At 40.0% G+C, this 69,404-nt stretch overlaps 7 protein-coding genes across 14 annotated transcripts in view; all 7 read right to left on the bottom strand.

The window, feature by feature from the left end:
• Nucleotides 1-12,740: 12,740 nt before the first annotated feature.
• Nucleotides 12,741-14,100, bottom strand: LOC113158443 (G-protein coupled receptor 4-like). Its single transcript, XM_026354350.1, has 3 exons — nt 13,954-14,100; nt 13,360-13,538; nt 12,741-13,248 (listed from the first exon to the last, which is right to left on the bottom strand). Exons 1-3 carry the CDS (start codon nt 14,098-14,100, stop codon nt 12,741-12,743), a joined length of 834 nt encoding a protein of 277 aa, XP_026210135.1.
• A 1,943-nt stretch (nt 14,101-16,043) lies between these two features.
• Nucleotides 16,044-23,224, bottom strand: LOC113158083 (G-protein coupled receptor 4-like). Of its 2 annotated transcripts, XR_003298553.1 has the most exons (4): nt 21,537-23,224; nt 19,945-20,085; nt 17,108-17,292; nt 16,044-17,011 (listed from the first exon to the last, which is right to left on the bottom strand). XR_003298553.1 is itself a non-coding variant. In XM_026353758.1 (3 exons), exons 1-3 carry the CDS (start codon nt 20,020-20,022, stop codon nt 16,468-16,470), a joined length of 807 nt encoding a protein of 268 aa, XP_026209543.1. In that variant the 5' UTR covers nt 20,023-20,161; the 3' UTR covers nt 16,044-16,467. The 2 variants fall into 2 exon arrangements, 1 of the variants encoding a protein (XP_026209543.1); XM_026353758.1 differs by lacking the exon at nt 21,537-23,224 and having other exon boundaries at nt 19,945-20,161.
• Nucleotides 23,225-23,795: 571 nt separating this feature from the next.
• On the bottom strand, nt 23,796-27,386 carry LOC113158082 (G-protein coupled receptor 4-like). Its single transcript, XM_026353757.1, has 4 exons — nt 27,379-27,386; nt 25,238-25,405; nt 24,780-24,955; nt 23,796-24,677 (listed from the first exon to the last, which is right to left on the bottom strand). Exons 2-4 carry the CDS (start codon nt 25,388-25,390, stop codon nt 24,143-24,145), a joined length of 864 nt encoding a protein of 287 aa, XP_026209542.1. The 5' UTR covers nt 25,391-25,405; nt 27,379-27,386; the 3' UTR covers nt 23,796-24,142.
• A 2,281-nt stretch (nt 27,387-29,667) lies between these two features.
• On the bottom strand, nt 29,668-34,047 carry LOC113158295 (ovarian cancer G-protein coupled receptor 1-like). Of its 2 annotated transcripts, XM_026354086.2 has the most exons (5): nt 33,784-34,047; nt 32,667-32,762; nt 32,067-32,228; nt 31,458-31,645; nt 29,668-31,031 (listed from the first exon to the last, which is right to left on the bottom strand). In XM_026354086.2, the coding sequence occupies exons 3-5, from the start codon at nt 32,211-32,213 to the stop codon at nt 30,530-30,532; spliced, it is 837 nt and encodes a 278-aa protein (XP_026209871.1). In that variant the 5' UTR covers nt 32,214-32,228; nt 32,667-32,762; nt 33,784-34,047; the 3' UTR covers nt 29,668-30,529. The 2 variants fall into 2 exon arrangements, with proteins under 2 accessions (XP_026209871.1, XP_026209870.1); XM_026354085.2 differs by having other exon boundaries at nt 32,667-34,047.
• A 950-nt stretch (nt 34,048-34,997) lies between these two features.
• On the bottom strand, nt 34,998-38,947 carry LOC113158027 (G-protein coupled receptor 4-like). Of its 2 annotated transcripts, none has more exons than XM_026353685.1 (4): nt 38,777-38,947; nt 36,373-36,555; nt 36,074-36,261; nt 34,998-35,980 (listed from the first exon to the last, which is right to left on the bottom strand). In XM_026353685.1, the coding sequence occupies exons 2-4, from the start codon at nt 36,538-36,540 to the stop codon at nt 35,452-35,454; spliced, it is 885 nt and encodes a 294-aa protein (XP_026209470.1). In that variant the 5' UTR covers nt 36,541-36,555; nt 38,777-38,947; the 3' UTR covers nt 34,998-35,451. The 2 variants fall into 2 exon arrangements, with proteins under 2 accessions (XP_026209470.1, XP_026209469.1); XM_026353684.1 differs by lacking the exon at nt 38,777-38,947 and adding an exon at nt 38,148-38,757.
• A 5,340-nt stretch (nt 38,948-44,287) lies between these two features.
• LOC113158076 (ovarian cancer G-protein coupled receptor 1-like) lies at nt 44,288-47,422 on the bottom strand. The gene is made up of 4 exons (XM_026353751.1): nt 47,338-47,422; nt 46,265-46,528; nt 45,996-46,183; nt 44,288-45,885 (listed from the first exon to the last, which is right to left on the bottom strand). Exons 2-4 carry the CDS (start codon nt 46,511-46,513, stop codon nt 45,372-45,374), a joined length of 951 nt encoding a protein of 316 aa, XP_026209536.1. The 5' UTR covers nt 46,514-46,528; nt 47,338-47,422; the 3' UTR covers nt 44,288-45,371.
• Nucleotides 47,423-51,559: 4,137 nt separating this feature from the next.
• The window catches only part of arfgef3 (ARFGEF family member 3), a 36,466-nt gene continuing 18,621 nt past the window's right edge, over nt 51,560-69,404 (bottom strand). For 2 of the 5 annotated variants that reach the window (XM_026355333.1, XM_026355331.1), the window contains exons 20-42: nt 68,302-68,412; nt 67,747-67,897; nt 67,278-67,592; nt 66,290-66,423; nt 65,923-66,098; nt 65,463-65,642; nt 65,219-65,360; nt 64,821-64,943; nt 64,463-64,566; nt 64,134-64,278; nt 63,879-64,007; nt 63,590-63,766; nt 63,009-63,123; nt 62,662-62,764; nt 61,250-61,381; nt 60,769-60,899; nt 60,597-60,605; nt 59,900-60,118; nt 59,628-59,799; nt 58,916-59,017; nt 58,121-58,506; nt 57,324-57,813; nt 51,560-57,082 (exon numbers count right to left, since the gene is read on the bottom strand). In XM_026355333.1, the coding sequence (XP_026211118.1) occupies nt 56,891-57,082; nt 57,324-57,813; nt 58,121-58,506; nt 58,916-59,017; nt 59,628-59,799; nt 59,900-60,118; nt 60,597-60,605; nt 60,769-60,899; nt 61,250-61,381; nt 62,662-62,764; nt 63,009-63,123; nt 63,590-63,766; nt 63,879-64,007; nt 64,134-64,278; nt 64,463-64,566; nt 64,821-64,943; nt 65,219-65,360; nt 65,463-65,642; nt 65,923-66,098; nt 66,290-66,423; nt 67,278-67,592; nt 67,747-67,897; nt 68,302-68,412 (3,938 nt within the window). In that variant the 3' untranslated portion in view covers nt 51,560-56,890. The remainder of the gene's footprint in view (nt 57,083-57,323; nt 57,814-58,120; nt 58,507-58,915; nt 59,018-59,627; nt 59,800-59,899; nt 60,119-60,596; nt 60,606-60,768; nt 60,900-61,249; nt 61,382-62,661; nt 62,765-63,008; nt 63,124-63,589; nt 63,767-63,878; nt 64,008-64,133; nt 64,279-64,462; nt 64,567-64,820; nt 64,944-65,218; nt 65,361-65,462; nt 65,643-65,922; nt 66,099-66,289; nt 66,424-67,277; nt 67,593-67,746; nt 67,898-68,301; nt 68,413-69,404) is intronic. The other 3 variants (XM_026355335.1, XM_026355334.1, XM_026355336.1) reach the window with 3 other exon arrangements.

Raw genomic sequence — 69,404 nt, forward strand, 5'->3', positions numbered from 1 at the left:
ATTTTATTTTATTGCCTGAATGTTTTGTATGTGTGGATCCTCTTAGAACCACGACAAGGTGGAGAAGGAACGACGCAGCAGAATGAAACTGAATCGTATTTTGATGACAGAAATCAGGGAATCTGAGTTTTCAGTGCTTTTGTCATTATTGTCTTAAAATATCTCTCAGGCTGTGACAGTTCTCCTCCTCCACCTGCTTAACCAGGAATTTTCCTTTTAGATTATTTCTCTGTGGAACAGAGAGCGGGGCATAATCCTGATGTTTAATCTAATTTCTGAGCATAACATTGTGTTTAAGTTTTACCTGCGTCCAGCCAGGAGGATGGAATTGATCCTATACTCAGAAGGACATTAAGTCATTTACAGTATATTTGTGCTTGGCTGCCGTGCTTCTTAGAAAGAGAAGTGGTTTTCTGCACAGTTTGAGAATGTTAACCATGAAATGCTAAGTGTCATCATGCCTACAAGTGATGTCAGGAAAGTTGTAGCAGAGTGGTCCAGAGGAGGAGCTTTCTAGATTCTTTCTCCCACAGAGAAGTTTAATTTATTTCTTATGTTAAAATGTAACTTGTGAGAATTTGTGTCTTCTTGTCTCACATAGATTTTAATCTCAGCTCCTTAAATATGTTCCTACATTTACTGAGGGAAAGAGAGTTGCATTGTTTTGTTTTTACAGACTGAAACAAGTTTCTATGAGAAATTAGAGATTCTATTGCAAATATGAGACAAATTACAAATAAAAGAACAGCACACACCAACATTAGCATGTTAACTGGTTAAATGGTCTCTGTCTCCACAGGCCACCAACAGCTGCTGCCTCATGCGTCAGCAGCAGATATTTTTCACAAGATACTAAACCATAACTTCCTCTTTTTTTGATGTTGTTGCACTTTAATCTTGCAGCTTTCCTAAAACAAATTAAGGACAGAAGTTTACAGTGTTTTCTAAGAAGAAAGTTTTCCTTTAAGATTTTACATGGTAGTGCTTCTTAATCAACCTATGCTGACAAAATGCCAGTGAATCAAACAAAGGTCAGCTGTAGTTGTTTTTCTTTCTCCCTTTATTGCCTCAAAATGTCTGTTTTTATTTTGCTCAGGATATTATTTGAATTTGAAATTCACTGAAGTGAAGTGCATTTATGAATCAGTCATAACATTGTCACAGAGGGGGCAACTGTGGATCAGCTGCCAGAGCAGCAGCACACTGATAGTGTTTTTTAGGTTGAATCTTTTAGGAAGGTGATGATTCCACTACATGTTCATTATTGAGGTCAAAGAGTGCGGTGGAGTTGTATTTATATTCAGACGTGTCGACTGTTTTGGCCCCATATTACATAAATGTGTGAGAAAAAACATCAGACAAACTGTAAGATGAATAAAAATACAACATTAATATAGAATCACCATTTAAATGTTATGTGGAACTGAATTTCATTACTATGAAATTTACTGTAGAGCCTCTCAAACAGAGATCTGGGAATTGGAGCAGTGTCATAGTCTGTTATCTTAAAATCTCTCATAAACATCCACATTTCTCCTTCTTCACTTCTACTCAACCTGGAATTTCACTTCTAAATAATTTCTACATGAAATAAAGTGAGTCATACTGTCATTGACTGTGCTGGGAAATGATGTGATGCTTGGCTGCAGTGACTACATGAAGTTGAGAAATAACCATACTGACATCTACTGTAGGTCGACAGTCTTCACACACACTGTTACTCAACAGTTTTAATTTCATTATGACACATTGTTCTAGTTCCAGCCAGTGGTACAACGACACTTTATGAAACTGATGACGCTGTGAAAGGAAAGTATGTGAATAAAGATGGGTCAAAGATATTAGTGGGAGTTCTACATGAATTAGGTATAAAACCTTAATCTTAAAAATATTTTCATTTATTGTCATTCAAATTACAAGAATTAATTAAACTTACATTTGTTCTAAATAGTACAACAACTTAAAATGCCACAGACAATGATTTAACAATTTCTTTCATATACTGCAACACATAACCATGTATCAAACAACATCCCAACACTGAACACAGTTCTGTTTTTCTGAGCCCATAAAACACTGACTCAAGCCTCACGACTTCACAGGATCATCAGTATACTGTAAATAAGAGATGGACGTGGCTGAGTACTTGTTTCACCACTTGCAGTTAAGGGTGTGAAGTCTATGTATTGTTGGGGAGGGTTTCAGTACAGGTGCAGCCCAGCTGTGTACCACATACAGTGTAAAATGTTTTTCCTCACACAAACAGGTTGTATTTAGTGACAGACCAGAGCACAGGAGCTCTGGAAGGAAATTCCTTCTCGTCCACGTCCCAGCGAGCAAATAAAAGATGCTGTTGTCCACGCCTTGTCCAAAGCATCTCCAAAACGAGGACATCCAGAGCTGCTTAACAATGTGAGTAGACGTCACATCATGAGTGGACAAATGATAAGATGAAACTGCTGATGTTTAGAAACATACAGTATGAAAAGCAACTAAAACCATCTGAAGAGTCAAAAGCTAAGCTAGTCAAAAAGGTCATTCTATGGATCTGCTGGTATCAGTGCTGACCATCCTGCAACAACACAGAGAGGCCAAGAGATTGTCCACAGCTCCTTTCCTGAGGAACACGTACATAAACAAATCTGCAAGAGGACTGAACTTAATAGTAACCAAAGACAGATAAGCTAATGCAGGTGAACAGGTCAAATCAATAAAACCACATGCACAATAGAAATAAACACAATAAAAGATGAGACATCTAAGAAGAGACATGAAAACAGCTGATTCACTGCAGGATTGTGTCCACACAGGTTGTTCATTCATTGAATCTTTAGGACATATAATAATTAACATGACTGATATTTACAGTCCAGTTAAAACTGATGTGTTTCCTTCAACAAACCAACTTTATTTAAACATTTAAATATGTTACTATCACAAATTGCACAGGATTACAACAATTATTAGTATTACAGATTTATTGGTAACAACACAAAGTCTTCAGGGACTTTTATCACACATGATAATGAATTAAAGTCAGTGTCAGTAAAGTTCAGTCTTTTTAAGCTGCTTTAACTTTTATGAACCACCAGATGTCGCTGTATCTGCTTTGTTTCAAACTAATGTTTGTGGCAAATTAAAGAAACAAAGTTGGAAAATATCTATAAATCTTTATATTCAGTGCTTTAACCTAACGAAGTACTCAAAGCCCTGAAACACTTTGTTATTTGTACATATTAAATTTTTGTATGATCACTGAGTGTTTTCTCCACAGCGACTGTTTTTTTGCCTTATTTAATCCCAGATAAATCTTTCTTATCAGAAAATGTCTGTTTAAAATGATTTGTTATTTGTCGTAGGTGGTTGTGAGCAGAGATACTGAAGCACTCCTATGTCAAACTCTGTGTTTCTGATCACCTCAACATGTTCTCATCAACGTTTCTCGCCTACAGACTCCTCAGTAGCGACCTACAGTAGCCTTGTTGCTTTATTTGAGCTGCTACAGGTGGAGAAACTGAGTTTAAGAGCTGCTGTCACTAAATCAAGAGCACAAATTAAACAGTCTGTGTGCAAAAAGTTCTTCATCTGTGTTCTCAAAATAGTAACATACAGCATATGAGCATACATTTGTGTGTGTGTGTCTGTGTTTGTGACCACTTATCTCTCTTAACCTTAAATTCTAAGGTTTGAGAATCAAGAAAAAAGGACGGTGTTCTCGTCCCTTCATGTACATATGGAATGTATGGATGTACATAAATGTATTTTAAAAACCAAAAGAGACACAGTAAAATCAAATCAAACATATTCACTTCCTGTTAAAGGAAAAAACCAACACAGAGACACCGAACACACTGATATAAACAACAGTTTTTTTATTTAAAAAGCAGAATTTTTACTTTTATTTATTTTATATTGAGAAAATCTATTGTAGATACAAATCTATAGCTGCATTTTTGGTACATTTAGAAATGTGTGTGTAGCTGGGTGTGAACTTTTCTACATGAATACCTGATATTTGAGCAGTATCTCTGCTCACAACCACCTGAGAATGGAGCAGGTGCCAAAGGTTTGGAAAACATCATGTCTGACGCCAGTTCCAAAAACCTCATCTCCTTCTGCTCTAAATGATTACAGACCAGTCGCCCTCACCTCACACATCATGAAGGTCCTGGAGAGACTGGTTCTGACTCATTTGAGACCTCAGGTTGAGACATCACTAGACCCACTGCAGTTCGCCTATCGTCCCCGGGTTGGAGTAGATGATGCTATTGTCTACTTGCTTCAGCGAGCTCTCTCACACCTGGACAAGGCTAACAGCACTGTGAGGATCACATTCTTTGATTTCTCCAGTGCCTTTAACACCATCCAGCCTGTCCTGCTGAGAGAGAAGCTCCTGAAGATGCAGGTAGACTCCTCCACAGCCTCCTGGATCACTGACTACCTGACAGACAGACCACAGTTTGTACGACTGCAGGGATGTGAGTCTGAGCAGGTGGTCAGTAGCACAGGAGCACCTCAGGGGACTGTCCTCTCACCTTTCCTCTTCACCCTGTACACCTCAGACTTTCAGTACAACACTGAGTCCTGCCATCTGCAGAAGTTCTCAGATGACTCTGCAGTGGTTGGGTGTATCAGCGGTGGGGAGGAGACAGAGTACAGAGGTCTGGTGGACAGCTTTGTGAAGTGGTGTGGAAACAACCATCTCACCCTGAATGTAAGCAAGACCAAGGAGATGGTTGTGGACTTCAGGAGGAGGAAAACTGGCTTTGACACTGTGTCCATTCTGGGTGAGACGGTAGAGGTGGTGGAGAGGTACAGATACCTGGGAGTTCACCTGGACAACAGACTGGACTGGAAGTTCAACACAGAGGCTGTATACAGGAAGGGACAGAGTAGACTCTACTTCCTGAGGAAGCTCAGGTCCTTTAATTTGTGCGACAAGATGCTGCAGATCTTCTACCAGTCTGTTGTAGCCAGTGTGATATTCTTTGCTGTCATCTGCTGGGGCAGCAGCATCAGAGCCAGCGACACTAAGAAACTGAATAAGCTGATCAGGAAAGCTGGCTCTGTGCTGGGGGCTGCTCTGGAGCCTTTAGAGCAGGTGGTGGAGAGGAGGATGCTGCACAAACAGCTGAGCATCATGGAGAACAGCTCACATCCTCTCCACAGCCTGCTTATCAAACAGCGGAGCAGTTTTAGCCAGAGACTTCTCCAGCTCCGCTGTGACAAGAAACGGTTCAGGAAGTCATTTGTGCCAACAGCCATCAGCCTGTACAATGACTCCCTGACAGAGAGTCAGTGTCCACGCTGATGTGTAACTTAGTCACTTTACATTCAAGTCCTACTGTGTGTTTTGTTGGTATTACTGTCTATTCTGTGTGTTATTCTTGTACTGTGTCTCGTGTATTGTTGTGTAGATCATGTTACTTAATGTTCAGTGTTTTTGTGTGTAATGGCTGCTGCAACACCAAAATTTCCCCTTGGGGATCAATAAAGTATCTATCTATCTATCTATCTATCTATCTATATTGTACAAAACCAAGAGGGACTAAGTCCGGACTTGAGTGTCATACAAAAGCATCATAGGTCAAAGTGAACAAAGCAGTTATAGACATGCTGTAATCTCTAAATCCTCCTAAATGTATCATCCTGTTCTGTTCAGCAAGTGCAGTGAGAGCCAGTTATGCATTTTTTACTAAAGTCTCATTGCTGCTGTCAGAAACATAAAAGTCTCTTTAAAAAGGAATTAAAAACTCCAACATTAGAGTAGGAAATCAAAGTTATTAATAAAGTCTCTGCAGACCACAGAGGGCCAGGTCCACCCATCCAGAAATGTGTCCCTCCCAGATAGAATCAGTGTTTTTATTCATATTTTATCATTTATTTATCTGGTTGTTCTTTGTTACTAACATTAGGTTCATATTGTTAATAAAAATGTTGTTTTATTCTAAAGGTTCTGGCTCCATGGACGGTGAATAATGACGTGGTCATTCAGGAGGTGCAGCCACACTAGCTGAATCTCCTTCACTTACTTTAATGTAGTATTTATTATTTTATTTCACATTGAGCGTGTAACAAGTGGAGGTTCATAAGGTTTATACATTTTTTTCTATAAGTGATAATTTACTCACCAGAGAAAACAAAGCATAGATGGCCATTAAGGTCAGAGGAAAGCTGATTGATATGATTATGCCCGGTGCCACATACTTGATGATGGAATATGTCTCTTCATTGTTGTAAATGTTGTTGTAGTCACTGGTGGTGTAGTCGATGTTGCTGTAGGTTTCATTTTGTGATGAGTTGTTCATATGGACACCTTCCATTCTTCAGAGTGAAATCTGGAAAGGGAGCATGATTTAAAATGTTTATATACATGCCACGTCCCAGAATCCTCACTGACTTCAGACCAGTGGCTCTGACATCACACATTATGAAGGCTTTTGAGAGGCTGATCCTGGAGTCCCTCCGACCTCTGGTCAAACTCTCACTTGATCCCCTCCAATTTGCTTATCAACCCCATATTGGAGTGGATGACGGCATCATATACCTGCTCTATCGCACCTACACCCACCTGGACAAGCCTGGGGGCTTAGTGAGGATCATGTTTTTTGATTTCTCCAGTGCATTCAACACCATCCATCCTGCACTGCTGGGAGAGAAATTAAAAAACATGCAGGTCAACAACACTCCCCTGATTTCCTGGATCATGGACTACCTCACTAACCGCCCACAGTACGTCCACTTGCTGAACTGTGTGTCTGACACTGTGATCAGTAGCACAGGTGCTCCACAGGGGACAGTTCTGTCTCCATTCCTCTTCACCCTGTACACCTCAGACTTCAGGTACAACTCAGAGTCCTGTCATCTTCAGAAGTTCTCTGATGACTCTGCAGTTGTAGGATGTATTAGGGGTGGAGATGTCACAGAGTACCGTGGAGTGGTGGACAGTTTTGTGGACTGGTGTGGACTCAACCATCTGCAACTCAACATCAATACAACAAAGAAGCTGGTGATGGACTTAAGGAAATCTGGGAGTCCTGTCATCCCTCTCTCTATACAGGGGGAGGAGGTGGAGGTCGTGTCCGAGTACAAATACCTGAGAGTGTACTTGGACAACAAACTGGACTGGACTAAGAACTCAGCAGCATTCAACGTCTGCAGCACCATGCTGCGGATGTTTTATGAGTCTGTGGTTCCAGTGTCATCTTCTATGCTGTGGTCTGCTGGGGCAGCAACATGAGGGATCTTGGATCTTGAATCTTGATATATGTAGGTAACTTTGTTCATTACAGCATTACAGTTCATTACAACCACACACATTTAGCATGTTCAACAGGACTAGAACATACATTAAAACACAAATATTCTCATTTTAATACAACATTATCACCACACACATTATGAAAGAAAGAAAGCCTTTAATCATCATATGTCACATTTACATGTTACAATGAAATTTGTCCTCTGCATTTAACCCATCCCCTGGGGGACTAGTGGGCAGCTACATACGGCGCCTGGGGAGCTAGCGTGGAGTGTCTCGCTCAAGGACACACCTGGTGTCTGTGGCGGGGTTTGGACCTTCTGCATCCAAAGCAGATGATCTACCCACTGAGCCGCCAGGCCGCCTGAGAAAAATATTCTTTTACATTTACCTTTAAAAGTTGAACGAGTTCCCAGCATCTATTCAGATGTTTCATCGTCTGTGTCCAGTACAGATATGATAAGATATGATTTGATAAGTTCCTCTAAACCTGATCACAAGGAAGAAACACAAAATGTAAACATACATGAATATGTAAAATAAAAGAACATGAGTCACTATTAACAGGATTCTTTTCCATAGTACAGTTCAACTGTGTACTCACTGTGGAACCTTTAATCTATCTGAATTCCCCAGAATGGAGGAAATTACATGGATTATATAGTAGTTGATTATGTACTGTTGCATATAAATATGTTTTTAAGGTACTGTATCAGTACTCCTGTTGTAATAATACACAAAACCTGTTTTCACGTTTCAGCTGTCACTGGTTGAACTGTACTATATCATCAGATCATATCACAGTTTGCATATGTATTTGCATTTCTTTATTGCTTGATTTGTCTCTGGACATTTAGAGTCTGATGTCTTATTTGATCCACTGAATTTTGACATAAATACATTTGAAAGCTGGTGAACTATAATTTTCTGGTCCATTATGAAGCTTGTGAATGAGGTGACATTTGATAATTTTAACTTTAATCAATTAATTTTTAATCTTTTTTTAAGCCTACTTTCAGGAAATAGGAGAGAATCAGAATGCAGTGTCAGTAACTTAAAGTTAGAAGAGGGGATGAAACAACAAAAGGTTAAAGACAAAATGTGGGCAGCTACACAGGTAAAGAGACGAGGGGCTGAATAAATAAGTGAGGAAACAGGTGACTCCAATCAGGAAGTGATCACTGCAGAAGGAACCAGGACTGAACCAAAACAGAGAGGAGTCAGGAACCAAAATGAAAAGATGATCATCATCCATCCATCCATTTTCTTAACCTCTTGTCCTCTGAAGGGTCTTGAGAACGCTGGAATCAATCGCAGCCGTCATTGGACGAGAGGCGGGGTACACCCTGGACAGATCACCAGTCCATTGCAGGATAATAATCAGTTCCAAACCATAACCAGATCATGACAGAAACAGTTTATATGAACTAATGAAGTTTTCCTACAGGACAAAGCAGAAACTCCTGTTTCACCTTCGACCATAGATGAGACGACACAAACTGAGAAATCTAAACTCCAGCAACAGCTGCAGATTATCAAACAACTTTATTAAAAGGTTTCACTCACTGACTTCATGAAGGTCAGTTAAAGAACCTAACAAAGAACAGTTAAATAGAATGGGAGTTAAAATAAAAAGAAGTCATGTACAGACACATGAACCAGTAAGTAGAACTTATCATCATGTGATTTTTAACCAGTGAGAGGAAGTCAAGTCAAATCAAGTCAAGAAGCTTTATTGTCATTCCAACCACATATAGCTGAAGCAGTACATAGTGAAATGAGACAACGTTTCTCCAGAACCATGGTGCTACATAAAACGGCAACAAGACAAAATGGGGCTGAGGACTGATAAGTTGTCCTAGCAAAACACATAAAGTGCATCCTGTGCAACCTAGTGCAAACAGTGCAAGTACACAAAGAAAAAGTGCAGACGGACGTCAGAAGACAAAAAAACAGAACACAAAACACAAAACAGCAGCGACCATTAGCTGAAATGAATACAATTTACAACTGAAGGATGGAAACATGTCGAATCTAGCGAGTGTGTGTGCTCGGTTCAGTTTGTTGTGTGTGTGTTGAGGAGCCTGATGGCTTGGGGGAAGAAACTGTTCAAAAGTCTGGTTGTGAGGCCCCGAATGCTCCGGAACCTCTTCCCTGATGGCAGAAGTGTGAAGATTAGGTGTGAGGGGTGGGTGGGGTCGTCCACAATGCAGGTAGCCTTGCGGATGCAGCGTGTGGTGTAAATGTCCGTGATGGAGGGGAGAGAGACTCCAATGATCTTTTCAGCTGTCCTCACTATCCGCTGTAGGGCCTTGCGATCCGAAACGGTGCCGTTCCCGAACCAGGCAGTGATGCAGCCGCTCAGGATGCTCTCAATGGTTCCCCTGTGAAATGTAGTCAAGATGGGGGGCGGCAGATGGGCTTTCCTCAGCTTCCTCAGGAAGTAGAGACGCTGCTGGGCCTTTTTGCTGATGGAGCGGGTGTTGAGTGACCAGGTGAGGTTCTCCTCCAGATGAACACCAAGAAATTTGGTGAAAGAAGTGTGTCTGGTGATTAACAGTATTCAAATCATTTATGGTCAACTTGCACACTGTGAGCTATTTGGGGAGGACAGACAGGTTTATTAAGGCCCCCAGCTGCCGGGCCAGCTGGGGGACTTTTGTGACGAGCTGGATATGCTATTGTCTCAATTCCCTGAAGATGGCACTCCTCTCATCGTCTTAGGTGATCTCAACATCCACCTGGACAAACCACAGACATCTGACGTGCTCGCTCTTCTGAACACGTTTGACCTTAGACTAGTCTCCACTCCTCCAACTCACAAAGCTGGCAACAACCTGGACCTTGTTCTGATCCGAAATTGCACTGTGGACGACATCTCTGTCACTCCTCTGCATTTGTCGGATCACTTCTTCATTCAGCTCACAGTCTTCATCTCTAGACCGTCTCATTCTTCCACTGCATTGGAAACATTCCGCCGCAACCTCAGATCTCTCAACCTGGAGCAGTTTTCTTCCCTGGTTTCTGCAGCGCTGCCCTCATCGCAGGTTTTACCCACCTACGACACCGACGCAGCCACGGACAGGCTCTGTGATACTCTTTCGTTCTGCCTGGATAGTCTCTGCCCGACATCTACCAGACCTGCTCGTCCTTCAGCTTCCAACTTGTGGCTCACTGACCAGATCCGTGAACAACGCACGGTGCTCAGGAGTGCTGAGAGGAAGTGGCGCAAATCCAAGTCTCAACCTACTCTAACTGATTATCAGGATTTGCTTCAATCCTTCTCTTACAGTGTCACCAGGGCGAAGACTGATTATTACCAGGACAAGCTCAGCAACACCACAGACACCAGAAAGCTGTTCTCAACTTTCAAATCCCTACTCTATCCACCCCCACCTCCACCACCCACCTGTCTCACAGCTGATGACTTTGCCTCCTTTTTTACCAACAAGGTGGCAGCCATCAGCTCCCAGTTCACTCCTCCTGACAATGACATTCTGCTTACTAAACCTGACGATGCATCTCACTTCACTTTTTCAACACTGTCAGAGGACGATGTATCCACCCTCCTCCTCTCCAATCGCCCGACCACCTGCTCTCTGGATCCGATCCCCTCTACTCTTCTTCAAGCTATCGCACCAACACTAATACCAGCCATTACACAGATCATCAACACCTCTCTCACAACAGGCACCTTTCCCACCTCGTTCAAGCAGGCCCAGATCACTCCACTTTTGAAGAAGCCTTCTCTGGATCCCTCCCTTGTGGAGAACTACAGACCGGTCTCTCTTCTTTCATTCCTGGCCAAGACTCTGGAACGTGCAGCCTTTAATCAACTCTCTGACTTTCTTTCCCAGAACAACCTCCTTGATGTCAATCAGTCTGGCTTCAAGAGTGGTCACTCCACAGAGACGGCACTTCTGACTGTTGTGGAATCGCTACGGGTGGCAAAAGCTGCAGGTAAATCTTCTGTCCTTATTCTATTAGATCTATCTGCAGCCTTTGACACTGTGAACCATCAGATTCTCATGACTGCCCTCTCAGACCTGGGCATCTCTGGATCAGCTCTAGCCTGGCTTCGGTCATACTTGTCCGAACGAACCTTTAAGGTATCCTGGCAGGGGCGTGTCTCTGACTCTCATAACCTCTCCACCGGTGTACCGCAGGGCTCAGTCCTTGGTCCTCTTCTTTTTTCAATCTATACTTCTTCTCTAGGCTCTATCATCCATTCTCATGGCTTTTCTTATCACTGCTATGCAGATGACACACAGCTCTTCCTGTCTTTTCCGCCGGATGACTCAACTGTCTCATCTCGCATCTCTGCCTGTCTCTCTGACATCTCTGCCTGGATGAGAAAAAGACACCTTCAACTCAACATACCCAAAACTGAACTTCTAGTCTTCCCTGACAGACCTTCAACTCAACACAACATCAGCATTAACATTGGATCTGCAGTGATATCCCCTACTAAGTCAGCCAGAAACCTGGGGGTCATCATTGATGACCAGCTGACCTTCACAGATCACATCGCCACAGTCGCTAGGTCGTGTAGATATGCCCTCCACAACATCAGAAAGATCAGACCCTATCTGACGGAATACACGACCCAACTCATTGTACAGGCGTTGATCTTATCTCGCCTGGATTACTGCAATGCACTACTGATGGGTTTACCGGCATCCACGACCAAACCCCTCCAGATGATCCAAAATGCGGCAGCACGCCTCATTTTCAATCAACCTAGAAGGTCTCATGTCACACCGCTCTTCAGATCTTCACTGGCTTCCTGTGGCTGCAAGGATCAGGTTCAAAGCTCTGTCTCTTGCCTACAGAGTGGTGAACTCCACAGCTCCATCTTATCTCAATTCAATCATTCAGGTCTACATCCCCTCCCGTCCACTGCGCTCAACCAGGGAACGTCGTCTGGTGGTACCAGCACCACACAGTCGACACCAAGGAAAACTGTTCAGCTCAGTGATCCCAAGATGGTGGAATGAGCTGCAGAACTCTGCACGCTCAGCCACCTCACTTGCAATCTTTAAAAAACTGCTGAAAACAGAACTCTTCCGCATCTTCCTTTGCACTAAAAAAAAAAAAAAAAAAATTCTACCCTTTCTTTCTAACATCTCTTGAAACAGAAACACTTTTTTGATAGCACTTTGCTTTGATGTTGTTTCTTCTTGACTTAGATTTTGTTTGCTTGCCTTGTTCCTCACTTGTAAGTCGCTTTGGATAAAAGCGTCTGCTAAATGACTAAATGTAAATGTAAATTAAGGCTCTGTCTGTTGGAGACAGACAGAGCTCCTTCCTCTGAACTTTACATAAGGTAGATGAGGTTATTGATCTAATTTTCAATTAGCTTTTCTGAGGTTGTTATTCAAAGGGTTCAAATACTTTTTCTTGCCTCTGTATCTCAACTATCTATTGTATAATTCTGATAATAATAAATGACATCATTATTATAACATGCTGTCATCATTCATGCTGTTGATCTACTGGTGTTGTTACTTTCCAACTTGTAAAAGCACAAAAAGGCCAAAAGCTTGTCTGCAGCCCCTTTCCTCAGGAAAACATACAGAAATGAGTCAGCAAGAGGACTGAACTTAATAAGAGTGAAAGACAGATCAGAAAAGGACGTGTTAATACCGCTGTCTTGTGCCAGGGACCAAATAGCAGTTGGCAGAAATATCAGTGTGTAAATTAGCAGCACCAGGACCAACACGGCCACAATTCGACGTTTTTCTTCAGGGGGGACACTGACGGAAGGACGCAAAGCTTTGAGAGTCCCACCAAGGAAGAATACAAGCAGTGGATAGGGAAGGAGGAAGAAGACAGCCAAGATGGTTTCTACCACCTGAGGATCAGCTTTGAAGTAAAGAGGGAGGACGTAGACAAGAGGAAGTGTCCACACCATGGCAGAGACCATCAAATAGATCTTGACTGTTCGTCTGAAGCGGTACCACACTGGCCAGGCAATAACCAAATACCTGTAACACAAGGTAGACACACACCGTAGACGATGGTCACTGAGCAGCATCCAAGTGATGTACAAATAAAATGGTCATTGAAGTAGAATCACTGGAGTGACAGATGGCTACCTTTCCATAGCAACACACACCATGAAGCCAACGCCGGATATCACACCAAAGTAGTAGATATGAAAAAAGACTGCAGACGGCAAACAAGGTGTCAGTTGAGCGATCATGCCGCTGAGCTGGACGAGGTCAGAAATGAGAACGTTGATAACGTAGATCTGAGTAACATGATCCTTTTGGACCTGCACGAAGACATTGGTAAAGGTAAAGAAAGCAGATGTAAATAGAGTCTGAACTCCTCTCCTCCTCAAGGTGACCTCTGCCAAATTACAGTGTGTCACCTCGCTCTGCAGAGCAACTGTAGTCAGAGCCGAGTGTCAGTCAGAATAATCCGATGTGACACGTTGGCATGTTGTGTTTCAAATAATAGTTTTATTACTTATTAATATTTCACATAACATGGTGTACTGTGTTTAGAGGGCGCCTCTCTTCTCATTGTACAAATAATAGAAGGGAACACATCAACAGGGTAAATCAGGCTTCATTTAGTGGAGTAACTAATAGAAGGAGCCGATGTTCAGAAGCTGAAGATCAAAGAAATGTGTAGCTATTCAATATTACAGATTAAACTGTAAATCTCAGTGATCAAATACACACCAGAGAACAGACAGAGTAGGCAGCCACTAGATTCAAGAGAAGGCTGAGGCCAACGATGATGCAGGTCACTATGAAGAGGAGGTTGATTGATGATTCAGTGTAACTGTTGGTGATGTTGCTGCTTTGTGAAGTGTTGAATTCCTCCATTCTTCAGATTGAAACCTAAAAAAGAGAATTCTTAACATGTAAAAATAACTTGGTTCACTAATATCACTGAGCGAGGCACAAATACAAACACAGGTGGGAACATTCACTACGTCAAACACTAACATAGAGTAGAACTAACTGAAAAACACAGATTCATTCCTTCATTTCTTCCAACTTACCACAACTTGATGAACTCTGTTAGTATTTAGTGTCGAACAACTCTGTCTTTGAGCTCTAATTCAAACATAAATATTTGGTTCAACTGTCTGAACCCGTCGACACAGTTTGCACATTTAAACATGAGTAAAAAAGTTATATCACCAATTTTACCTTTAAGTCCACAGCTGATTGAGATCATACACCAGGTTTGATGTTGGATCCTCTGCATCCATTTACATTCTTTCCCCGTGGGTATTTACAGTATTAATATTCTATATATACATTTTGATGTATTAAACAAACCTTATATTTAAAATCTGGAGGAACCAGTGAATGATTTGACATTTGCTCATTTTCTGTGACACTGAATCAGTTTAAAGGAACCTTTAAGGGTGTTGCATGTATGTTATTGCTTTTATTTGTGGTGCATCATATAGTCCATTGCTTTAATATTTCGTCCCATATTTTGAATCTGTAGGAAACATAATAATTAATATGACTGATATTTACAGTCCAGTTAAAACTTTGTAACAAAGTTACAATATGTATTAGAAACAGTGTTAATGTTCCAGACAGAAATGCAATTCCTTATGTAGAAAATAGCAGTGTAGTCTGTGGTAAAACAGGGAATTTGCTGAATCGGCTGGGTGAGTTCATCCATTAATTAATTAGTTATACCTGAGTATGCAGTAGAGGGAGTATCGCCGCGGTCACTTCATTCTGGATAAAGACGCCATAGAATGACGTCCGTGTGCGTCATATGTCTTGATTTTCTCCCTTTTCAGGGTGTAACAACAACACAAAGGCTTCAGGGGCTTTTATCACACATGGTAATGAATCAAAGTCAGTTAAGTTCAGTCTTTTTAACCTGCTTTAACTGTTATGAACCACCAGATGTCGCTGTATCTGCTTTGTTTGAAGACACAAAGTTTTAAACAAACTAATTTTTGTGGCACAAAAGAAACAAAGTGTGAGAAAATATCTATGAATTTGGCAGACATTTATTCATAAAGTATTGGAATAGATACTGTAAAACAGACACAACATCTAAAATTCAACTCTGGATTCTACATTAAAGTGCCAAACCTCAAATTTAATTTTAGCAGATTCAGGTCAGTTTAGATAAAAACTGTGGGGAAATTTTATTATAGTGCACAAGGCTTAGTGGTTCAAAAGTTGCACTATGGGTATTATTTATTAAAAAAGCTGGACATTTAAATGCATTTGTGTTTTTCATTTCTATACTCCCTGTTTTTTCTTCTGGACATTTAGAGTTTGATGTATTAAATTATCCTGTACTATAATTTACTGGTCCATTATGAAGCTTGTGAATGAGGTGGCATATGATAATTTCCTGTGACACTGAATTAATTTAAAGAAACTTTTTGCATCACATATAATCTTTTTATTTTGTTTACTTTGTGTAAGTACACTGTAATAAATTGCTGGAAGACAACGGTCGAATTCAAATACGGTTTCTCTGGACCTGAACCAGCTGTGTAGCTTCATCTAAAGGCTAAAGGACATTGATGTTCACATATTGGAGTTGTGAGGGAAACTTTGCATGTACATTGAAGACAACAGTACAGGTTTAACAATTTCAGAGAGATTTTGTTGTACACTAGTCAGGAATGATTCAGAGATTGAGATGTCTTCATTTACATTTAGTTATTTAGCAGATGCTTTTATCCAAAGCGACTTACAAGTGGGGAACAAGCAAAAATCTAAGTCAAGGAGAATTAATTCTGCATTTTGTTTATAAATACATTTTCAAAAGGATTTCCATGTAATGAACACATTCATACAGAAATAAACATAAATAAAAAAGTAGTCCGGTACATATTTTTGAACAAACAAACAAACATAAAAACTATTTAAAATCCACAGTCACTGGTTACAACAAAGGAGGAAGTGACACAAACAAAATGAAATGTCGATGAATAATAAGACACAACCAAAGTTTATTTAAAATGTTTTTGCTTTGCTTTTGTGATGAAAGAATTAGGATATACATGAATTTGATAAATAATATATAATCAACTGTCTCAACACTGAAAAAGCACTCGTTTTATGTATATAGACAAACATTTCCAGCCTCCAGTATAATAATTCTCACACTTCCTTTTTTCCACAGTTAATCATCTTTTCAGAAATCATGTTAGTGACGGCCTCTGTCTCATCTGTCTTTATAATTTTCCTCTTCTCTTCCTACACAGAACTTTCTGCGTGCATGTTGTCGTCATCATTCACTGCTGATGAGCTCATATCATTACGTTCTTTTTTGCAACAACACAAAAAGTTTAAAGGTTTATCTACAGCCTCTTTTCTAAGGAAAAAATACAGGAGCGTGTCTGCAAGTGGACTGAGCACAGGTAGAATTTTAAACACGTATATGAAATGGTGATATCTCAGATCATTTCCCAGTAAGAAAATGATAGTGGGCAATAAAAGCAGTGAGTAAATAAGCAGCACCAGTACCACACATGCTACAATTCTGCATTTTTCACGAGGAGGGACACTGCTGGCTGTACACAGGGCTCTAAATGTTAAACACAGCAGGAAAACAAGCAGGGGATAGGGAAGTAGGAGGAAGATGGCAATAAGAGACATGTCTGGGCCCAGAAAATCAATGAGAGGATAGACACGGATGACAATGCACAGAGGAACAAACCAGACCACAAAACAGACCACTCCAGAGATTTGAATTGTTTGTCTGATGCAGGAACACCGCAGACGGGTGATGACCAGATACCTGTGAAACAAGATCAGCACATATTGGAGAGTGTGAGACTTGTACAGCACACAGACACTGAAGGAGCTGCACTGATGTGTGTTTACAGATAACTACCTGTCCAAGGTGATGCACACCATGAAGCCAACACTGACCATCACAGCAAAGATGTAGATAAATAAGAACATTCCCCCTGGAGTGTACCTCTGGACCATTAACAGAGCAGTTAAGGAGTAAAGCTGAATGAAATCACATATGAGAAGGTTGATGAAGTAGATTCGAGCAGTATTATCCTTTGGCACCTGTAGGAAAACATTCGTAAAGATGAATACAGCAGCTGTTAACATGTTCAGAATGTTCTTTCACTTACATATCTAATCAGATCCTTAATTCAGTACTTTGTAGATGTTCTTTTTACATTAATTACAGCTTCAGATCATCTTGGTTACATCTTTACAAACTTCCCACACTTAGATTTAAGCAGTTTATCTTTTATTTACCCAGATAGATCCCATATAAAATTAGCTTCTTTTTCCAAGGACAGACAACCTTACAGGTTTATTCAGTACAGTCAGTAATCAAATGTGCACAGTATACAACACTAACAGTAAAACTAGCATTAAGTTGTATATGTGTATAAAGAATAGGGGGTTTACAGAAGAACAGCGTCAGTGTCAACAAGGCTGAGAAAACATTTAACACATAGACAAGCAGAAAATAACATTAACAAGTGTGTTAGTGTGGCCAAACTGAGATCCAAAGTTACTGATTCATTCATTCCCTGAAGATGGCACTCCTCTCATCGTCTTAGGAGACCTCAACATCCACCTCAACAAACCACAGGTATCTGACGTGCTCGCTCTTCTGAACACGTTTGACCTTAGACTAGTCTCCACTCCTCCAACTCACAAAGCTGGCGACAACCTGGACCTCGTTCTGATCCGAAATTGCACTGTGGACGACATCTCTGTCACTCCTCTGCATTTGTCGGATCACTTCTTCCTTCAGCTCACAGTCTTCATCTCTAGACTGTCTCATTCTTCCACTGCATTGGAAACATTCCATCCACAACCTCAGATCTCTCAACCTGGAGCAGTTTTCTTCCCTGGTTTCTGCAGCGCTGCCCTCATCACAGGTTTTATCCACCTACGACACCGACGCAGCCACGGACAGGCTCTGCGATACTCTTTCGTTCTGCCTGGATAGTCTGTGCCCGACATCTACTAGACCTGCTCGTCCTTCAGCTTCCAACTCGTGGCTCACTGACCAGATCCGTGAACAACGCACTGTGCTCAGGAGTGCTGAGAGGAAGTGGCGCAAATCCAAGTCTCAACCTGCTCTAATTGATTATCAGGATTTGCTTCAATCTTATTCTTACAGTGTCACCAGGGCGAAGACTGAATATTACCAGGACAAGCTCAGCAACACCACAGACACCAGAAAGCTGTTCTCAACTTTCAAGTCTCTACTCTATCCACCACCCACCTCCACCACCCACCTGTCTCACAGCTGACGACTTTACCTCCTTTTTTACCAACGAGGTGGCAGCCATCAGCTCCCAGTTCACTCCTCCTGACAATGTCTGCTTACTGAACCTGACAATGCATCTCACTTCACTTTTTCAACACTGTCAGAGGACGATGTATCTAACCTCCTCCTCTCCAATCGCCCGACCACCTGCTCTCTGGATTCGATTCCCTCTACTCTTCTTCAAGCTATCGCACCAACACTTATATCAGCCATTACACAGATCATCAACACCTCTTTCACAACAGGCACCTTTCCCACCTCATTCAAGCAGGCCCAGATTACTCCATTGTTGAAGAAGCCTTCTCTGGAGCCCTCCCTTGTGGAGAACTACAGACCGGTCTCTCTGAACGTGCAGCCTTCAATCAACTCTCTGACTTTCTTTCCCTGAACAATCTCCTTGATGTCAATCAGTCTGGCTTCAAGAGTGGTCACTCCACAGAAACAGCACTTCTGACTGTTGTGGAATCCCTACGGGTGGCTAAAGCTACAGGTAACTCTTCTGTCCTTATTCTATTAGACCTATCTGTAGCCTTTGACACTGTGAACCATCAGATTCTTATGACTGCACTTTCAGACCTGGGCATCTCTGGATCAGCTCTAGCCTGGCTTCAGTCATACTTGTCCGAACGAACCTTCAAGGTATCCTGGCAGGGGCGTGTCTCTGACTCTCATAACCTCTCAACCGGTGTACCGCAGGGCTCAGTCCTTGGTCTTCTTCTTTTTTCAATCTATACTTCTTCTCTAGGTTCTATCATCCATTCTCATAGCTTTTCTTATCACTGCAATGCACTACTGATGGGTTTACCGGCATCCACGACCAAACCCCTCCAGATGATCCAAAATGCGGCAGCACGCCTCATTTTTAATCAACCAAAAAGGTCTCATGTCACACCGCTCTTCAGATCTTTGCATTGGCTTCCTGTGGCTGCAAGGATCAAGTTCAAAGCACTGTCTCTTGCCTACAGAGTCGTTAACTCCACAGCTCCATCTTATCTCAATGCAATCATTCAGGTTTACATCCTGTCCCGTCCACTGCGCTCAACCAGTGAACGTCGTCTGGTGGTACCAGCACCACACAGTCGACACCAAGGAAAACTGTTTAGCTCAGTGATCCCACGATGGTGGAATGAGCTGCAGAACTCTGCACGCTCAGCCACCTCACTTGCAATCTTTAAAAAACTGCTGAAAACAGAACTTTTCTGGCGACAGGAGAGGGAAACAGAGGTGTTTATATGCAGCAGGAGAGTGATGAGCACTTGAATAGACAACATGATGAAATACAAAGAAACTAAACAAATATCACTGAGCTGTAAAGCTACTCTAGCACAGTGAGAATGTACCATTGAAAGAATGCTAAAGGGATGCTAACCATTCCACCACCACGCCCACTCCCCTTTACCCTTTACTAAACTTTATGTACACACCTGAGAACAGGTAGCATAGATGGCTGCTCCATTCAAAGGCAGGCTGATACTGATGATTAACTGTATCACCTGATCCATCACAAGGATTTCAAACCTTTCACAGTAGGAAACGTCCAAATCTTCCAGTCTTCAGCATAAAACCTGTTTTTTGAGAGATCAGATGATAAAAATAAGAAATAATTAACATTAATCAGTTAAATTGCTGTAATACAGTGCAATCAAATAAAAGAGCTTTCTGTTCAGCTTTGTCATTCCTGAAAATGAGTTCCAGTATCTACTGGGAATTTATAAAAAAATAAAAAATAAAACTGTTATGATGGATGTTCCATTCATGTTGATTTAAGGGGTGCAACTCAATATTGTGATGGAACCCTAAAAAAGGGTTAACAGCCTTTCTCACTGTTGACAACCATCCCTCTTTTCCACAGCGAGACCTGGTTTGATCTTGTTTGTAGTTTTACTTTCACTTTTAATTTTGATCTCCAACCTGCTGGATTCTCACCTGGTTAATTGGATGCTGTCTGTTCCACTGACCAATAGAGGGCGCTCCATCTCCATCCCCTGTACCAGCTCTGGCCTTAGCCTGCTTCCTACACCTGTTCTATTATTATTATTGGTTGTCTTTCAATAAACCTCCCAAAACGTTCTTTCCTCAGTGTCTGACAATAATTATGTCCAACTATTTACAAACCTGTTACACTGATTTTTATTAGAACTTGCTCTGCTGTCTTATAATTTTTAGTTCCAGGATGTTTTGTTGCAGCAGTTGTTGTGCTGCTGTGTGATTTTAGGCCATTTCAGATTTTGTAAAACATGGTTTCTCAGGCCTGAAGGTCACATTCAAAAATGGTTTCTGCCCTCGTCCTTTACACACTGTTATTTCCCTGAAGTCCACTTTTTAAATTGTCCTGTGTGCTGTAGATGTTAAAAGAACAAATTTCTATACAAACTTCTTGCTTTTTTTACTGACTCACAATTCTCACTAGAGGTTTGGCATGAAGTGGAGGGTTCTCTGTGCTTTTTGTGTTATTTAATCATTAGATCCTCACCTGTTACCAATAAATGTTAAGTTTGAAATTATCCAGAATGATGTTGCTCAAATATTAAAAGTCGTATTTTGACTGATTATGTGTCGCAGGCATCAAACTTTAAATTTACACAATACAATTAAGTTGGTCAATACAAATGTAAAATACTTCATAAAACCTCTGTGGTCCAATCTAAGTTAGCAAAACATGATGTAAAATCTTGTGTTAACAGTGTTTTTACACAACTATTGGCTCATGTTCACTGTGTCTTTGTGCTAATTTGGACTGAACTGTTGGTCACACTAAGAGGGATCTGGAAGTTGTAGTAGTTTCCTCTTTAAACTTTAAGAAAATATTGATACAGGTAATGTTAAAAGTTTTTGTGTTTTTCTTTGTTTAACATTTAAATTAGTTTGATCTGAATCAGTTTCTTTATCACAGCACTTTATAAAGATCCTCGCTCACTGTACTGTTCACTCTATTACAATGTCATTTTATAAATCATTTTATACATTTCATATAGGATTGTCCTTAGAATAATAAGAGTAAGTGGTAAAAACTCACCGTGAAAGCTGGATTACCACGTTCTAAATGTTCTTCCTGTTCCTGTCTACAGCATTTATCTCTGCAAAGAGAACGAAACAGTAAAGAGGCAAGGAAACAGGGAGGGGAAGTGTGGTTGTTCACACTTTATCATTTATTCTAATAACTTTTAAAGTAAAGACTGTAGTTTTGATGACTTTTACATTTAGGTTAAATTCACTGAAGCTTTAAAAACATTTACTCTACATAAAATGATATGAGGTTGAGTGATGCATGTTTATGTAGTTGTCATCAACATCTTCTCTTCATTTTATTCTTTCCTTAAAATTAATGACCAAACCAAATTCATCTACAAACTTTCTTTGTCTTTGACTATATTGCACCCATCATGCAGAACACTGAACTAAAATAAACTAAAGAATGAGGCTTAAACCGACCTGTCTCAGCCAGTCTGGGTTTATTATGTACCTGTAAGTTTAGAGCTGTGGTTAATGAAGATAAAATTTACAGGGTGAGAGGACATGGTGCGAACTTTTAGTACAAAACAGGAAGTACAGTTCTTAATTTTATTTTCACATACATTTCTCATCACCTCTAAATCATCTGTTTATATAGTGATATCACAAAATTAATAGACTTTTGATGAGTTAATAAACACTTTAACTCTACTCTATGAAAATCTCCACTAAAATACTAAATAAGACCTTTTTAAAGATCTAGTGTTTCTTACACTCTTTTAGTGAGTTAAGTTATGAATCACTGGAACATTTTACAAAACATGAATAGTAGTTAACATTTTGCAAACACTTAGGAAACTTCTTCTGGTGTTAAATACAGTATAAACATGTTGCACAATGATATAATATTTATGTGTACTTTGATGTAAAGTAGAACATCTCTCTGATTATGTACCAAGTAGCCCCTCGCTAGTTATTATTTGTACTCAGAGACAGCAGAAGTCTCATATTTCTTTAAGTTATCACATTTTCTGAAAGCAGACAGTTTAATTAATGCAGATGATGAACTGACCATATCAGATCAGAACCTAGAATACTTTACTTCCTTTGAAGAGAATTAACTAATTTCACTCATGTCTACAGCACAATTATCAACCTGTGCATTAGATCCTATACCAACAAATATTCTAAAACAGTGCCAGATTAAATAGAACCATTTAACCAGGTCAGTTAAAGAACCCAACAAAGAACAGTTAAATAGAATGGGAGTTAAAAATAATATGAAGTCATATAGAGACACATACACATGAACCAGTAAGGAGAACTTGTATGTCTGAGTGGACTGATGTGTCATCGTGTGGTTTTTAACCAGTGAGAGGAAAGAAGTGTGTCTGGTGATTGACAGTATTCAAATCATTTATGGTCAACTTGCACGCTGTGAGCTATTTGGGGAGGACAGACAGGTTTATTAAGGCTCTGTCCACTGGAGTCTCAGTAAGTGATGAAGACTAGAACATGAAGCAAACGTTTGATTCCTAGACTGAACTGAAAATAAACATGTAACACACATTCAGTATAAATTAATGAACAAATACATTTCTACATATTTATTTAATGTATAGCATTTTAAAAAAAAAACAGAAAAAGGAAAATGTTTTACAGTCAGGAAGAAGTTTTTGAAGATGTTCTTTAAGTTTGGATCCAGAGAAGTCAAAATGTAGAAAACAAAATCAAGCATAAAGACAGAAAACTAAGGAGAAACATTTGAGAATGAGTTTTCATGCACGCTGCTTTCTGAATTCCTGCAGTGGTCAGAGCGCAGGAGGAGAGAGATAAAGAGTCACAGCTGCTCCACAGAGCAAAGTGAATAGAAGAAGCTTGTCTCGATTTCTACGGTGAACTCTTGGGTTTGTTTCATTGTCAGTCTGACTTTAGGACTTTAATTTAAAACCAACAATTACTATGAGATGAACTCATGAGCAGACTGCAGCAGCAGGAGACGGAAACAAGACGCTGCAGTGAAGAAGTAAGAATTAATACAACATAAACCTTATATCTTAGAGCTGGAGGACCACAGACTGTGTTTCATCTGAGTCTGCATCCTGACAGTCTACAGTAATGAGACAGAGCTTCCAGATAAACTAGATGCCAATACATGCTCATACTGTTGTTGTCTGAGTAAACTTATGAAGTATATTTGATGATATTAAGTGGAAGAATGTAGCAACAGGAGTTGCATTTAGCATGAATGATATTTACATAAAATAAACGTGGTGGTTTTAAATATATAAATATATAAATATATATATATATATATAAAACCACCACGTTTAGTTTCTCTCTCTCTCGCTCCCTATATATGTATATGTATATACAAATACTTATATAACACATCTACTCTGTATACAAATAGATTTAGAAAAGTGTGTGTTTAAGTATGAATCATATCTATATTATGTCGCATTTTCTAACACAGGGCAACACCTGACACCTAATTTGGACATGCAAAGTAAAGAAATCTCATCTCTGTGACAAGTAAACAGCCAACAGCATGAGAAATCAAGAATTTTCAAAAGGAGAATAAAGGATGTCAGGTGAACACGGTCCAGGGATGACTTTTCATCCTCTTACTATGTTTCTTATTGTGTTTTCTCCTCTTTTCTCTTCTGACTACATGGAGGTGACTGTGTGAGTGTTTCCATCATTCACACTGCTGGACGTCTGACTAGTTCTGTTCTTCCTGCAACAACACAGACAGGACAGAACCTTGTTTACAGCCCCTTTCCTGAGGAAAATATACAGAAATAAATCAGCCAGAGGACTGAGTTTAAATAAAGTGAAAGACACAAAACCCAAGTTACGACCTCTGGCATTTTTGTCTGCCAGGAACAAAATGATGCCGGGCAGGAATAACAGAGTGTAAATGAGCAGCACCAGAACCAGAAGTCCCACAATTCGACGTTTTTCTTCAGCACGGACACTGATGGCAGCAGACAAGGCTTTAATGGTCCCAACCAGGGAGAATATAAGTAGGGGAAATGGAAGGAGGAGGAAGACACCAAAGACTGTACGAGTACTCTCCTTCCTGAAATAGAACAGGAGGAAACAGACAAGAGAAAAGGTCCAGACCACAACACAGACGACCACAGAGATCTTGATTGTTCGTCTGTTACGGTACCACAGTGGCCAGGCGATGACCAAATACCTGTAACACAGAGAGACACATACAGGAGATGATGGTCTTTGGGCAGAATTAGAATTATCTATTAAAATGAATCAGACACATTGTGGATTTACAGATAGTTACCTTTCCAGGGCGATGCACACCATGAAGCCAACACTGGCCATCAGACCAAAGTGGTAGATACAACGAGTGATGAACCAAGCAGTTTCTGCCTCCCGAATAATCATACAGCAGAGCTGAATGAGGTCAGAAATGAGAAGGTTGATGACATAGATCGGAGCAACATGATTCTTTCGCACCTGTAGGTAAGAGTTGGAAAAAACAAATAGAAAAAAAAGTATATATATATATGCAGCATTTTATTTTGCTCAGCCAACAGTTTGTGAGCAATCTCTGAGGGAGTTGTTTGAGCTCCTGTCTTCGTGCATTTTAGGAAGGAAAACCTACTTTTACTCAAATTAAAGCTAAGATCCACCATTTTAAGACATTATCCTATTTCAAATCGCATGTGGTGAAACACAGAACTTATATAATAAAACTGTGCTGAGCTTTTGAAACTGTAAATCTCATAATATACATACCAGAGCATAAACAGCAAAGATGGCCACTAGGGTCAAAGGAAGTTCGACAGAAATAATGATGCATGCAGCCACATGCCGAATTTCTTTAAACTGGTCAGTTCTGGTGTTGTTGGTAATTTCCTGTGATGTGTTGTTAACGTAGTTCTGTGTCATTCTGCAGGGTGAAACCTGGAAAGGGAGACATTTGTTTTTGTTTATCTAAAACTGAAACTTTTTTAGTGATTTTGCTGAAGTACAGAAAAAAACTGTGAGCATCATATTACTTATTGTTTTCTCTATGTTTTTCTTTTACTGTGAAGGGAGGGATTGCAAATAAGAATCTCATTGTACAATTTAACTGTTTTAACTCAAACAGAAGCAAACATGTTAGCTGCAGTACCATGGTTTCCGAGGAAATAGAGGGTGTGTAAACCATTAAACTATAGAGTATTGTAAATATTTAATCCAAAAAGATTCACATCTGCACAAAAAGTTGTTTAAATTAAGATTTCAAAAGACAACCAAACTTGTGCAACAAACTCTGAATCAAATAAACTAAGACATAAATTTACACAGCATTTAATATATAGTCAAGTTAACATTTAGTTGTGTTTGAAAAACTACAGTAATTGTTGATTTTTACAGAGCAGTTCTCCCTGAAGACCACTGTGTCTGCTTGTTTTCTTATTCTTCTTATTCTTATTTCTACACCTGCGTCTCATATGTAGGATGGATGAACATGTGCAAGTCAAAAAGAATTCAGTGGTGCCAACTAAAAAATACAAGAAAAGAAACAAACAGCTTGTTTCATACAAGGATTTTTAACATTTACGTTTATGAGTCTTATTATGAATTGTTGGATCTATTTTTTCCACTTTTTCATGTTTACATCTTATTTTGTGATGTTCATGTGTAGAATAGCTTCATACACATCATTCACCCCAACAGAAGGAATTTTTCTGCTTTCTATTTTTCTACCATTGTTCAGTGTAGAGAATGTTCAAGAAAAACAATGAGGGACCATACAGAGAGTGAACTATTATGTTTCAGTAGCGCTGAGAGCTGAATGGTCTATGTCAACCACAGAAGTCCCATTTTTGGTGTTTTTTAGTCAGCTACTATAGTATATTTAAGAAGGTAATATCTTCTTACTCCAGTGTTTCTAAAGATTTCTTATCTACAAGACAGAACAACATAAGTAAAACAACACAAATCTTACCTTTAAAACCTGGAGGACCACAACCTGAGTGACTCTGCTTTCACAGTCTGCAGTAATGTGACAAGTAGTGAAACACAGGAGCTCAAGATGCTTCTGACGAAGAGACGAAGTGGTTCAAAAGGCGACTGTAAGGAGGTGGTTGGATAAATGTAGGCGACTGTGTCACAATAATATAAATAGAAAAATAAAAAAGTTATTTAGTCACATACCGCTGCTATCTCATGAATTTTATTTTTATGTTTTCATATTTTGAATTAGACTAAAACTAGTTTCTGTTGTTTTTCTGGTGTTTCATTTCAAATTTGAGACAACTGTTCTGCCTAAGTGCTTCCATCACTGGCTGCAGACTGGTTCCTGCGTCTTAAAGATATTTTGTGCAATGTCCTAAAACACAACTTTTGTGTGTGTATGTGTTTTTTTTTTTTTTTTTGTGGTTTATTTTTTTATTTTTGCTGTTGGTGCATTTTTGTTGTCTTCAGTGCTACATTTCATCAGCTCTGCAATTACCAGGTAAATACATTCACATTACCAATGCAGCAATCTGGATGATATCTAAGTTGACTACAAATTCCCAGATTAATCTCTCTTTTTGTTCATATTCTACTGGAAATAAATCATTAAATCTGATGTTGCATATTTTTATTTCTTTTATATCAATCATTATACTGTGACACACAAAAGTAAAACACACTTACCAACCATAATCTAAAACCATAAACTCATAAATCGATTAACAACAAGATCATTTAATGGAAACAGTGTGAGAGAAACTGAAAGTAAATGTCACTGCTTTGACTACAGTCTATTAGTTCAACCACAGTCCTGAGCTGTCAGCTGCTCACACTTTACATATTCAGTTACATTCCTAGTTGAATTCAGTAATACATTTACCAATTTTATGAATTAGATCATCCATAGAACAACAGAAATAAACTAGTCTCACCTTTAAAACCTGGAGAAACTCAACCTACTGCGTTGTTCTGATCTCTGCTTTCACCTCAACAAACACACAGACCGCAGTAATGGGACAAGTAGTAACATGCAGGAGACAAAGTGGTTCTATGGGTGACTGCCTTCCTCAGAAGGAACTCATGTAACTCAAGTGGAATTTATGGAGCTCTGCACTGAGCTGCCTGTTTAGTATTTGCACCACAGAAGAGAACAACAGATCAGATTCAACAGAACTAATGAACAAATGACTTATGGATTGAACTATATGAAAAAGCTTGATTTAAGTCTGTAAGGCACTAAATACTTGACATGACATCTTGTGTAACTCTTGTTATTTAAGATTAACTGATGATTGAGTTAATCAAACACAAAGTTGAATGCCACCATTGCATGTTATTAACTTTGTGTTTTCTCCTCCTCTCTGTACTTTTCTGCAGGAAACTCTTGACTGGAACAAAAATAAGAGAAAAATTACAGTATTACATTTATTTTTTCACAACAAAATGAAGACATTAAAATAATGTGAGAAGAAACGTGTGGGTGAGTGAAGTTGTGCTGCACAGATGTCTGCATTTACATTGCACATGTGAATGTTTTGTATGTGTGGATCCTCTTAGAAGCACGACAAGGTGGAGAAGGAACGACGCAGCAGAATGAAACCGAATCGTATCTTGATGACAGAAATCAGGGAATCTGAGTTTTCAGTGCTTCTGTCTTTGTTACTCATCTTAAAACATTTTCCTTTCGGATTACTTCTCTGTGGAGCACATTTGTCCAGCCAGGAGGATGGAATTGATCCTATACTCAGAAGGACATTAAGTCATTTACAGTATATTTGTGCTTGGTTGAAAAATTAAGTTCTACATTTACTGAGGGAAAGAGAGTTGCAATATTTTGTTTTTTCAGACTGAAACACGTTACTATGAGAAATTAGATATTCTGCTGTAAATTTGAGACAAAATTCAAACAAAAACAAAAATGTCTCAAACCATCAGCTCTCAGCACATTAACTGTTTAATGTGTCTCCGTCTCTACTGGACACCAACAGCTGCTGCTTCCTGCTTCAGCAGCAGATATTTTTACACAAGGTACTAAACCATAACTTCCTCTTTTTTGATGTTGTTGCACTTTAATCTTGCAGCTTTCCTAAAACAAATTAAGGACAGAAGTTTACAGTGTTTTCTAAGAAGAAAGTTTTCCTTTAAGATTTTACATGGTAGTGTTTCCTAATTAACCTATGCTGACAAAATGCCAGTGAATCAAACAGAGGTCAGCTGTAGTTGTTTCTCTTTCTCCTTTTACTGCCTTCAGTATTTTAAAAGCTGCAAACATCAGAATTTACAACTGACCCAAATTATCAAAATGTCTGTTTTTCTTTTGCTCAGGATATTATTTTATTTTGAAATTCACTGTTTATCATTGTAGGCTTTTGTTAACGCCACCAGCTGATGGTTAAATGATCTGAGTTGAGTTGCATTTATGAAACAGTCAAATATTGTCACCAGGGGGCGACTGTGGATCAGCTGCCAGAGCAGCCGCACACTGATTTTTTTTTACAGTTATTTACATTTATTTATATTATTTATTTTATGATAGTGTTTTTAGGTTGAATCTTTTAGGAAGCTGATGATTCCAGTATATGTTTTGGCCACAAACAGTATTTTCATAAATGTCGGAGGAAAAACATTAGACAAACTGTAAGATGAATTAAAATAAGTCATTTGTAAATAACTTGTGCAAATAAATATGAGAAACTTGATTATTTCAGCCAGTCTAGGACTAAATCCTAACACTTAAAAAACCTGTATCATCAGTGGACAGTACTGATATCAAATACTTAAAATAACGCAGTATTTATATCATGAAAGTTGTAAATTATAAGTGCAGACAGTTTGTATTGTCATGACATCTGATTTTCATGTTTCATTATGATAATTTAAAAAGTACATCAGGCAGCAGCTGCTGATGTCCAAAGATCATTATTAATATAGAATCACCATTTAAATGTTATGTGGAAATGAATTTCACAACAATGAAAATTACTGTAGAGCCTCTCTAACAGAGAACTGGGAATTGGAGCAGTGTTATAATCCATTATTTTAAAATCTCTCAGAAACATCCACATTTTTCCTTCTTCACTTCTACTCGACCTGGAATTTCACTTCCAAATAATTTCTACATGGCATAAAGTGAGTCATACTGTCATTGGCTGTACTGGGAAATGATGTGATGCTTGGCTGCAATGACATGAAATTGAGAAATAACCACACCTGACATCTACTGTAGGTCGACAGTCTTCACACACACTGTTACTCAACAGTTTGAATTTCATTATGACACATTGTTCTAGTTCCAGCCAGTGGTACAACGACACTTTATGAAACTGATGAAGCTGTGAAAGGAAAGTATGTGAATAAAGATGGGTCAAAGATATGAATGGAAATAAAGTAAGGTATAAAATCTTAATCCTAAAAATATTTTACATCTAATTAAATACTTATTTTGTAATTCAAATTACAATAATTAATTAAAATTACATTTGTTCTAAATAGTACAACAACTTAAAATGCCACAGACAATAATGATTTAATAATTTCTTTCATATACTGCAACACATAACCATGTATCAAACAACATCCCAACACTGAACACAGTTCTGTTTTTCTGAGCCCATAAAACACTGACTCAAGCCTCACGACTTCACAGGATCATCAGTATACTGTAGATAAGAGATGGACGTGGCTGAGTACTTGTTTCACCACTTGCAGTTAAGGGTGTGAAGGTCTATGTATTGTTCTGGGAGGGTTTCAGTACAGGTGCAGCTCAGCTGTGTCCCACATCCAGTGTAAAATGTTTTTTCTCACACAAACAGGTTGTATTTAGTGACAGACCAGAGCACAGGAGCTCTGGAAGGAAATTCCTTCTCGTCCACGTCCCAGCGAGCAAATAAAAGATGCTGTTGTCCACACCTTGTCCAAAGCATCTCCAAAACGAGGACATCCAGAAATGCTTAACAGTGAGTAGACGTTACATCATGAGTGGACAAATGAAAAACTGAAACTGCTGATGTTTAGAAACATACAGCATGAAAAGCAACTAAAACCAACTGCCTGAAGAGTAAAAAGCTAAGCTAGTCAAAAAGGTCATTCTATGGATCTACTGGTATCAGTGCTGACCATCCTGCAACAACACAGAGAGGCCAAGAGATTGTCCACAGCTCCTTTCCTGAGGAACACGTACATAAACAAATCTGCAAGAGGACTGAACTTAATAGTAACCAAAGACAGATAAGCTAATGTATTTCTAATTGTTCCGTGTAAGCACCAAATAGCAGTGGGAAGAAAAAGCACAGTGTAAATAAGAAGCACTAAGACCAAAAGGGCCACGATACGTCGTTTTTCTTCAGTGGAGACACTGCTGGTTACAGACAGAGCTTTCATGGTCCCACCCAGGGAGAACAGGAGCAGGGGATAAGGAAGAAGGACAAAGACGGCAAAGGTTGTTTCTGTGACCATTGGACCTCCCCAGTAAATGTCAGCGATGATAATGACAAGAGGAAGGGCACACACCGTGACACAGACCACCAGAGAGATCTTGATTGTTCTTCTGAAGCGGTACCACAGAGGGCAGGCAAGGACACAATATCTGTATACAAGAGAGAAACACAGATGGATTTTAAGTGTATACTATCAGAATGATAGTTTACAACTGTACAAGTATACAAGTGATCAGATGCAAGAACAGACAGTAACTTTCAATAATAAAACTAATGTGATTACAGTGACATTTCAAAATGAATGTTTCCTGTTTACGTCTTTAATCTTGAAATTAGTCATACAGCCTAAACGTGGTCACTGTGCTGTTCATGGTGTGTACCACACTCAACATGAACCACAGAAAGCTACAGAGAGAGTTGTCTGAGCAGATTAAAAATAAAAATGACACTACAGAAATTGTTTGCAATGATTTTCTAAAGGTTGTGCAACCTCTGTTTTGATTTTGAGGAAGATGTGAGTTAAGAAATTCTTCCATGTCTGTCTATAGTGATACACAGGACAGAGAGATAGTTACCTTTCCAGGGCGATGCACACCATGAAGCCAACACTGGCCATCAGACCGAAGAAGTACATTTTAAAGAAGACTAGAGAGGTGATCTGGTCCTTGGGTTCTGCTAGTCTAACAATCATGGCGCAGAGCTGAATGAGGTCAGAAATTAGAAGGTTGATGACGTAGATCGGAGCAACATGATCCTTGTTCACCTGTAAAAATCAAAAAGAGCTGTAAACATGTTGTGGAATATCTTCTCTGGCCTCCAATTCTTATTAAATGAAGCATGTTCCTTGATTACCTTTTAATGAAACGCCTAAATATTGCTGCACAGATTGGTCTAATAACTGAGTAGTTTCACTGTGTTAACTAATATTAACCTCAACACTCTGAGAGAAGGCTGCAGTCCTACAGTTCGTTTATGGTCCAATCAACTTCACAAGACTTTTGACTGCCATGGGGACACATACTGTAACTCTAAATTATGAAATTAATTTTCACTGAACATGCTGAGCATCCTGTCATCTGCCCGTTTGATGGATTAAAATCCATTACAGACAGACAATAAAACAGGTACATGAATACATGATTATAATGATGATGATACATGCAGTAAGTAAATGATGTACACACCAGAGAGTAAACAGCATACAGGGCCACTAGGTTCAAGGGAAGTCCGACAGATATGATTGTGCAAGTCACCACAACTACGCTGAATCCAGGATTTGCAGTGGTGTAGCTTTGTTCCAGCATAGTGTTTGTAATGTTGACATCTTCCATTCTTCTCAGTGAAACCTGCAGGTAGACTGAATGATCTGATGATCTCTCATCATGTTTCAATGATCTGACTAAAACTGAGGGGTATGTTCACACAAATACATTAAAAGATTCTGACACATTCCCTACAATAAAGACTAAATGTCATTTAAACTCAACACAGTGAAACCAAGTGGTGGTTATCTGTCATAACATGCAGCAGTTCTTTTTATATCTTATCTGTCAAAGCAGCAAACACCATAAATACCTCTGCGGATTTACTATATGTTGGTTAAATACATGAAATAAAAAACAAATACAATAGCTTCTGCTTGATTCTAGGGATTATTTCCTTTTGAACATGAGTCCATATGACAAACAATAAAAGCATATTCACTCCTTAAGTTTTAAGGAGTACAGTACAGTTATCATTGTATCTAGTTTACCCATAGAATAAAAACATAAAGCAACACGTACCTTATCTTTGAACTCTGGAGAACCACCACCTCAGTGTGTTTTCTGCCCAAGAGACTGCTGCTTTCTAATGTGGCAACTCATGACACATGGGAGTTTCTACATACAGTGTTTCGAAGAAAGAAAATTATTTTTCTTTTCCCAGCACTGACTTGAATACAACCTATTATTACAGCTTCTAATTACCCAAACTCTGAGTGAGGGATCATATCATAAAACCACTCTGAGTGTAGTTATGTGGCGGCAGAGGTTGAGGTAAAAGGCTTAACTGCATCTGTGCAGACCAGCAGCAGCAGCTCTTCACATCATACTGACAAAACCTGCTGATAATGTTTTTAAATAAAATTAAATTGCATTTTAACCCAGAACATTTTATGCAATCATAGCAACATAGAAATGTAAAATCGTACACTTCAACTTACAGGGAAGAAAACATAAAAATGAAGTTTTCTACAAGCCCTTTAATTTAAGAAGTGAGATAAATAGATAATACGAACTCATATTACAACCAGGAGAAACTAACCTTGATCAAATGTGTACCTACAGTAACTACATAAATCAAGCTAATGATATGTTGTCTTTGATGATGTTTGAAAAGGAGAAGACACATATGTCATGTGGTCTCTCTGTGCTGATGGGGCACGTGTTATGTTTTTTTAGAGTTTAGCCCAACAAGCTCAGGAAATTGAAAGATAAAATGTGGTTTGCTTCTTCTCACATCTGTGTGTTCTACATGTGTGAGAATGATGTGCTCCGATAAGGCTCCGGACTTATCTTGATTGCATCTCACACATCAGTGCAGATTTCAATCAGAAGGCCACCCCCTCTTCTGTTTGCAGACACATTAAAGTTAAACATGAGCAGCAAATGGACCTAATAGTTACTCATTTTAACTTTGTTCTCATTCCCAATCATAACCTTACAAAGACAACAACTGCAGTTTAAGCTTAAGCAATCTTATAAGTTCACTGCAGCCACACTGTGGCGTGGATCTAATGACCTTGGGAACGATATAAACTATGATGTGTGCTGATTATTCAATGGAAAAAAAAACAAAACAGCAACTATTATGAACACAACTCAGTAAACTAAACAGAAAGCAGCAGTGGCAATGTCTTACCTTATCTGGTTCATGGATTGTGCAACGCTGCTCATCACCCCAGGCTCAGCACATGAAACCAGACATGGCTGTGTAGGACCAGAAACTTGTGCTCACCACCACACGTCAAAGGAAACAGGAGGAGGACTTATCATCGCAGTGTGTACATACACACAAGCACAAATTAAATGCAGAAGTAATGGATGTCAGGTATCACCATGTTTGATGATCCTTCACCTGGGACAGACCAAAATTTCACAATGTTTACTCATCTGCAGACAAAAACAGAGCAGCATGAGAATCAGACAGGATGACGTGGAGCTTAATAACAAGGATAAGAGTGAACATTACAGGGCAACCTGGGCAGAACTGTTAAAACAAAGTCTATACGTCGTCTGTGGGTGAATTGGGGAAATGAGCTGCATGTACAGGAAAAGCAGAGCTAGGTTAACAATCTGGTTCAGGTGTGATGGGCAGCTGCTGCAGGGGGAATAGCAGAGACGACATCTAGTGACCAGAGAGGGGATGACAGGAAGAAAGTCTTCACCTTTATGTAACTAGTTAGCTGCCAACTAGTTTGTGGCAGCTGATACACAGTATAATATTTGTTCCCAAATACAGGTTGTTTTCTTATTCATCGTCATCGCAGTCCAGTGTCAGTTTACATAACGTGGAGCTCAACCGTGTGTCATGATCACATCTTGTTATTTTTTCTATCAAGTCACCCTCGAGTCATTATCATTGTCATCAAGCTAGTGATCAGCAACCTGTCACAAACCAGCAAAACGTTAAAATACACATGAAAATAAGGGTGCAGCTACGTTTATTGTAAAATAAATACATTTTAAACTGTAAAGTTGTAATTGTATTGTGTTGAGGTTGTTCTACAACTGTGAGGTGACTTGTGAGGAAGACAACATCAAAACAACATTAAAAATATACATTTTTACTTTTTGTTCTCTGTGTTACTTACTTATGTTGCAATGTTGCATGATTCAGTCATATTTATTAACTTAATTGTGTTTGTTGAACAGCTTTTTGCTGTTGTTGGTGTTTTTGTGTGTGTGTGTCCTGCAGCTTTTCTCTAAGTGGACAATGCTACACATTAGTGTTTTTATCTCCAAAAAAAGTCTTCACACACTGTATCTAACAGGAGGGGAGTGTACTGTGCACTACTGTATTTGTACTAATAGACCTGTGAATACACAACGATGCATCCTTAAATATACAGAACGTAGCTAACAAACAAGTACAACCTTTATTTCTTACTCTGAAGATATTTACATGTGCATTTTCAACATTTAATGAATTAAAAATCTGCCAGATACAAACCAAGTATAACATCAAAAATAAAACATTTTGAATTATGACACAAAAACAGTTTTATGGGATTTATCTTATTATTTTAAAAAATAACATCTAACAACACTTTTTGATAGATAAGAATCAATAGGTGACAACCAGGATGGTAAACATTGAAATTAAGGTGAGGTTCCCGAGTTGAACAACGGTCCAAAGACAGATTGTAGAAAAATGTCACAGCCTACATAGAATTGTTGTTAACAATGATGTTAAAATTATTCCACATAACATGATGAGGCTTATGTGATATTGACCAACAGCATAATCAAGCTGAAAGTTCATGTCTGCTGTTGAACTTTAGAGGAAAGTCTCTGTCTTCAGTCTTTTCTAGTTATTTTCTCTCCCCTCTCTTGATATGCTGACATCTTTGCTGTCAATTCTGCAACAACACATAGAAACCAAAAGCCTGTCTGCAGCTCCTTTCCTCAGGAACACATACAGGAAAGAGTCTGCAAGAGGACTGAACTGAATAAAAGTGTAAGACAGTTCACTTAAGAGACTCTTGACTGTAGCTTTATCCGCCAGAGACCAAATAATGGCGGGCAGAAATAGCAGAGTGTAAATAAGCAGCACCAAAACGATAAGTGCCACGATTCTGCGTTTTTCATCAGTGGGCATGCGGCTCGCTGTCGACAGAGCTTTAATAGTTCCACCCAGGAAGAATATGAGCAGAGGAAGAGGAACAAGGAAGAAGACGTCAAAGATGATTTCTGCGTCCAAAAAACAAGACGTGTAACAGAAATAAACCAGGAGGATGTAAGTGAGAGCAAAGGCCCAGACCACGACACAGACCCCCAAAGAGATCTTGATCGTTCGTCTGAAGCGGTACCACAGAGGACAGCCGATGACCAAGTACCTGGAAAAACAAGACAGACACATGAATGGTGTTTGAGCAGCATCAGAATCATGTAGTGATAAAATCACACATCATACATTAGCAGACAGTTACCTTTCCAGGGCAATGCACACCATGAAACAAACACTGGTCGTCACACCGAAGTGGTAGATGTAAAAGAAGATTTCAAAAGTCTTTGAGGTGGAGGACGTCGCCACTGCAACAACCATGGAGCAGAGCTGAATGAGGTCAGAAATGAGGAGGTTGATGACGTAGACTGGAGCAACATTGTCCTTTTGAACCTGTGGGAAAACATTGGTAAAAGAGAACAAAGTGAGCAAAGCACTTGCAAACAGTGTAAAAGTACAAGTCTTCACGGATGCAGGAACAAACAGAAAATAAAATGTACACACCAGAGAATAAACAGCATAGATGGCCACCATGGTCACAGGAAGGCTGACTGCAATGATTACACATGTGACCACGACCATGTGTGGTCCAGGGTTGCTGTTACTAAGATAGAAGGCTGCTGTGACATTGCTGTAATCACACCTGCTCTGTGATGTGCTGTTCAAATCCATTCTTCAAAGTGAAACCTGCAAAGGGAGCAAAATTATATCATCTGTCAAACATCAACATAACAACCAAAGCTTTCCGTTTAAAACCCATCAGAAAGGCCCAGAACTGATCTACTAACACTAAAAAGCAGTGTGTTATTGTCATTACATAAAGAAAGTAATGGTGGCTAAATCATCCATGGTGCAAACTTGATATTTCACGGTTAGGTAGTGGCCTGTGAAAAGAAAGAGCTTTGAACAGAATGACTCAAACCAACCATGATGTAAACAGAAACACATCGTGATTAATAAGTCACAGAATTGTTTTAAGTCCACTCCTTTAACTGTGTATTTCTTTTTCTCTAAGCTGTTCAGTGAGTCATTGTCATCTAACTTATATGTGAAAATAAATGTTTGTGAACTGGCTTAGAAAATTGGAACTGACTTTAAAACATTAGAGACATTTTAAAAAATCTAACTCCGACTTTGAATGTGAGACACATTGAAGCACTTCTCAAGTTGTGCTCTCACACACCTGAAGCTAGAATAAGTTCAGCTGATGAATGTGTCCAAAACTGCAAACAGATCCACAATAATACCTTAAAATGCTGCTTGATAAGCTTTTTACTTTGTACTATCAATAACATGTGACCATACACAGTAGAATACTGTATATACAACTTAGTTATAGTTTATGCATAAATGCTCCTGGAGGACAGAAAACAGATTCAAGCTCTCAGGCACAAAATGTCATTTCCTCTTCAGTGCTGCAGCCTCCACTGCAACATGTTTCCATAATAATACCCACAAATTACCGAGCTGAAGATGTTAGTGTAAGACACTGGGACAACACTTTCCAGTGGACTCAAACCACCACATAAATACTTTAATGTCTTTTGACTCTACTCACATACACAAAGACTCTGATGTGTTGGATCAGATTTCATCCTCTCTCTCAGCTACATTTGAACCAGATTCATGTTGTCACAACACACAAAGCATTTTCTCATATTTCTCATATCACTTACAAGAAGTGCTTAAAGAGTATTTCTATCTCTGAACACAGCTAAAACCTACTTATCCACTTATTTAATTAAAATTTTCGTCTTTTCTCCATTGTTCTTTCTTCCCATCATTTGTATTATTCAAATTACTTTTTGCCAATTTGTAGCTATGATCATAGTTTACAGTCAGTTTCCTCCTCTCCTTCCACTAAAGGGAGTTTTTCCTCTTCGCTGTTGTCTAAAACTTGTTCACATGGTATTGTTGGGTTTCCTATATCATTTCTTATACAACTGTAAGGTCTTAACCCTTAAACACTGTAAAGTGCCTTGAGATTACTTCTGCTGTGATTTGAGGCTATACAAATAAATTGAATTAAATTTCTCACCAGTTAAATTTGTCTTAAAGTGAAATAGAGGCAAACTGAAACTGTGATAATGTTTCCTACTGAGAGTCTAACTGGTCTGATCACAGTACACAGTTCAACAACAATCTCAAGCTGTCAACTTGTCCCAGCTTGTCTGTTCATTTACATTCCTCTTTCCTCTGCTATCTGTGCAAAACATTTACAGTATTGGTTTGATTACATTGAGAATGAGAAAAGTAATACAGGTATACAGGTATCTTACCTTTGAAAGCTGGAGGACCACAACAAGAATGTGGCTCCTTTTCCAAAGACAAAGACGCAAAGACACACTCTTATGTAGTAATGTAAGTAATGTGGCAAGTAATGACACGCAGGAGAGATGAGGATGACAAACGAGCTACGCTTCCAAGAAACAGAGAAGCAGTTTTCTGTACAGTCTGTGAATGCTGGTATTCACACTTGATGATGAGGGTGCGTGGCTTTTTTATGTTTACCTCTTCCTCTATGTTTTTCTTTCAAAATGCATCTTAATATAACAAACTTAAACCATATCTTTTGGTTTACGGTGCTTTAAACACACGCTGCAACAAGCAAAGAGAAAAATGCACCTAGAGACCTAGAGCCACAGTAAATGCAACACAATCTGTTACTGTCCAATCTGATGAGACAAAGACAGAAAGACAAAAAGTGTTGTTGTTTGTTCTGAATGCAACAAGTGAAGTGAGAAATCAGAATTCGTAGCGTTTTTAGGCAACAACACTACTGATTCTGAAATTATGTTTCTTTAAATATTCACTTAATTCACCTACAAATAGTATTATAGTAAATACTATTGTCCTAGTACAACAAATCCCATCAGTGCCAGTGATGTGTGGCTTCTTTCATGATTACCTTGCATTTCACACAGTAATTGCTCCTAATAACCCAACTCCAGAGTGTTGGAGCATGTCCAGACACAAAATATCCTCCAGGCGGAGAGTTCCCTCACTAGCTGCGACTTGTATTGGATCAGATGTTTTCTCTTTCACACCCCACAACTATGTGGGGAGGGTGATTGATTTTTGACTTGTTTTACCTGAAGGCTTTCTCATTCTTTCCTTCCCTTAATGCTAAAACAGTTTTTTTGAGGCGTGGCTCTGCCGTCTTAAACTACTTGGGCTGATGATGTTGTTGGTCGATAAAACCTAATGAGTCATTGTATTGACTCTGGGCTTTCAAAATAAACTTGCCTTGACTTGTAAGAGCTTCCTCTTGTTTCTATGATTGTCATGTCAGCTGGTTAGATCTGGGTCATATAAAGAATCAGTGTGGTCAGTGTTTGTTGTGGCACAAATTAATGAAGGGGATCTGTACTGTATACAGTCACATATCTGAAGTTATTCACAATCTGTACCTCTTGTTCATAGTGATCTTGTGCCATTTAACATCAGTAATAAACCTAAACGTAAAGGTGCAATAATAAAAGTACATCCCTTAAAAAGATAACCCACCACAAGTAAAGGTATATACAAAGTAAAAAATATTTATTTCTGAATTGTAGCTTAGCAAAAGTAAACGTATTGTAAAATAAATCAGTAAAGTTCAAATACTTCAAAGCTGTACCTAAGTACACAATTTGAGTCGGTGTACTTAATCATTCTATATTCTGCATAGTGCCATTTTGATTTACAGTGGAGTTTAATAATAGCAAACTGTTATCAGTTACTTTACTTTAATAAAATCTACTCTCCAAACATCGTTATTACAGAGTCCACGTCACCCTGGACCAGTTCACCATTGTTTCATTTGCAGTTTCATGTCACCATCTACTGGCCACGCAGACAACTGTTTGTAGCCAGTTATAAAGAAATAACTGATAACTGATGGAGCATTAATGCAACTTATTTAATGGACACAACACAAGTGTATTTGTTAATACACATACTGTAAATTAATGATGATACATCGAACAAAACATGAATAACAATAAAATGTGAAAGAGTAACTAAAAGAATATGAGAAAATGAGAAGCTCAGTAGTTCAGTGGGTTAAACAAAATCTGAAGGATGTAATGTTCCAGATAAACAACACATTGGAGCAGAAGTATCCAGATTTTTACAGCAACCAGTATTTTAATAAAGTCAAATTTAAAATGTTAATTGTTAATTTCATTAACTGCCAATGCAAACACTCTTAACCTTCATATTATGTTAAGGGTCAATTTAACCCATTTCAGTTTTTTTGTTGACCAAAGTACTGTTTATCCTTTTTTTATCTTCATGAAATTTTATGACTTTTCCTCATCTGGGGTCATGAAATGGTTTGTAAAAGATGGACACTCTAATGTGTCCTGGAATGTCTGTGCACAGTTTGTATACAAAGGTGATGTTGCGGGTCATTTTGACCCGGACACTTTTTATGTGGGTAAAAACTTGGTCAGATCCAAAATGAACATGTCTCTCTGATGTACTTAATTTTAAATAGCCTCTGAATAACCATTCAGAGCCACAGACCCAGGTATGTGTACAGGACAAGCTTTCTTGCCTTTGTCCTCGTCATGTTCTCATGTCATGTCTTTGAGAAGCACACCAAAAATGAGCTCCAGAAGGTTTACAGCTGAAGAAGTTTTATCATTGATTTTTAACTGGGATAGTGGTGAAGATGAAGAAATGTCAGAGACAGAGGATTGTTCAGAGCCAGAGGACAATGTTATTGATGATCCTGACTGCCAATTTTCCTACGATAAGGAGGATTCAGAGGAGGAGTCTGCTGCCGTCTCTACATTAGACGAAAACCAAGGACTGCAGCAAACATCATCCATGGAGGGAACATGAACATCTAAAGATGGCAATATAAAATGGTCAACATCACCACACCTAAGCCAAGGCAGACTGTCATCTTCCATTGTCATCAAAATGACTCCTGGTCTTACAAGATTTGCCGACACACTAGTTGATGATATTCAATCCGTGTTTCATATCTTCAGCTCCCCACCAATAGAGAAGATTATACTTGCCATGACTAACTTGGAGGGAAGGTGTGTATTTCAAGAGAAATGGAAGCCACTGGATCAGACTGACTTGCATGCTTATTTCGAAATTCTAGTGTCAGCTGGAGTTTACAGGTCAAAAGCAACTGAGAAGCAACTGCAAGTCTGTGGAATGAAGCGAATGGAAGGCCAATATTTTCCAATTATAATTATGTAATTGGAAAAGTCAAGTTCGTGCCATACATCCAATCTGCAATAGATCCAAAGAAACAGAAGAGATGCCAGGTCTGTCCCTCCAGAAAGGACAGTAAAACAAGCACATCTTGTGTGAAATGCAAGAATTACATCTGCAGAAAGCACACAGTTACATTATGTCCATCATGTGGACAACATTGAAAATGTTGAACACTGAAAATCTAAAACTAAACAAAATAGTTGTTACAAAAATTGTTCTGGAATTTCAAATTGTGTTGTATGTCAGTTTTTAAAATGTTTATCCAGTTGTTTAAGCTCAGTTTATTGACAGTTCTGAGTGGATTTACACAGTGCGGGTCAAAATTACCCGCAACATCACCAATGTCATTTTTTTTCAACATAATATAAGGGTTAACTCTGTCCTTGCTAACTAAACTATCTACCTGCTGTATCCACACTTCTATTCTTCTTACAACAACACAGGAAAGCCAGCAACCTTTTCATTGCTCCTTTGGCCATGAAAACATACATTAACATGTCTGCAAGAGGATTGAATAATATAAATATTGAAGTAACAACAAATAATGGAGTATCTATTGGGTCTCTCTTTATGATTGCAATTATTAAAATGATGAGGGGCAGAAAGAGCACCGTGTAAGTACACAGCACCAAAACCAAAGCTCCTACAACTCGTTGTTTTTCCTCAGAGGAGACCGATATGACAGAAGATAATGACTTGATTGTCCCAACTAGAGAGAAGACAAGAACAGGGAATGGAAGAATGAAGAAGATAAGAAAGAAAGTACCTGTGTCCAGAGAAGAGAGAAATTGGAGTGTGACTGGAACCACAGGAAACAGACATACCATGACACAAACCAGCACAGTTACTCTGATACCACGTTTGTAGTGGTACCACAGTCGCCAGGCGATGACTAAATACCTGTAAAAAACACAGACAAGATGAAATCACACATAGTTTTATTATCATGTAGCATGCTCCTGACTCCTGATTAAGCATTATGTGTAGTATGATTACAGATAACTACCTTTCCAGGGCAATGCACACCATGAAGCCAACGCCGGCCATCAAACTGAGCAATTCAAAGAAATCTAGGAACCAAAAATTCCCAGGTTGTACCAACCAAACAGACCCGCAGCAGATCTGGATGAGGTTGGAAATGAGAAGGTTGATGACGTAAATTGGGGCAACGTGATCATTTCGCAGCTGCAGGAGAACATGGTTTTAAACATTTGAAAAGGTAATAAATGTGTTAAACAAAAGCTGATTTAATTCAATTTCTACTTTACTTTAAATAATCATCTGCTCATGTTGAATTTGATGCCAAAAAGTTGAGACAAGGGCAACAAGACTGAAAAATTGTGTAATGCAAAAAGAAGAACCTAAACCCAACTAGTCAAATTAGTAACCGGTCAGTATCATTATTTGGCAAGAACAGTATCCTTGAGAAAATGGGTCTGTCAGAGGTAAAGTCGGGGAGAGGAAAATGCTGTAATGGCCATTATTTTCAGCCTTTAATTAAAAAAGAGCTCAGTATTGAAATGGAAAGAGTTGCATTAGCTCAGGAACACAGTTGTTAAAGAACACGGTTTGACATTGCTTCCATGCAAAGAAACAACCAGATTCAGAAATGTTGTGACCTTCTCTGGTCCTGGTCTCATTTAATATAAACTGTAGTGAAGTGGAAGAGTGTTCTGTGGTCTGTCAAGTAAACATCTTCATTTCCGTTTGGTAAATTATGACACTGTGATTTTCAGGCCAGAGATTGTGATGTATAACAGCATGGTTCAGTAAAAGAGTCCAGGTGCTAAACTGTGGTGCACTGTGTTTTCCCAAAGTCAGAGTTCTGTAGAAATAAGAGATAGTGCTACACAATAATGAACATGTCTCTGACCCAAGACTAAAAACTAGTCTTTATTTGATACATGCCATGTGCTGTCATTGTACTAGAAATAAAAAATAGAGCTTTTAAATTATTTGAAAATGAGAAAAATGGACTTCATTCAAACAGAGAAATATATAACTGTCAATCAAAATATACGTGCCAGATGAAACAGAGCACAGATTGCCATTGTCATAGGAAAACCAACACAGGTGACGATCCAAAGTATTATGCTCATAGAAAGTGGGATGTGTGGCACCCTTTCACTAACGCTGAAGTTTAGTGTCACATTCGTGTTGTAAGAATTCTCCATTCTTCAGTGAGATAAGTTGTTTGGGAGGAAACCTGAAGCAAAAACACATTAAGATAATATCAGTTACTGTTGGAAATAGTATCTAAAATGCTAAATTATAATTCAGTGTCCACTGTAGAAAAAGCTCACATGTAAACCAAACATCACATTTTTAACCCCCATATTTTATATGAAAACCTGTTAATTCCATTCATGTTATCAAATGTTTTTACTTATTTATCCATAGATTTAAAGTAACGCCATATCTATATGATGGAATAAAGGATGTAATATAATAATAATAATACCTTTGGATGGTGCAGGGCGACAGTTGGATATTCTGTGTGACCAATTGTAAAGTTCTGTCCAACACTACAACTTATGGTGAATATTCTGTGTGAGGACACTGAACTTTCTGATTATCTACATTTATTTTAGTTATCTAATCTAAGGAAGGCAGACATGAACATCTGTTTTGTGCTTAAGAATAAAACTCATAACTAGCAGGAATGAATAATCTGGTGAAAAAGCACCAACCAGTAATAATTTACTAGTTTATCAGTTACTGCAGGTCTTGTGTAGGAGGGGGGCCGGTGCCTAGAAGCCACTAGCCACTTAATCTGTATTTAAAAGAGCACAGATCAGCAATTGGTTTCATATTAGAACATTAAAATTGTTAATTTGGCATTGCTCTAACATGGTCTATGATTCAGTACATTCCCTGTCAGTCAGGCCTCTTTCTTTTCAACCAGTGTGCCCAGCACAACACTATGTACAGTGTTGTTTAAGTTAAAAGTTAAAGTTAAAGTTAAAACTAACCACTAATTGAGGGAGGGGAGTGGAAAGTCTTATCTGCAGACTTTATCATGATGCAGAGCCAAACCTCTGATTCAGTGATATCTGGGTATAACTGGGGTTGTTCTCTCCACAGCATGACATTAAATATTCGGTCTCTTCTTGGTAAGCTTAATCAACCCATCTGTGGTGAAAGTGGGCAAAGTTCAGGAGCCTTAAGCTGTTAAAGAAGACATCGGAGACAACAGTAATGAGAGTACGGCAAACATCCACCACAGGATACAGGTGTTACTGTGGGTATACACTGTATTTCCAAAAGGCTTCAGAAAACTGCCAGTACAATAATTAGTAACACAGGGTTAACGTCAGAAGAAGGTTATCCTGCGCCTAAAGAGAGAGTAGTGTGTCAAATGTCAAGCAACACAAATAAACTCTGATGTGTGAAGAAATCATAATATAGACACCTGAGAACACGTGGTCCACAATTCATGAGACCATATGTTGTATAGGACACTAAACTTATTTATAGCATAATGGTGCTGCTGAAGAAATTCTGCAGCTTCACACTGGTTTCTACAGTTCGGTCTTTTATTTCTAGGAATTATGAAAAATGAAAGCTGGTTATCTACATTTACTAAGATGACAAGTTGTCATGCAGTTTGTGCTGTAACTGAAAGTGCGGTGACATTTTGATGATGTCTACTCTGAATAACAGGCCAGGAACTTGTAACATACTGGGTTTTTTTTCACATTAGGAAGGAGAAAAATAACAATATCAGTCAATTCTAGTAAAAATCTGTCCTGCTGTGTTTTTTCTTGTGTTTCTTGCGTCAGCTTTAATTTTACATCACATATTTCAAATTTGAGTTCAGGCTTCTCTTTATTTGCTGTTTTATTAACACGAAGGAGATGTTGAGTGTTTTGGAGCGTGATACAACAAACATCAAGACGAAAACTAAATATTTTAACTTACATTAAAAAGTACAAAAAAAAAAAAAAAAAACTCAATACCGATTTGCTTCATAGTCAGAGAGAAATGCAAAACAAACACTGAGGTAGCTGGAATATCATCAGATACAGAATATTTATGAAATATTTCAGAATATTTCTAAAACTCTAAACATGGATGTGTTGCAGTTTATGCAGTGGTTCTGCTGTGTGTAGGAGGGAAGTTTATGTTGTAAACAGTGAGTTGACTTAATAAAAGACATGGAGTGACCCAGGCGTTGAGGAGCGGCCAGTTTACCATTCTCCTGTTCATGTAAACATGACCACATTTACCTGAAGAGATGAAGTTCTGAAGCATCCTGGTCTAAACAACCTCCCCTTTCTCATTTATCTGCCGAGTGAAAGTCGACTGTCTACTGATGATCTGTTGTTTCGATTTCGTATTTTCCAGCCACAGGGCAGATGATCTATGGTCCCTTTCCTCATAAAAACATACAGAACTAAATTTGCAAGGGGACTGAACTGGATCAAGGTGAAAGACGTGCCGTGAAGGAGAGAGTTAAATGTTCTGCAGAATGATAAAATGATGGTGGGCAGGAACAGCAGGGTGTAATTAAGCAACACCAGAATCAAAACTCCCACAATCCGCTGTTTTTCCCTGGAGTGGACGGCGATGGAAGCGGACAGGGATTTGAGGGTCCCCACCAGGGAGAAGACGAGCACAGGGAAGGGGAGGAGGAGGAAGATGGAGAAAAGGATAATTGAATAGATGAAATCAGGTGCCAGGCTGATGAAAAGGATCGTGACTAAAGAGAGGGTCCAGACAATAACACAGACCACAAGAGAGACACGGATGGTTCGTCTGAAGCGGTACCACAGCGGCTGGGAGATGACCAAGTACCTGCAACACAAGACAGAGCGAGAGTGTGAATATAGGCACATACTGTACACTGTGTGTCTGTTGGTGACTCAGATGTATCTAAAGACAAGTCTAGGGTTCAGATACTGTACCTTTCCATAGCAACACAGACCATGAAGCAAACACTGGTCAACACACCAAAGACGTAAATGAAGCAAGTGATGTTGTTGAGCTGCTGACTCTTGGTTTGTGTCACCCAGATGATCATGCAGCACAGTTGAATGAGGTCCGAGCAGAGGAGATTGATGACGTAGATAGGAGCAATGTGGTCGTGTCGCACCTGCAGGAAAACGATGACGTCAGCTCAAGATCCATCACCATCACAAACTGAACATATTATTAAATCACACAATCCACACACCATGGAATAAAAAGCATAGATGGCCAGTATTGTCAAAGGGAAGCCAGTGCAGATGATGATCCATCTCGTCACATGTAAGACAGATTGAATATCAGAACTTATGCTGCTATCAGAGCTGTTTTGAGAGACGCTGGTAAAGTTAAAGATGTAGAAGAGGTCAAACTTGCTCCATAGGGTGATGTTACAGTAGCCCTGATAGTCCGACAACGTGCTGTTGTAGCTCTCATACATCAAGGGGCCGTCGTCCATTCTTCAGAGTGAAGCCTGTTGAGAGTAAGTCATGAAAAAGCAGAATGGTCTTTTAGTTGATTGGCTTAATATCACTATTAATGAGTAGTCGCGACCGCCCGTCTCTGGACTGTGGGACCCAGAGAAAACCCCTCAGGCATGGGGAGACCTCCACACAGAAGGGTCCTAGAGCTGATCACAACTCCACTGTGCTGCCTTTCAACAATCTACTGTCAAAACTATATATACGTATATTATGTGTACTCCTACTCTCTGTTATGACTTTGTCCCCTGTAATTCTTTAGTTAGGACTTTGAAAACACTACAACTCTGAGACAACTTTCAAAAACAATATTGTCACAACACACAAAGTCATTATTTCTAGGAAGAGTATAAACAAACCCCCAATAGATTCACGTCGGGCACGAAAACATAAAACAGAAACAGTTCTAGTTCTTTGTACATTTCTAATCGGCACCTTGTTGTTTTATTTAACTTATGTGTTGATCAGGTGTTTTTTTACTTTTTGGTATTTTACTTAGTTACTACTTATATTGTTAAAATTGCTTTAAGGTGAGAGACTAAACAAAACTATCAAATGAGATGTCAATCAGTTTAAATATACAGTACTTCACACTACTTTGTGTCACACTGTCTTACGCTGGCTGCCTGATCTCACAGATTATGTTCACTTCTTACAGCTGTTGAACAGTGTTTCCTCTGTTCTGTTTTTAATCTCAACACATACAGTCATACATGCTACACTACTTATAAAGTGACACGGTCACTGCCTTGACTGTGGTATCTTGATAAAAATAAATAAATAATAAAAAAAACAACTTTACCTTTTCAAGCGGCAGGATGACAACTTGATTAAGTTCCATGTGGAAGTAAAGGCAAAAGTTCTGCCCTCTGTCTTCCACAGTGTACAGTAAATAACATGCAGCAGGTTTCTATTTTTAAAAAAGGAGAGTTGTGTGTTGTGGGATTTGAGATGTTGTGATTTGACATAGTAGGGATGTCCCTGTTAGAAGGCATGGTCATTTCATCATTGCTCCACTGCAAGTTAAATGTTTAGCATTAAAAATAGTTATTAGTAAGAGTAAACTGGTACAAAGAAGACACCAGTAAAACGATCAAACCTCATTTAAATATGGCTGAATCCAACAATCAAGCAATGTTTCTTAGAACATTCACACTTTTTGTGTTTTAGTATTTTAAAAATAAATTTAGTATTTTCTATAAGGGATCAGTTAGGTCCTCTGTATACTGTGGCGCTGTCCTGCTGAAAGTTTGGAGTTACATTTCTGGATGCAGAGCCAGGTTGTGTTAAGGGATAATGGTTTTCCAAAGTATTGCTGAGCCTATGTGACTTTACTCATCATGGTAGCATGACCGCTTCTCATGCAATGTTTTCTGAGGGCTCAAAGGTCACACACATTTAACAGTGTTTTCTGCCCTTGACCTCTACACATCGAGATGTCGCTGGAGTCACACAAGCTTTTACAGCGTTGTGACTGTAGATGGTGAAAGACCTAAATTCTTTTTGAACTGAATTGATGTGATTAACTTATTAAGTGAATAATCTCCAGCCAGCTTTGCTGCAAAGACTGAGCCTTTAGCTGATGTTCTTTTTATGCTCAGTCATGATCCCCTCACCTGTTCCCAATTAACCTGCTAATTTTAATATAATAATCTACAATGGTACTTTTCAGTTTTGAGTGTGTTGCAGTGTGGCTCTAAAATTGCTATTTATACAATACAAATCTGTTAATAGTGAAGTAGTGTTTTATTTTTTATGTTAAGGGAAATTAAATCCTGCTCAGATTACAGGAAACAGAATGATGAAAATGCTGAAAAATACTGCCACACACTAATATCTAGAATTCCTCACTTTATTGTCAGTCCCTTTGTGCAGAGTTTAAAAAATGAGAAGAAAAAAAAAGTACTGCAAATATCACACAGCAATAGTAAATACAAATACTGGTATAACAAAAAGAAGATTGTGCTGTTTTAATCATTTTAATTTATTTAATAATAATAATTGTAATATTTAAGGACATAACTGGAAACTCCTACAACAACATTACTCATAAAATATACATTAAAGTAGAAAATATAATGTGTCTCAGTCAAATATACATTTTTACAATCCCAGGTGCAAACAAACTAATCAAATGTGTTTGTCTTTCCAGGTTAGGTATAAGGAATTGATATCTCTGTGCAGTTGTTTTCACACTGCATACGGTTCAGGATGGTGCAGGGTACAGCTGGGGGTCGACTTTCCTACTGGAATCTCAGAGGTCATAGGGTATCAGAATCAGAAGACTTATGAGCTTTATGTTTAAAAGGACGATATCATCCAACGGGAGCTCTGAAGACAGGTTATGTGCGTTGGATCCTAGTCTGTATGAAAATCACAGTTTCTTCATTGGCAGATTTACAGAGGTCTTGATGGACAGGGTCAGGGGACAATGTTGTATTCTTTGTGTCTCTCATGCGCTAGATCAAGGGTGTTAGAAGAAGTTATCATGGCATTTACATTACCATCTTCCATTCTTTTCTGTTCTCCATTTTTGTTCAATCTTTCATTTCTTCCTCTAGGACCGTCTTGTCGTTTATCCTTGACCTGTCTTCCTCGTCTCTGCTGCCCGTCTCTGGTCCAGGACTCGGTGGCAGCAGCTCCATGTCCTTGGAGCTGCTTGTGCTGGCGGCTCTAGCGATCCTGGTGAGAGTCTGTTCATAGGGTGAGGGCAGGTAGACCATGAGGAACACGCCATCTGTCACATCCTGCTCAGAGCTGGAGCTGGGGAGCTGGTGCTGCCCCCTGCTGCGTCGGAGGGAGGACAGCAGCTCACAGTTCCTCTCCGGGTCCTGCAGGTCCTCCAGGGCGATCACGTTGGCTAAGCCCAGCTTGCCGTTGAGGCTGAAACCTCGTCTGCGGCGCCAGATCAGAAAACTGAGGATGCTGAGGAGAAGGAGGAAGAAGGAGACAGTTGCTATGACGATGTAGGTGATGGACCCTGCACTGATGATGGCCTCGCTTGAGCTCTGGCCCTGTGAGCAAAACAAAATAAAAAAGAGATTAGATATTTATATGTGATCCATTTTAATTTCAAAATAATTTTACAAAAAGTAATTCTGTTACTTTTTCATGTAAGAATATAAATTGTGAAAAATAAATTACTGCAAACAGTGTGTACAAATACACAAAGAAGGCAGAGTAGAAAAATACAGTATTATAGGATAAGTATTATTACATAAGTAATACGGGGGATTGTCTCTTACAACCACACTGAAGGTTCCAGAAAAATCTGATTTATTCTATTCTATTTATTACATTTTCCATGTTAACAAGTTAATAAGTTTCAGCATTTGAAGTAGAAATAGCAAAACTAGTGTTGTGTGAAATGTGGATAATGACAGTCACATATATTAAAATATATTATCATGTTGTATGTCAATGATTTTAACACGAATGTAGATTTTCATATGTGAATTTACATTAGTTTCCTTTTTAAGCACTGCAGATAACATCTGGCCCACAGAGGGCGCACTCAGTCACAAACATCTGTTTAGTCTGTTCCATCAGTGAAGGTGCAGCTCAGTGTGAGCACACAGGCAGAAGTTTCATTCAAACACTAAACACCCTTTTTGCTTTAGTGGGTTGTCACAGTGTGGAAAACCTCCTTACTTAAAACATCTAAATATTTTTAATAAAATCAGTCTAATGCAGAAAAATCTGAAATACCACATTAATTCGGGTTTATAATTACTGTATCACATTATCTGGCATTTCACCGTTTATACACTGAATCATCTCAATTTGCAGATTTGTGTCGTCAGTGCATGAAGACAGAAAATCTTTAGAAGCTACTCAGTTTATTACTAAACGTTGTTTTGTAAAATACCACAAAAAGTAATTAGTTCATTAACATCGAAAAGCTGTGAAAGCATTTACAGTTGGCTGTTCTACATTATGATTAAATAAATTAACAGATTAATTTATAAGGTCAATAGATAAGGATTTGAATAAACTCAGTGTTACCTGTCTGTCTGTGGAGGGGAGAGCTGAAGGTCCAGGTGACCAGTCAACAAAGTCCCGGCCAGCCGGTCCAAACTTCATCCAGCTGCTCTCCAGCAGAGATCGCATAGTGGATGGATGGAGGATCTGAAGCCCAGCCGGAGCCAGGGGCCACAGGGACTGAGATGAGGACGAGTCTGCTGTCAGATCAACGGGACACGAACTGCAGAGATGAAGCAATTGGGCCGAGATAATAAATGTGAGGGGGGAGGAGGGGAAAAGAAACGAGGGCAGCAGACAGTCCCTGTGTCCAGCTGAGAGGAGACACGTCAGTGGTCCTGATGGGAGGATTTACAGCTGCTGTCAGCTGCAAAACAACTCAAGTGTGTGTGTGTGTGTGTGTGTGTGGAAAAGAAATAATAGAGAGAATGAGGAAAGTAAAGGAAAACACCAGTATTTCGGTTTGACAGAAACAAATTGACTATTTTTTTTTTTAGATGATTTTTTTTAACTTAACTTAATTTTCTAATTTTAATTTAACTATTTCTTCTCCTTTGGTCACAGTAGTGTCCAAAGTCAAATTGGTGACAGCAGGTATTAGGAAGAGATGGAGAATCCTCAGCTGTTAAACACTTAATCTAAACATCTCTTTGCTCTAAACAGAGGTCACTCAAACTGAAACTCAGACTTTCAGCAAACTGAACAAAAGTCTGATGTTATTAAGCATTTGTCTGGTGAGAAGTCAGACTGTGCTGAGGAAGCTACTTTGAAAGCACAGCTCTGTAAGTTATACTGTAGTAAATAAACAGAAAAGCTAATCTCCCTAATCTAGTCTGATTAACTGAAACCAATTTGAAGTAGTAAACTCTAAAAACTATCCTCAGGTATAGCACTGTTACCTTGTGGGAACTTCTCAGACTTTAATATTTGACTTCAGCAACCATTATTAATGAGAGGGGACATTTAAATCAATTGTCATAGTGTAGATGTGAAGCTGTGTGTGTACATCATGAGGACAAACACTTGAGACAAACTGCCTTTATTGTGCACACACACAGAGCAGACAGGCCTGCTGGAAAAAGCGTTTTGAAACAAACAGCAGTTACACAACTGTAAGACCGAGCTCAGGAGAAAAGAGGAAAGCCAAGAGCAGGCTGGAAACATCCAGAAGAAAGAGAACAGGAGCTGTTCTTTGATATCAAAAGCAGAAAAAATACACTTTTAGAAACCACAGTCACAACATTAGCTGACCTGCTGATGTCGGTCAAGGTGAAGCATCAAGGTCAGTGAAGGAAGCAAACAGACAAACTGAGCTGGATGAATGTGCAGAAAACCTGTGTTCACTTCACAAACCTTTGCACATTCATCTGCAGGAATAGTCACGTATATGTCACACACTTTTTATTTATTTATTTTCACTCAAACCAGTTTCTGCATCAGTGAGATTTTATCATTCAAATGGACACAAATACAAAGAAAAGTGTGTTTGTGTTAGATTCTCAGTTTCCACCTCGTCTGACTGACAGATCCAGTTTTTCTGGTTTAAACTAGGTCCAGTTAAAAAAGAACGGGGTTAACACAAAAGAAGATTATGAAGCTCAGCAATGTTAAGTGAAACATAAAAAAGAAGCAACAGTGGTCCTTTGGTTTAGTTCAAGTCAGTGAATTAATTCAACAAAATGTTTTTTTTCCTGCATATTTAATTAAAAAAGTGATTTACTTTAATTTAAAACACTGGTTGAAAGCAAAGCACCAGAGGCTGAGATATCCAGACATGTAGTCTAAACTCCAAAATCCAACTGTGCAACTCAACCACATCTTTTATTAAATGATCCATGCACGGTTAATGTCCACATGTATAAAACTGCATGCACACACTGCAGGTTGTTCAGGTCAGGTGAGAAGTGAAACCACGATCGAGGACACAACTCAAGTCTTTAACCAGCTCTCCTCAGACTGAGGGGAGTTGGGCTGGCACAGTGAAATGTTTAGAGCTAACAAGAAGAAATCAGATTGCTTTAACTCAACCTCTGAATGATTTGGGTTATTTTATTATATATTAATGTTCTCAGGCTTTTAAAGCGCCCACAGAGCCACTGAACACACTGAACCTTCACAGACTGCACACTCCTCATCACGATAAGTAAACTGACTTCTGATCAGTGCAGCGCCTCGAGTCCGGCTCCACATTAGGCTGGTAGAACATGATAACACCAAGCATGTTTAATGAAGACCTTCATGTAGCAGATGCACTGAAGGAACAAATGTACCAAAACATCTCCACAGCCAGTAAGTGATGATTTGATTATGTGATCAGGCAGCTCTACCTGCAAGAATGGTTTGTTTTGCCATAGTAGAGGAAATTCTGAGAAATGAGAACGACAAAGTTGGGTAAGAGCAACTTGTGGCTACATGCAGGTTTACATTGTCTTGTTGTACTGCATGGATTCCATTATCATCTTGCACGAAGCCTGTTTAAACCTGTTTATTCTCATTAACAACACAAACTGTTCTATTTCTTAAGGAACAAACTGATGGTAACGCACTGCACCTGAAAATGTGATATTTCCCCTTTAGTCGACTGATTCGCTCTCATTTCTTTGGTTCATTGCGTTCTTATCACTCTGCCAATCATGTGATTCTTCACTTAGAAACTGTGTCAGATGTCTGGGTCATTTACACAGCTCCTCTGTCATTACGGGACAACAGGACAACGCAGCCAAAGCTGCTTTGCTTTCACTCCTACGCTTTCAGACAGTCGCTCGACCACCACAAATTCATTAACTAAGCCAAACAACCAGTTTTTTTTTATAGTAAGTTCTTTTAAAGATAAACTAACAATTGGATATCTGAGGAAACCAAGTATAGTAGGTCACTGCCTGCCTGTAATCTCTCAACTGTCCAATAAGACACTAAACTGCTGATGACTTTACTGTACATTATTGGAGAACTGCGATTACACTTTCCCAGCGCATAAGGATATGAGATCATAAGATGAAGCTGTCACACTGGCGAATCAGAAAGCAATCAAAGGACTAAAACCTTGTAAACTCTTTGTGGTGATGGAACATGTGACAACGGATGGATCTGGATGTCCTAAGAGTTTTTTCCCTATAGAGCATCAAATCTGCTTAGAGTGCAGATGAAGTATGTGATCATCTTCAGTGCTACAACCACTACATTCAGAATTCAGTCTCTCCTAATGTCAGCTCCACTATGCCAAATGTACATTAGTATTACAACTCAGAAGTGCAGACTCATAAGAAACACAGAGACTATCGGACTGAATGAAAACCAGGCGAAGTGTAAATGAACACAAACTGCTGGTGGAGGATGGTTACATGACACTGACACATTAGTCGCTGCTTTTTTTAGATGGAAACACTGTCATGGACTTAACACCAACTAAATCCTTCCCTTTACTGCTGCTGATCACACTGATGGCTGTCAACATCTGTCCGCTCGCTGCTCGCCCTCAAACAGCAGGGAATAAGGACACACTGGGACGGGCCAGGGACACTGGGAGGGGCTGAGGGAGAGCAGAGACAGCAGACACAGGACTGGACACTGAGGCGTGACACTAAGGTTTGTTTGTCATTTACTGGAGAGCTGGAAATTACGACCCACAGAGAGCTGAAGTGCAAAGAACTAAATTAATAAGAGAATTTGTTGATCTAGTGTCTGATGTCACTTCACTGTGGCAGGATAAGCAAAGAAATACAGTTTAATATTACATGAGTGAGAAACACCTAAAAATAACATAAGAAGAATCAGAGAGGCATCACATGACTAATTTATCATGCAAACATTTGATTTCCTATCATAAACATCTAATGTTCTGAAAGTCTCACATGTGGAACAGATTTAGATTCATGCACACAACAACACAAAGGTTCCACAGGTTCTGGCACGATGTGCAAACCAAATCTGTAATGTGATGAAATGTTTTTGAAGCACTAAATAGCATAAGATGAAATAAAAGACTACTATCAATGTTCAGACAACATGGTTAATAATCTTTGGTCAGAACCTTTGGGAGACATTACAGTATAATAAGAACAGATTCCCTCTTGTCATAGATGTCTGTCTTATATCTGGACCCTAACGGTGTCTGAAGTAGCACTACCTGCAGCTGAACGATGAGGCCAATTCTCAAGTTCCATAACATGCAGCTTCTCTGACACACAACTGAAGTGAAAAAAGGGACATGATGACTTATGATGACAGTACTGTACTAGCTGCCAACGACACAGCTTATTGTCACTCAATTTGACAGAGAGATAGAAATTTACTACATGTGAGTCAGTGAAGCAACAGTAGACATGAGGCCAGTAAATTGAGAGCAGTGCATGCAATTGAAAGTGACCATCAGCTGCTGATGAAGTGGGCGAAAAAAGAAGAATAAATCTTCTTAGGAGCTTCAGATGCTCCGCCCTACCCGACCTGCCTGTCTGGCCTCAATATGGGCCGAGCTGGTGAAGTAAGCATCAGATCAACACTGACCTCTCAATCATTCAGTCAGTTACTCATTCAGTCATAACCTGTCCCAAAATGCACAATAACATGAATGGAGGAAAGACATCAGCAAACAATCCCATGAAAGCAGATTTGTGACAGCAGACTGGCAGCAAATACGAGCGATTGTCTTCAACTATCATGTTAAGTAGGTAGAGGACAGTAGTTGTTATTAACCATGTAAAAATGGAGTTTATCTTTAGGCTGGTGCTGAACAAAGATACAAATCTACAGGATCATAATCTGTCTGGAAATCTAAAGGCTAAAGTTCAAACAACCCAATGAGAACTTGTCACGTTGTACATACTCTGTTTGCTTTCTGGATTTTATCTGAGGATACATTTTCTCTCCTTTCTGACACTTTAGACTAAAAGATTATTCAGCAAAAATCATGGGAGCTTGTGTAACACTTGTATTTGGTAAACTGATTATAAAGGGAGCCAATCACCGAGCAACGGAAGATGGATTTAAACAGATGATTCAAAACCTTTAAAACCAACACAACGGCCGCTGTTAGAAACACTGCCAATGTTAAAGTGATACAGGAGGTATCCTGGGTGATGGAAAACCCAACCAGCTGTATTAGCATTGGCATTAGCAACCCCACAGGAATCCAATCCCACAGTGTCAGTGCCCGGATCATGTCAGTGTCATGGTTCAAATATCAGCAAAAAACAAACAAACAAAAAATAAATAAAAACAGTAGGTACACATGAAAACTAACTCTCAGAAAAAGTTAAATATGCTCAATATGATACATTCAATAATTTAAATAATAAAACATCTACATACAGATAGAATAACATGTAGGAGATATTAACCATTAACTTACACACAATGCATGGTGGTTAAAACAAATACAAATACAGTCACTGTAAGGTTTGAAGAACAGGGCAGAAATACACAACATGGTGAATAACTGAATGGGTTTGCACATTACTTAAAGCTACAGAGAATTCATAGCAGCAACAGACATTCATATACAATCAGATTAAATGTAAATGTTATTCTCAGAAGCTTCACGAGGAAATGAATGTAACGGTATGTTAAATTTGCTGAACAGTGTTTGTATCCCATGCTCCCATGCTACACATGAAGGCAGCGTATGAAAACCATAAAGATGAGTTTGTTCAACAGGTGAAAGGTACAAAAATGTCGTTTCACATTTGTGAACATTGACAGAAGTTTACTGTACCAAGAAACAGAGCGGTGCACTGAAGGTACATGAAGCTTGTTTTTACCAAGGAAACTCCACAGGCCACCGAAACTGTGTGAATACAAGAAAGAAAAAGAATGAGCCAAGCGCAGGAACTACAATATGCAGAAGTCATTGCAGATGTGCTCATTTACGTCTGCATTAACAATAGGATGAGGCCATTGTGACAAACAACACAGTACTGTGCAAAAAGAACAGGTTTCCCAAACTGATGTCAAGTGAAACACGTCAACACAACTTGTGTGTTGTGGAAATTAACGAGCATCACAAAGCAGAAATGGGAAGTTCGTTGTTTCCATTACACACAAAGAGTCTCTCACAAGCCAGTTAAATCCTCCACCCTCACCACATCCGTCATCAGCCTTTCAAATACTCTAATGTCACATGACGTGAGCCGGTGTCATCCACAAATCCAGAAGACAACATCAGATGCTGCCAATTATTCAATCAGACACTTATCATAGTACATCATCGTGACACGCTCTTCCTCTGCACTGCATCATTAGCCAATCCTACTCTTCATCAATCTACTGTGCTGTGGACACGTCTACCAAGTGCAACCATCTCATTTATCTTTCATCTATTTATGTCCTTCACTGACTGTCTGGCCCTTCACCGGGAGCTGTTGCATTGCTTCACCGCGTCACACGATGATGTCATAGAGTCTGCCAACACGGCCCAGCCATTCACGCAGTGCCTGGCGAACTCTGGCGTCGGTCACGTGGCAGGTGAGCTGGCTGAGACAGGGGTAGAGCGCCGGCTGCAGCGCTAGGAAAGAGGAGTCTGATAGGAGGAGGACCTGATTGAGGAGAGTCAAGACCATGTTGGTCCAAGCCTGCAGAGAGATGGAGGAACAATAAAACCTACTATCAACATATTTTGAATATGTTCAATCAAACTTCCTGCTTCTCTTTAATTTCACACTTGAAGAAACAAGATTAAAAAAGGAAACGTAAAAGGTTCAACTTTCTTTGCCCTTATTGTTATAGAGTATATTTTTATGATTTTATTGTATAACGATCTTCTTCTATTGTGATTTTTCATTCTATTCTATTCTCCCAAACACTGTACTGTACCTGTATCTGAGCCTCAGAGTCCCTCAGTGAGATGCTGTGGGAGCTGATGGTGGATCCTGAACGGGGCCTCTTCTCCTGCCTTAAAACCTCAGGTCCTGCACTGACTGAGTGCCTCAGAGGGGGGGCCTGCTGGTCCACTAGCTGCTGGGGTCTCTGCAGGGGCCTTTGGGGATCCACAGGGCCCCTCCTTTCCCCAGCTACCCCCATTCCTGCTGTTGCCGCAGCCCGACCCTGTTCTTTCATGAACAGGTTGACGTGGCTCTGCTGTGGCTGCTGCTGCTGCTGTTTTCTGCGTTTGTACTCCATCATCAGCTTACTGATGGTTTTGTCTGTGGCAATGGTGTACAGTTTGTTCCCGGCGCTTTCCCACCATTCCTTTCTCCTTCCTGGTCCAGTACAGCCCGGCACTCCTCCCACTGAGCTCACTGTGATGCTGGAGTCTCTCCTCTCTCCTCCGGTACGGAAGTGGTGTGGCAGACTTCCTGTGCAGCTGTGAGAGAAAGGAAATGTGACACTGACTGAATGTTGTCTACACTACAGCTGAATTTAAATCTGTTTGTTGAAGCTGAGAGGCGACAACATTTCCTCTTCTAGAGAAGAAGGTCGAAACTTAAACTCATCTCTGAATTCCAAGATGATGAAATTTCTAACACTATTGCAAGAAGCTGGTTAGTTTGGTTTGTTTATGGTCAATGAAGTCCACGGATTCATTTTAATCATGTTGTAGACAACAAATCATTATCGTGGGTGCACACAATATTGGTTCATCTCATTTTGTGATATGACTGAAGTCAGACCTGAATCCTGGACTAGGTGTGGGTGTGTCTGCTGGTGACGCTGCACTCATGTCCACCGTCTGACTCCTGTACCCGCCTTCCTCTGAGGGCGTCCCCCTCGCAGAAAGCCCACCTGTCGATGTCGGGGTGGAAGTCTCAGACTGGAAGAGAGGCAGGAAGAAGACATGTTCTCCTCCTGCCGCTCCCCCTCTCAGTAGCGCCGTCTCCTCCAGCGTACTCTCCAGATCCCGGTGCATCTGAATATAGCTGTTGCACAGATCCATGCACAGTTTATAGAGGCGTTTGACGAGCCAAGCCCAGTCGGTGCTGCCCAGCGGCTGCACGCTGAGTGATGGGATGGGGGCTTGCCACTGATGACGTTTTTCCCGACTGCGAGGGGGGCTGACCTGCCAGAGGATGCGGAGTAAAGTAGATGATGTGATTTGGGATAGTACAACAACATGAGTATTATCCTTGTTACATTTGGAGGGTGAAAAGTTCAGGAGAACCTCTGAGGGCAAACTGGATAAAATGGAACAAAAAGGAAAATACTAATGGATGAAGAGCAGCAGGAGGTTTAATCAAGAGAAATCTTTTATCTCCGTTCTTCTGCTGTGTCTGTGGAGCAGTTGGTGTCAACTGTCAATCAGTGTGACCTCTAGGTGCACCAACGCATTATTTGTCTATTTGCTTTTGGCACAGTTGTTGTTCTGCTTATATTATCACAAACTCTAAAACACAAAAAGACCGTTAATCTTTTTACCCCTGCTGTTGCTATTTATTGCTAAACAGAAGACCTGTGCATGTGTGTGTCACCTGTGCCGTTTCTTCAAAGATGTCTTCATCCTCTGAGGAAGCAGATCCAGGATGAGAGGAGTCAGAGCTGCCCTCTTCTTCCTCATACAGGATCCTCTTCACCTGAATACAAGCAAAGGTTCAAATAAGTAACTACATAACTTAGTTAGTAGTTGATTGTGTTTTCAAAGTGGTAGCTGATGTGTTGCTACATAGTCAACACAATGTTTCTGGATAGTTGCTAAAGATGCTTATGTAAGCTATAATGTTCAATGTATTATTTTGAAACACAAAAAGACTCCTGCTCTGAACATGTTTCATCAAATGAAACTAAAAACACACAAATATAAATTAAATGCACTAAACGCCAATCAAATAAAAAAATGTCATGGTATAAATGTAGTAAATATGTAAATATGTTTTTTTCAGCTGAAGTTTGATCTGTAGAAAAATAAAAGATTTTCTCCACCTGAGGGCAGAACAACAGGCAGCTAAAGAGTTAGTGAGCCTAAATCAGAGCAATAAAGTCACGAGCTGTACAAGATAATAAGATGAAAGATAAGACACTACAGGAGCTGAGAGCAGCAGAGTCAGGTGATGATCTATGGGATGATCCCAATGACTGACCACTTAATATAAACATGCATTATTGCAACTTTAAACTAAAAGTATGATTTAAAATTTAAGTTAAAAGCTATAAAGCTTCAAAAAAGTTGCCATGACTGGTTGCTACCTGCTGTGCGGTCATGCTTTCAGCTTGGCTCAGTATGGCACACAGCAGCGCCTGGAAGTACAGGTTGAAGCTCATGGCAGACTGACGGTAAAGATTAGCAGCTCCACAAACACCCGACACCTTCATCAGCAGGTACTTCAGACCTGGCCGGGTGTCAAAGTCCCGCGCCGTCCTGCAGAAGAAGAGATCAATAAAGCTGATCAACTTTATCATGACCAAATTAACTTATCACTGTCATCTGCACGTATTAGTGAATTTCTTGTTGCAGTAACCTGTACGAGTCCAACAGCAGATCCAGGATAATGGCTAAATTAGTCATGGAGATGTAGCGCAGGAAGCCTGCTGTGGGTCTGCTGGGGTCAGAGGTCACAGGTGTGACTCTTTCGTTGCCTTCAGGCTGCTTGACAAACTCCTCCAGTAGGATGTCGTAGAGGTTTTGGAGCAGGACTTGATGGGACAGCAGGCTTACCACGATGGTCCGGAATGGGATTCTACAGTATTTAAAAACCAGGATGGGGGTCAGTTCATAATGAATCAGTTCATAATGAGTCAGTTCATAATGAATGAGGAAGAAAGGAAGAAACTATTTTCTACTGTAGTTACATGTGATAGAACAAATTTACTGGGCTTTAACAACAATGGAGGAGCTTAAGTATGTTGCTGAAAACTCAATGTCTGGATGACACGTAACTTTTCTTACCACCAGAACTAGTTGTTTAACATGAGAAGAGTCATGTAAGTACTGACACATTACGCCCATTACTGTGCACAGTGAGTGTGAGTCAATGGAGGAATAGACAGAGCTGCACAACCCAATCATATTTGTTTTAAAGGTCTTCTGAATTTGACAAACATAAATGAAGAAAAATGAAATCACAACCTTCAGTTTAACATCATGACAGCATTCAAATTGTGTCTACGTGACAACTGGTGCAACACTTAATACTGATACACAGAAAACTGTCTTACCCAATTTTCCTGTAACCACAGCAGCAGAAAGACGAGCAAAGAGAGTTTGATTTGGAGAGTTAAGTTAAGTAAAGAACAGGGAAACTCGGTTTAAATGTGGGTTTAAAAAATAAAGGTTAAGTCAGTCAATTATCATCACACACGTGTTTGAGTGTGTGTGTGTATGCTCCACCTCTTCTGAGCATGTCCGTTGGACTGCTGATCAGATGGCAGCTCGATGATGAGAACACAGGACTGAGCGTGCTCAAAACCATCCTTGTTGTTGGGCGTCTTTGGAGAGCACTGGGTGTCCAACATAAAGACCTGAAACACAAAGAGGACATCTCAACAAGCTCTCCTGGGCAAGCAAGTAATTATACATTTGTGTGGTGTTGTTAGTAATAATGTTCTTCTTGAAACTTTACTTAAGCATCTGAGATGTTAGAAAGTTAAATTCTATTTGACCTTTGCATTAGCAGGATGACCTCTTTGACATGCTGTGCATAGTGTGACCAAACCACAACATAGTTACTGTAAATCAAATGAACTAACAAAGTACCAAAACATGTTGAGCCACAGTTAATAAACATAAAATTAATGCAAACTTGAGTATGTTTGGACTTCTTCAATCTGTAACACATAGTGGATGCCTCACACACAGAAGTCACACTGACCTGCTGAGCCATAGCTTTGATCCTCCAGTACTCTGCCTCGGCTGAAGGTGAGTGAGATGGAGCTGCCACCTTCACCTCACAGGCGTCTCCAGAAAAACTGTCGGAGCCGCTATGAAAACATGCTAGAAGGTTCTAAAGAGACAAGAAGAAGAGCATCAATGAGACCAGTTAATCAGCTGCAGCCTGGCATCAGATAAAATCAGCATTTTAATAAATTCAGTAAAAGGTCATATGTCTACATGTCTGCAAGCATAAGCTGTAAGTTAAGGACAGCAGGCAGAAAACAGCAAACAGCACTGTCCTTGAACCTTGATCCTGAATATTCTGATGAAGCTGCTCAGTCGCCACAGGTCAGACTGTGTTTATACTGGGAAGCTTCTGTGTGATACTGTAACTGTGTGAATGTGGAGTCAACATAAAGTTTGTGAAACATGAAGCATCTGTAAAATGACCACAATTCATTTGGTCTGTTGGAGTTGAAAATGATATTTTCCCGGAAACAAGCTAAGAAAATCTGTCAGTGGTGATAAGATCATCATCATTTCTCACTCTAAACACACACACACACACACACACACACACACACACACACACACACACACACACACACACACACACACACAGATGTGGCTCTAAGCCGTAAAGCTGCTTAGCTGGCATCAGTCAGTCAACTGCCACAGAACCTAAAGCATCCACTGATAAAATGTCTGTCGCTGTCACCTGCATTGAACACAAACACACACAAAAACACTTTCATGTGTTGTTCTCCGTGTATCTGCACTAGAGCTGGATTCAACTCCCAGTGAGGCTGAACTCCACCAAACACAACTTCCACACAAGCAGGTACCACCACAGACTTTTAGACTATTTATATTTGAGCACTTTGGCTTTTTTAGTTGGGTGAGATGTACTGCGTCTGAAAAGCACTTTACACAGGTCTATGCATCACAATAAGTTTAAAATTTCACCTGTTGTCATCAGTCAAGAATTTGGGTTAACTACAGAAGCTGTAAAGCAGATTTTCTTTCCTTTCTCCTCCTGGTTTAATCAATTTAATAGAGAGAAGAGAGCTGGGACAGCACTGACACAGTGAGGAGACAACCAGCTGCAGGGCTCGACCTGTGTGTGTGTGTGTGTGTGTGTGTGTGTGTGTGTGTGTCAGAGAGGTTAACTGGGGTTATCAAGCTTAACATGGAGTGTCAGCATGTTGACAGTATTAACTGCAGCATTTAGATTACTTCTGTCCCAACCAGCAGATTCAGATTGGGGATGGATTATGTGGTTTTACAGCAGACTGACCTGTTCAGTATGTGAGAGTGAATTTCTGTACAATGACTGTATACTTGTTCATTTTCTCTATACAGCACTTGGTATATGCATAAAATTGCATACATGTGAGTTTTTGTGTGTACCTTGACGGGCTCTAATGTAGCAGAGAAAGCGTCCTGCACAGCACAGCAGGCCAACCTCCACATTTCCTCTGTGAAAACTGGACCCACTGTCACCAGCACGTACCTAGAGAGAAGAGTAAAGGCCAAAACAGCATGAGTGGCTGGTTTAGACTGGGACAAACTATTCTGTACCAGCATCAGATGAAAAATGAAGCATTGATAGTTTTAATATTTTTCCTGTTTGTTAGTCCACTAACTCCACAGAAATTGTTTCAAATGGTTCACTGACAGATGTGTAACTGACTGTGTGTGGACAGCTGCAGACCATTTACACCTCTTCAAGACAGTGAGCAGTTATGTGTGGTCACCTGATGCACGAGCAGCCCACTCTGGAGATGGTCTCAGCAGGTTCAGACACACAGGCCACGAGCAGCTTGAACAGTTCCTTTAGCATCAGGTTGATCAGAGACTCGTAACCAATATCTGCAGAGATTAAAGCCGCACAGACGCACACACAGCACGATGACACGACAGCCCGTGAGCACATCGGATAGAGGTGGAGTGACCACAATTTAATTTGTCTAAAGAGGAGGACAGTAGAACAACAAGTCATCAATCACGCTCCACTTCACTCCGGGGCATGAGCACACGTTGTTCACGAGACAATGACAATTCACCACACCCGTGACTGAACCTAAAGTTTAGGATATTTTATTACAGGTGTGAAGTTGAGGTTTTTACATTTCACCAGGTGTGTATTTGTGTTTCTTGCTTGTTTTCTCTCCTAACTTTACCACAAACTGTGGCTCAGCCTCATAATCACATTGACAATAAATACAACACTAAACCGTTCCTGTTCCAGGTTTGCAGTTGAACACATTCTGATTTTGATTTGTGGAAAATGGAAAGACATGTGAAGCAGAGGAAACACAACACACAAGTCTGTCACCTGAGTGTATGAAACTGTTGACATGCTCCACCACCAGCTCACACGACAGGCCAATGGCGTGTTTAAAGTTTGCTGCCGCCACATCCCAGTATGAGTGATCGCCGTGGCTTCGCTGCAGCCACAGTGACATCACAGGAAGCAGCAGCTGGATGACGGAGAAGATGGCAAAGCCGGGACCTGGAGGAAGGAGTCAGAGTTAGACTGGTTTACTAAGTTTAATGTGCAAGTTAGATTTTTCTGCATAGTTTTAGAGCATGTGTGTGTGTGTGTGTGTGTGTGTGTGTGTTACCTGGTACATTCGTGACCTCTCTGAGCAGAGTGAAGAGCAGCTCCAGGGTTGGAGGTTGGTGCTGGCGAGGACAGTTTGACACAGCTGCTGTCAGCTGCTCCAGTAACAAAATCCACACCTGGATCAGACCTGCAGGACAGAGCGTGACACGGTTACTGAGAGACCAGCAGACATCAGGGGAGACTGGAGAGAAAACAACACAGACAAAAAAAAATATTTTAAAAGACAGAAAATAGATCAAGAAGCAGTCTTTACCTGTGTCATCATCGAACTCCTGGAGGACACAGTCCATCCCGTCCTCACTACTGATGGAGCGCTCCTGCGATCTCATCGGCAGGCTGGCAAGCCGTGCCCCCAGGAACACCGGCTTTGACGGCATCTTGTAGATCTTTGCTAACAGCTGTCAGACACAGCAGAGCTTCAATCAGTCACAGAGAAGAAGAAAGGGCAACGATCACCTGACCTGTTGTCACTGATCGCGACTGTTTCCAGGTGATGGGGGGGTCACTCTGTAGTCCAACATTAACAGTCTCCAATCAGAAAAGTACTCAGTGTAACACCTAGTGTGAACAGGTGGTTTCTACCTGAGAACATTTACGGAGGTAGTCCAGAGCCGGCAGGCAGAGGTCAGTGGAGCTGTAACCAGACACGTGGACACAGTCTCCGATCTCTTTATAGTCCACCTCTCCTACACACAAAGAGGAAATGATCAGATACAAAACAAGAGGCTTTGACATTTATATATGATACAAACGGAATTAAACCCTGGCAACTCAGGTTAAAGGGCAGCTCATACACACACATGCAGTAAACCCTCTCTTCTTCTTGTGTATTTAAGATGTGAAGTAAACACAAACTGTACTGTGCTGTGCTGCATGTCGTAAGCATTTTAAATGAAACACGTGGTTTGGTGCCCGATTCCAAAAAATTTAATCCACAAACCTAAACCTTTGACGAACTTCATGAGACACATGATGTAGTCAGTGGCTGCGTTGGCAAAGACCTGGATGTTGTCGGTGTTGATGAAAGCTTCAAAGACGTCAAATACTGGGGCCTGGGACTTCCCTACAGCAGAGTTAACGAGGTGGACGAAGGATGGAGGAAAGGAGGTAGGGAGGAGACATGGAAAGAGGCCACACAAAAGAGATGAAGGAGAAATTAGCTGATAAACAGATAAAGAGAAATGACAGAACATCTCAAGTACAACTTAACCTTTGTGATATATTAATCAAATATTCTCTGGGCGACTTTAGAACAACCTTCAGAGCCGTCAGGTGACGAGCTGCATGTTTTATTCTATTTAATGTGTTTTTACTTAGAGCAGAGATTTTCGGGTATACCCATGGAATATTCTCCCAGCAAGTAGTCTTTGGTGTCAGTCTTGCTGCCATGGACGGTTCTCAGAGCGCTGAACAGAGGCCTCCATCCTGACAGGATCTGAGGAGAACACATCTCCACCAGCTCACCTATCGATGTTATCACCTGCAGGGAGAAACCAAAAAGGTGATATTCAAACATTAATGACACACCAGAGATGGACGTCTTGCAGTTGTTGGAACAAGTGTTTGCAGGATTTGGCTTCACCTGGTCCTGGACGTCCTCATCGCAGAGCTCCAGCTGCATGATGTGCTCAAAAGGCCTGAACAACGCCTCGTTAAAATGAAAGTGTGGAAGCTCCGCCCAGCTCGTCAGCACCTCCGTCAGAACATCGTGGATGAAGGAAACGGCTTTCTGAGATACGTGGCGCTCTTTGTGACATGCTGCCTGGAAGCAAATGAAACATTTACTGCGCTTCAACTACTAAACATCTAAAAAATGGACAAAAAATACAATATTCTAAGAATAAAGTAAATATAATGAAGTATATTAAATACTGTTTTACTAAAAGGAGATGAGAGGTGGAATAAATAAAGAAGACTGTGTTTACTAGAACTAGGAAAACTGTTGGTTACATTAGTGTCTGTTAGACACAGACGGGTCTTGTATTTACTGTACTTTTCTTTTTAACATCGTTGTTACTATGAAATAGGTTGCAGCTCTCTACCTCCACTAAATGTGGTGCCACCACACTCCAGGCTCTCATCATGTGGAGCAGAGGCCGGTTCTTGTTCCTGACAATCCTCAGCATGGCCTCACCCAGACGGAAGAGATGAAGAGCGCTGCGCCGCTCCAGGGTCGACTTGGCTTCTCCTGCCAGGACCCAGAAAGGGTGAAAACACTCTGCACACTGATTATGTTTTATACTGGATCACATCTTAAAGAGTTTTCTTAACAGTGCTGTAATGTAATCTGTTACTCGGTGTATTAGTAAACAAACTCAGGAGGGTAGAAAAAAAAAAAGATCCAGATGCCACATTTATTTATTCTTTGAGTGTATTTGAGGGTAAAGTTAGTCGTGTGTTTGTTTGTACCTGGCATCGCCAGTGAATAGTCTCCAGTCTCAGTAACAGAGTCAAACAGCTGAGACTGAGAAGCTTTCCTGAGCTGCTGCAGGAAGCCGACCAGACCCACCAGGTTCAGCTTGGTAGCTGCTTCTTCAAACAACCTGGAACGAACACACACACACACACAGACACACACACACTTTATTACATTTAGTTTGCTGCTGTATTATCACTGAATATTCAGTGCAGAGTTTCCAGGCAGACATGCAGTGGCTTTGCCCTTTAAGCTGAGCCCCCCCCACCTTCTTTTTTGGGACAGCCCTGTGCAGAGGCGTATTTACTATGTTTTGGCACCACTTTCAGCTTGTAAATGTGTTCACTCCATCTGTTCCCAAAGATCAGTAGGAACATTTTTTTGTATTTGCTCCTAAAAGCAGCCTAGATAACTGGTTACGTAAGAGATGATCCTTGGAATGAACACACACACACACACACACACACTGCAGCTGTGTGAGGGTGTGTGTGTGTGTGTGTGTGTGTGTGTGTGTGTGTCAGAGGTTGTGCCAGAGAACCTACTTTAACAGCTGCTGTGATGTTGGAACACACACAGATGAAGCCGTTTTTCAAAATGTTTGAGTGCTGTGAAACACTAAATGTCCAAAACATCCTCTCTTTTATTTGTTGCTCCTTTTTGTTCATCATTCCTTGAATATGTCCTCACTTTATGAATATGTCCTTCCTTGTTCAAAGACAGAGGTGCAGTGTGTCACAGTACTGGTTACTACGTGTGTTAATAGTGCCATCTTGTGGCAGTGACCCACAACCACATCACCTCCTGCTGAGCTGCACCCGAATTACAGTCACACAATACTTTGTGTGTGTTTACATATTTGTCTAACATATAAGAAGTTATCTTTAAAAGTAAAATTAATTTAGAAACCCTTTTGAAATTCATGTGAGTTTTCAATCTATTGCTCTTACTGTGATATTTATTCAATAGGACACCGCTCCCTACCTGTCAGCCTGTGTTGACAGTGTACAAACAGCCTTGGCAGCGCTTGTTCCCATCATCAGGCTCCCGCTCTTCAGGTCTAGCCCTCGGCCTCCTCTGCTACTCTCTCTCAGCAGCTCCTGGATGGACAGAGGCTGGATGACCGGCTGGCTAAGGCCCATCTCTGAGGCCTCAGTGCTGGATTCACAGCTCAGCTCGAGCCCCAGGTCGATGCCAGATGCCTGTTGGCTCTGCTGGGTGATGGTGGTCAGGGAGGACGGCTGCGAGGAGCCGTCACTGAAGTGGGTGTGCTCCAGTGAACTGATGTACTCAGTCACTCTGAGAGAGAATGTGAGGAACAAGAGAATAAGAAAAGGAAGAAGGTGAGACAGAACGTCTAGCACGGTAGTAACATTTTGTGTTTCAGATGAATAATTAAAGCCCAAAACAGATGAAGGACAGTCGTATATGTTGCCGTATGTTATATGTTTACCTGAAGACATGCGGCCAGCAGTCATGGTTGTGGCTGCCCATCTCTAGTCCCACATTCAGGATGGCGTCCATACACAACACATGGGCTGTATGGAGACGAACTCCCTGAGGACGTCCGATCTGCTCCAGACGCTGCTCGACACGCTGCTTCACTAGACACACGCACACATTCATATTAGAAATATGACATGATGATCCACCAATATCCAACATTCACAAACATTGACATGTCACTAGATGTCACTAAAGGCCCATTTCTTCCAGACAGAGCACGTTGAGCCTCCATTAGAGAACAAACATCCTTTTTTTGATGTTACATGATACATTATTCAAAACTCTGATATAATGAGGGAAAATCTTCATCTCTCCTTTTCTTAAAGCTTTGGGTTGATTTTTTGTTCGAAGTCAGTGGGATCAACTTTAAAAATTGAATAGTGACTTTCTTTGTGCGTTTTCATCATCTACTTGAGGTCGTGTCAGGTAACTTCTTATTTTTGTCACTCAGCTGCGATTTAAGTGCAGGTAGAATAAGGGACACTGTTCATGCTCTCGGTACCTTGTGTGATGGCGTCTCCCGGCTCTCCCATCTCTCTCTCCTCCTTCTCTTCCTGCACACAGGAGGCTGCAGCCATCTGGGCTAAAGCTGACGCACAGTTGGCAGCCACACCTAACAGACATACACATGCACTTAATGTGATGATGAAGATCCTCTAGTGACCTTGATTCATTCTCTCAACATGTACATCGTCACTGCACAGTGAAGAAATAACCTTTACTCTTAATTCTTAAGCTTTGACTCTTCTGATGCGCTTTGCATGCACAGATACAGGATAGGTTTTCTATTCCTTTGGGAGTATTTAAATTTAAACTGGCACTGAAAAAACGGTACCATGTTTTCACACGTACTGTCCCCTCTCTACAGCTGAGGTTGTACAACATGTGTTCATTCATATTCATTAGTGCTTCTGTGCTGAATATTGGCCATATCGTTGTGCCAGTGTCAATAACAGACTTCTGAAACCGCTTGTCCCCTGATATCCTCTCTAAAACATGTCTGTAACCTCCAGCAGTGCTGCTGATCATCCATCATGTTTCAGTTGTTACTGGGCACATTCCACTAATGACAGAAGTGTTGATGTTTTTGCTCAAGATACAGCTAAGCAAGAAAATCCATGCTCAGCAAATACAGCTCAGTGGGGAGCACTTCATCTGATTACAGGGGTCCTCACTTATTCTGGGTAATTAGACCTTTTCTCAGGTTGAAGTTTGGCAGAGATGTGATAGAAATCACACTTTGGCCCTCTTCATATCACCTTCATTTGGGTGTTCACGTTGATGGTTCTGCAAATAAAGTGCCCTCCCTGCCCAATTAGTGTCAAGTTGAAATGAACAATAAAAAGCTTCTGACAGCGAGCTGCACCAGCAGCAGCTTCTCATTCTTCCACTACACCTAAATAGAAGCATCATATTAGAGTAGTTGCTACATTATTTAAAACTACATCCTAAGGATTTTGGGGATGTTATGGATTCACAGGGGAGTAGTACACGATCAGATCATTTGCTAAAAGACCAAGATCTCCATCCACAGCCCAGGTGATGCAGCTTTGAGCTTTCATACAGCTGCTTTTCTTAGTAATGGGTTACAATCGTGCGTTGTCC

This window comes from Anabas testudineus, chromosome 15 (genome assembly GCF_900324465.2).
Source record: "Anabas testudineus chromosome 15, fAnaTes1.2, whole genome shotgun sequence".
Classification (NCBI taxonomy): Eukaryota; Metazoa; Chordata; class Actinopteri; order Anabantiformes; family Anabantidae; genus Anabas; species Anabas testudineus.

Bases quoted from the DNA above. Each gene is read 5' to 3' on its own strand.
- LOC113158443 (XM_026354350.1), bottom strand. From the start codon at position 14,100: ATGGAGGAATTCAACACTTCACAAAGCAGCAACATCACCAACAGTTAC. The intron at 13,539-13,953 runs GTGTGTATTTGA...GTCTTCGTGCAG, and splicing joins CCTACTCTGTCTGTTCTCTG to GTCCAAAAGGATCATGTTAC. The intron at 13,249-13,359 runs GTAGCCATCTGT...CTTGTGTTACAG, and splicing joins GTGTGTGTTGCTATGGAAAG to GTATTTGGTTATTGCCTGGC.
- LOC113158083 (XM_026353758.1), bottom strand. From the start codon at position 20,022: ATGGATCAGGTGATACAGTTAATCATCAGTATCAGCCTGCCTTTGAAT. The intron at 17,293-19,944 runs GTGTGTACATAA...GTTTTCCTACAG, and splicing joins TCTATGCTACCTGTTCTCAG to GTGCCAAAGGATAATACTGC. The intron at 17,012-17,107 runs GTAGTTATCTGT...CTTGTTTCACAG, and splicing joins GTGTGCATCACCTTGGACAG to GTATCTGGTCATCACCCGTC.
- LOC113158082 (XM_026353757.1), bottom strand. From the start codon at position 25,390: ATGACACAGAACTACGTTAACAACACATCACAGGAAATTACCAACAAC. The intron at 24,956-25,237 runs GTATGTATATTA...TCTTACCTACAG, and splicing joins TCTTTGCTGTTTATGCTCTG to GTGCGAAAGAATCATGTTGC. The intron at 24,678-24,779 runs GTAACTATCTGT...TCTGTGTTACAG, and splicing joins GTGTGCATCGCCCTGGAAAG to GTATTTGGTCATCGCCTGGC.
- LOC113158295 (XM_026354086.2), bottom strand. From the start codon at position 32,213: ATGGAAGATGTCAACATTACAAACACTATGCTGGAACAAAGCTACACC. The intron at 31,646-32,066 runs GTGTGTACATCA...TGATTTTTACAG, and splicing joins TGTATGCTGTTTACTCTCTG to GTGAACAAGGATCATGTTGC. The intron at 31,032-31,457 runs GTAACTATCTCT...TCTTGTATACAG, and splicing joins GTGTGCATCGCCCTGGAAAG to ATATTGTGTCCTTGCCTGCC.
- LOC113158027 (XM_026353685.1), bottom strand. From the start codon at position 36,540: ATGGATTTGAACAGCACATCACAGAGCAGGTGTGATTACAGCAATGTC. The intron at 36,262-36,372 runs GTGTGTACATTT...GTTTTCCCACAG, and splicing joins TCTATGCTGTTTATTCTCTG to GTTCAAAAGGACAATGTTGC. The intron at 35,981-36,073 runs GTAACTGTCTGC...TTGTTTTTCCAG, and splicing joins GTGTGCATTGCCCTGGAAAG to GTACTTGGTCATCGGCTGTC.
- LOC113158076 (XM_026353751.1), bottom strand. From the start codon at position 46,513: ATGGACGACGGCCCCTTGATGTATGAGAGCTACAACAGCACGTTGTCG. The intron at 46,184-46,264 runs GTGTGTGGATTG...GTTTTCCTGCAG, and splicing joins TCTATGCTTTTTATTCCATG to GTGCGACACGACCACATTGC. The intron at 45,886-45,995 runs GTACAGTATCTG...CTTGTGTTGCAG, and splicing joins GTCTGTGTTGCTATGGAAAG to GTACTTGGTCATCTCCCAGC.